This window comes from Cupressus sempervirens, chromosome 2 (assembly GCF_028749045.1).
Source record: "Cupressus sempervirens isolate cs-2001-9-10 chromosome 2, ASM2874904v1, whole genome shotgun sequence".
Classification (NCBI taxonomy): Eukaryota; Viridiplantae; Streptophyta; class Pinopsida; order Cupressales; family Cupressaceae; genus Cupressus; species Cupressus sempervirens.
The window spans coordinates 97159538-97231626 of record NC_143119.1 but is presented as its reverse complement, the minus strand read 5'-3'; the positions used below and the strand labels follow the sequence as shown (position 1 = coordinate 97231626).

Here is a 72089-nt window from a genome sequence, read left to right as displayed (position 1 = left end):
TTGTTGAAGTTATGGAATGGCATCACTATCTATGACATCTCTAGACCAATAGGACATTAACAATTTCAATCTCATGCAATGCTTGTATGGACAATACATGATGCCCCTGGGCTAACTCATTTTTGCAGTATGTTATATTGTTAAGATCACATATTTTAGGTCTATTATAGTGCTTACACATTACTATTGAATGCTTAATTTTTGCATGATAATTGTACATGATCCAATTATACATGATCTTTTAGGTCTTCAGACAAAGGGAAATTTTGCATGTCTAGTTTGTGGTCTGAAGATGAAATGTCATCATTTGAGAAGTTTAGGAAAGCAAGTGTTTGATGAGTTTACACACTTTCTCCACAATAATCACAAGTATCAAATTTCCGAAAAACATCTTTTCAATGGGAAAGAAGAGACATCATCAAGGCCACGAAGAATGACACCACATTTATGGAAGTTGGAATATGATTGACTAAATCGTCAAGGTAATGTCCAATTTTTCATCCAAAGTTTAAATTTTTTATTTTGATATTGTCTTATATTTACTAATTCTATAATTGATGCTCATGAAGGTCATCAAGGAATCAATGACCAACTTCCTAGAGGAATGAAAAGTTATCCTACTCAATTTAGTAGGTTACCATACAACAAGGATCTCCCAATCATGCATTTGTTTGATGCTATGCATATTGGAAAGAATGCAATAGAGACACTATGGAAAATGTTGGATGGAAAGCATGATAGAGAACAAATTGCCAAAATTTGTACTAACATTCATGAATCCAATCATGCACTAAAATTTTTCATTGAATCAAATAGCAATGGAGACCGCATAAATGCAAGTGCCCTTCCTTGGTTATTAACAGAGCAACAAAGTGATGCATTAAAAGAAGTCATAAAAAAAGAAAAAATTTCAATAGGATTTGCTTCAAATATAAGCACTCTTCTATCAAAAAAGGTGATTTTGGGCCAAGGTTAAAAACACATGATTGGCATACCTTCCTCAAGGTAAGTCATATTCTCTATTTACAGTATATTTGTAAGATTGAATGTAGTACTAGTTGCATTATTTAATAATATATTGAAATGATCACTTTTTAATGATTGCAATTCGTCCTACCTCTATCCCTTCCACAATAGTTTGACAATAGTATTAAAAAAATTATATATGATCTTGAAAAATACATGAGTTTAAAAGTGTTTTTCCTTAGATTTGTAGCTTTTTATCTGAAATCTATTGTATAATTTTATTTGAAATCTCCTTTATGTGTTTTTGTGTGTTGAATCTCTTTTAGGTGGTTATCATCTAAAGAAATTGATAAAAAAGATATAAAATATTGGAAGAGAAAAATTCCACAGCTTATGTGTGAAATGCAAAAGTGTTTACCTCTAACATTTTTCAATGCTCAAGAACACTACCTCGTACATCAAATTGAGGAGATATAATTGTGTGGACCTGTACAAGCTAGATCAATGTGGATGGTTGAGAGGCACTTGAAATTTATGAAGGGCTTGGTTTAACAAATAGCACATTCTGAGGGTTCTATGATAGAGGGATATATGACATACCAGACTATGGTGTATATTAGTGAATATCTTCCAAAGCTTGCAGCAGATATCCATGTAGATCGCATTTCAAATCCCAACTGTAATGACAAATTTAAAGGGGAGTACCTAATGGGGAAAAGTAGATTGAGGAGGGTGAGAGGTAATTATAAGCTTTTTTTTGTAATTTAATAATTCTTATCCATCATCACTATATATAAGTTGTTTCTAACTGGTGTAATTGTCTTCTTTATAGTTGGTTGTGAGTGGGATGCACTACACTTTTATATTGCAAAAAATCTTGATTGGATGACAATATGGATTGAATAGTCTCAAGAAAATGGTCGCTCATTAATATGGGATGGTGTTGCATCATTGGTTAAAGAAGCTCATTGTAATGGAGATCCCAATTTTATGCCAATGGTACTTGATCTAATAAATGGCTTAAGAGATACAAAGGTACACATAAGATTACTAATCATGAGATATATATCAACTCGTAGATCAATGAGAAGATTCTTGACATGTTTGAATAATTGTAGGTCAAACACCACAAAGCTATGTACTACCATGGCTATAAATTCCGCACAAAAAAGTTAGATGAAACGAAGAAAACATGTGATTCCAGGATAAGTGATGTCTTCGTGGTCACCAATATTTCATCTAGAACTGATATAAATCCTCAACAATCTGAAAATTGATACTATGGCATTTTGGATGATATACTTGAGTGTGACTTTAATTCATTCAAAATAGTTCTATTTATCGTCAAATGGTTCAAGTTATGACTGAATTGAAATGATCCTGATAGGACTGTTATTGAACACGATAGTGGATTTACTATGATTAATACAAGGTCATTTGAGCCAATCAGAGATGAGCCCTATGTTCTTCCAAGCCAATGCAAGCAAGTGTTTTACTTTGGTATTCCACACAAACAAGGTTGGTATTTTTTGTTAGACATGACCCCAAGAGGAAGGTTGGTAAAGTATAATGTGATCGAAGAAGAAGATATTGAAGAAGCACAAGAGGAAGCAAATGATTATTAGGAATGACAGTTACCTAGTGATGAAGAAAAAGAAGATGGTGATGATTTTGATCATGATAACGATAATGGTGATAATGATGATGATGATGCTAATGATGATCACGATCATGGTGATGAAGATGGTGATGATCATGGCAATGATGGTCATGATGATGATAGTGATCAAGATGATGATGATGGTGATGAAGATAGTGGTGGTGATGATGAAAATCAAAGTGAGAAGTACGATGATGGTGATGGTGATGATGACATGGATGAAGATCATGATGATCAATGAAATGTCCAGGTAGGATCAATGTCAACTATGATGGGGTCTTATGTGACCAAATTTTTCTTTCCAAACCATATGTGCACATATAAACATTAAGTAGAACATGTCAAATATTTTTTTAGATATAAACATTAGTTACACTAAATTTTTAACTTAAGACAAATGATTTACATATACAATCTACTTGATTATTATTATTTTTGGTAAGTCTATTAGTTTAATTTCACTATTGATTTCTAAGACTTACTAATTTTTTCACAGGGCGATATGGATGCACCATCTCACACACCTTCAATAGAGGTAAACATTAATTATTGTAAATTTTAATGTTAATATAGAAACAAATGTTGTATTATTATGTTCTTTTCTTTATGGCTTTGGAGTTATTTTGATAAAATTATACCGATATTTGATGTCACAAATGATAGGAAAAAGCTAGAATGATTGCTGATCAAATTTGATCTAAAATACGAGCGTCATATCTACATAACATTGCCCTTAGTATTGACCCTGTATTCATCACCCAAAAAATTAAGAAAAGATACACTGATGAACTTGTTAACATTATCATCGAGTGTGATAGAAGTGAGGAGAAAGAGGCACTGAAAATAGAATTGGACCATAGAATCCAATCTTTGAAGGTAAGTAGTAATTCGACTAAAGCAGTAACAGAAGTTCAATAGATATCAATATTTTATAGTATCTTATGGATCATGATCTCTAATTTTATGTGTTCTTGTATAGACATATGTGCCAATTGCGACATCACATGGTGAACATGGTGAGCGTTGTTGCGCATAACCTTCATGTAAGTAACACTTTATTTTGATCAACATTCTAACACTTACCTTTTTTTTTGTGGATGTTTCTCGCTAGTATCTCATTTGATCTTTATCCATTGCAAATTTCTTTGCTAACAATATTCTATTCTTCAGCTCATGATGAAGTGCAGACTCCTCCTTCATTGTTGACAACAAGGACCATGCAAACATCCTCGTCTGTGCCCACTAGAACTGGTAAAACCTTAGTTTGCTATATTTTGTAATGTGTTATTTGTAATATATTTCTACAAGTTGATGAACAATGAAGTAGCATATCAGTGCTTAAATGATGTCTACAAAAGCCTGCATACACACAAACACATGCATACACACACCACACATACATACATGCATACATACATACATACATACATACATACATACATAAATACATACATACATACATACATACATACATACATACATACATATATATATATATATATATACCCACACATAGAGAGACATGGAGATAGGTAGGGAGTTAGACCAATAGAGAGCAGTACTAGAATCGTCATTTAATTGTCATGATGTTTTAGTTGATAGACCAACAGAGAGTAGTACTACTGAAGCTAATCCATTTCCTAGAGCAGTTCATGTGATTAGTACTAGTTCGTATGAAGGGACATTATTGTTGAATAAGAAAACTATGTTTCTGTTAAAAGAACGAAAACTTCTAGGTGCTCTAAAATTCTTATTATTTAAAGTGTAAATTTAGTTTACTTTTACATTACTCATTTTGGACTAATAAATCCTTTATGTTTTTGTAGGTAATAATGCTTTCTTTGAACATCTTTTTCATATGACATTGAGACTATTTGGACCCACCATACGTAAAAGGAATGTAGTTTCATATTACTACTACATTATTTTTCTTTTCTTCCATTTATTGTAATATATTAAAGTTATTGATCTAACAATCTATTTGTTTTTAAAAAGGTGGAATGTACAAGCCATGGAATTAAAAAATCAACTGATTGCATATTTTGAGGAGAAATTTGGGAAAAACATTTTTGACACTAGCCTACTTCTAAAAAGAGCAGCAAAGCATATAAAGACTGTGAGGGATCAATATAGAAGGGCTCTTAAGGATAACCCAAAGTATGACCGTCCTCCTATGATTCCACTGATGGAGTGGAATGAAATAATAGAAGATGCAAAGGAGAAAAGGCTATGTGAAGATAGAGATAATGAAACAACACTGGGCAAAAAGAGGTATGTCATTATTGTATTGAGTACATTGTAATCATGCACTAATTATTGATATTTGTAAATATATAATCTAAGATGTTTGAAATTTTTTATAGATTTCAAGACACATCCATGGCTACAAAAGCGAGAGTAGACAAGGTTGGCCAACACAAACTTGGCTCTGGTGGCTATATGAATCTCCAATCTCGACTCGTAAGTAGAGCAATAAAATTTCATATTTTTTTTTAATATAATGTTGCAAATAGTTTTTTTTAATGAAACCATACATGGAAAATTAACATTATCAAGCAAAAAATACAGGGCACAAAATTGAATGTGGAGGTCATAGATGAAGATAAAAAAATTGCCTTGAAGGAAGGCTATAAAGTTGTCGCGGCATGCCTACGTGAAGAATCTGTAAGCCTTGCCCAAGAATCTAGTGCACCAAATGATATCTTATAGGTAAATTGGTCAGATGAAAAGTAAATGAAATTGAATAGTTGAGAAGATTCTTTTTTGGTATTAGTTTTAAATGTAAATTGACTACATAACAATGTGCATAACATTTTACTGCGGCCTTCATATCCTACCACAAAACCTACTTGCGACAAAGACCATGATGTGCATTATAGTGGTGGAGGCATTAATTTGCTATTGGAAATTAGTTATGCAATTATGAATACAATTTAACATCTTCAATTGCAATTTGACGTGTATCCTTTTTTTGAATATTTTAGAGCATGTTAAACCTCATGCTAAAGGAGTGGACCATATTCCAAGTGTTCAACATGTTGACGCGGTGGCAGATCAAAATGTTAATGTACATGATGTTGCATTGTTAGGTAAGAAAAATGCATGTTATGTTGTATTCGTACTTAATTACAGACTTGTAATAGTTAGAAAAAGAAAAAGAGTATGTCGTCTTATCCCATTCACTTGTTCTTACAACAGAGCCCCCTTTAGTGCAACAGCCTCTTGCTCCTCGAAAGAGAAGGAGCCATTGTAATTTGACATTACACATGCCAGAAGAGGAGGAGAATGATGTAGATATGGATGCTCCTATGAGTGCTTTTCTTAAGAGAGCTCAAAAAAACAAAAAAAAGAAATGATGTTTTAAAAATCTTCTTTGATAAACCTTGTTGAATAATGAAAGAACTTTGTTTTAAGTAATTATGTATGAATGATGCATATTAATACAGATTTTTATTTTATGTTAATGAATATTGTTATGTGTTAATGAAGTCTTGATTAGTATTGTGTATTAATGAATTTTATATCGTATTAATGAATGTTATGTGATTGTATTGATTGAATGTTATAGTTCATAAATAGATGAATGAATGAATGAAGTATGTAATTAGATGATAATGGGTACTTTAGATTGATGTTAGGGGGAGGGGGGTGAGGCCAGATGAGCTTCCACCTTCATGTGGTTGGCCTTGTTAAGTAGAGAATATTATAGTATTCTTGAAACCAAGTGAAGCTCAAAGTAAGGACCCTTTTTCATTATGTTCAAGAGGGTCAGACAAGCTAAGGACCCTTTTCATTTTAGTCTAAAAAGTAAGTGTACTATGTTACAACAAGATGTATCTTTATTTTCCTATCATATTGATGTCCTCACCAGAATCCAAGGAACTTTAGGAAGGTTATACGTTAACAAATTCCACGTCTCTAGCCCATTAAGAATCCAAGGAACTTTAGGAAGTTTATAGGTTAACAAATTCCATGTCTCTGGCCCATCAAGAATCCAAGGAATTTTAGGAAGGCTAGAGGCTAATTGACTCCTCTCCTATATCCATTCTCTATAATAGCCATTACCAAAATGGAAAAATATAAAGAACAGATCCCAAATTTATAACCTTGACACTCAATAATGACCCACATGGCTCTATTACATGGGGAGTAGCCAATGTCAACAAACCAAGACAACAAAATAGCAGACCCCCTTTTCTTTGTATAATATATATTTACAAAAGATGATATTTTTCAAAATAAATTCCAGAGTACACTCCAAAGAAAAGCTAGCAAATTTTACTTGCTAAAGCATATTAAACCCAAATTGTCTCTTGAGTTGCAAAATGTTTAAATGAGTAACAATTGACCAAGGCCTTTGACATTTCAACAAATAGAATTTATCTTCATTTATGGGGCAGAAGAGGAGAGTATTTGGCATCCATATGTATTGTTTCAAAGTAACTCACTATTTTTCGCTCTAACTATTTGACCAAATTTTGGGTTATGATGTTAGATTTAGAGGATTTCTTCTTTTATCTCTATGAGTTTATTATTCTTCTAATTTTCTTCATTATCATCACATTTCATCCAGCTTATTTTATTCTTTGATTCCTCTTAAAAGTATGTTTTTCTAAGGTAGGTGTTTTCCTTTTAGACTTCCCATTAATATAATATGATTTTGTTCAAGCTGCTCAATAGAAGCTATAGTTCTCTAAAGTATGTGCTTACCTTGCCTGCATTTTATCCTGTTCTTGACAAAAAACTGAGACTTTAGAATGTATAACAATTCTAGGGTTAGGCCATTACATTTTTACTTTGAAATAGGATAATTTTTTCTTTGATGGTCATTCTTTTTACAAAGAAAAAAGGTGTTCCCAATTGAATTAATTTACGCTGAATAACCCTATGTCCAATTGGAAGAATAAAAATTCTACCAAGTTTGCAAAAATTAGAACCCTAGCATCTAGGTAAGCTAGGGTTAAATTCAATTTCATGTGCAAATCTTCACCAAACAATTTCAAAGAAAATGAGGTTAATGACCAATGCTAGAACACTCAATACTTGAAGCCATTTGAGCATCATATTTATGATGAATAACATCGCAAGGAGTTAGCTCAAGCTTTCAATACAATGCCCTAAAAACAAATGTTTCCATATTCCAAAAAGCCATGTTTAAAACCTTTTCTTGTAATTTTAGAAATCTTAAGGATCACAGTGCTTCAATACCAACTCTTGATCTCTATACTCAAAGACTCCCCTGATCCTTACAATGCTTCAATACCCTTCAAATAACATAACTAAGGAGTTCCAACTCCTACCAAACATTAGTTTTGTCTCAAACCTAAAAATGCCATCAATAGGCCTGTCCTATTAGCCCTGTCTTGCAAGTAATTTGCACTTTACTTCCAAACTTCTCAAACAACCTAGTAACCTCTTCACCCTTTCAAATACCCTTTATTGATTTCTTCAAACCCTATGAATCTTATTCCTTTCATCTTGTGACTGATGATCCTTTCTATGATTGCTCCTACATGCAACTAGGCCTAATTAGACCTCCATTTACAAAGCGACTCCTTTTTCTCTTACTTCCAACATTCCAAACCTTGACATAGTCTTAAGGAATATATTAAATAGAAGAATTCCTAATTTTTTAAAGTTCCACTCACATCTAAGCATTCTTTCATCAAACCTTCATTTTAAGGGTTTCTAACCTAGGGCTCTCTAGAAAAGACCCTTAATAGTTTCACAAAACCTTTCTAATGGTTTAGACACCTTACAATACACTCCCTCAATTGTTTCCAACACTCATTTATTCACTCCAACCCTTAGATCACTATATTCACCATGTGGTGCTTTCTAAGTACACCCTCATTGTTTATTCATTAGTCACCCATTGTTCCTTTCTCTGTTCATTGTCACCTGCATCTAAGTCATAGTAAAAACATCATATTTATAGGCTTAAGTACCTCTCCCACAAGTTACATTTTAATCACAAAAAGTGGGAGAGGCATATTTCCTTAAATTTCTTCAAAATAGTGACAGGCTATCACACTTCTTGTGATAGCAAAGAACTTCAAGTAGATATGTTAGAAGAAACTTGCAATATTGCACTTTTAGTGTCTTTTACATCCTCTAGTGCCTTTTCGGGGAATTACCAAATTTTACGTGTAAGCTGATATTATATGTGTTGTTTCTTTTCAATTAGGTTGGCATGTGCTCAAACCAGTGATGGTTATGGCAGCATTTAAATCAACTTCTAAAAGATCATTGACTAGTTCACGAGACAGGAGTGCAGTCGCAATAGACAAAGGAAAATCAGATTCCTCTCAAAATGGAGCCCATAAGAGATCAAGGAAACCAGGCCATGCGACATTTTATGCCAACCAGTCTATGGGTAAACTTTTTGTAATTTCTCTTACTACAAAATTTTATCTAGTCTATTTAGAATAGTTGTATTAGCTTATTGTTATATAACTTTACATATATATATATATATATATATATATATATATATATATATATATATCAGTTATGTCTTTTTGTTCAACATTCTCTTAATTATGAAATTAAGACTTGACCACCATTAGTACTTCGTCCCAGAAAAATAGGTGTTGAAGCTTTGCTTCTTGTCCTCCAAATGATCAAAGCTTTTAATATGGATAATATAGTAATCAAAGGTGATTGAATGGTATTTACCTTGCATTTAAAAAATTGGCAATATTCGAATAGGAAAATCAGGAGCATCATGAAGGAGGCTTGGTCATATTAGATATCATTTTGAAATTTACCATACAACATTATTTTTGTTTATGACATATGTCTAATCCCTTTTGGGACATTTGTAGACTATCCAGCTGCACAAAATACATGAACGCTTACTTCCAGCCATATCTTGTTTATGTTGCACAACTCTCAGTTGCTATTATTGTCGAACCATTATTTGGCAGGTAATAATCACTCGGTTTCTATATCCAAGTGGATTATTGATTTATATGAGGTAATAGTCAAACATGAATGAGGACCCTCAAAAATTATATAATCTTTAAAAAAACCTAGTCAGGTGCTCGCTTGAACTATGCAATTGGAAGGAGTTCATCTCTTAGCTTAATCTCATCATCATAACCAAAACTTCGCATAACTATCCAAGTATCACTTGAGTCTAATTTTTCACAATGCAAAATTTTTGAAAAAATTTAGTGAAAAATCATTTGACTCTTTGTGTCTTGCAAATTAGGGTTTTGTTCCTTGTATTTGTCAAACCCTTAGATTGCCCTAGTTCATAGCCTAGTCTCTGTGTCTTTAAAATCCTATTAAATTCTCAAGGTTTGTCTTCAGAGAATTTCTCAGAAACCCTAGTACCATGCCTTATTTTACCCTAGTTTTGAAAAGCCTCGAAATAGTTTTTCATAAAAATGATTTTGAAAATATATCATTTTACTCTAAGGTCGGGCTTATGTGAGCATGGTTTTATTTAAAAGCTTGTTTAAAAACTTATTGACCATATTATTTTATTCAAAAAAGCCCAATGTGATATGAATTTTGTGTAACTGTTGATCTCATTCAGATCAACGGCTACCGCATTCCCACAATATTAAGATGCAAGGCTTTTAAATAAAGCAGGCAAGCAATCTTTTGGACACATAGCAAGGTGGGGTCGGGAGTTCTTAGTATATGCTATGGTGTACCAAATTGAAAAGTGATTGCTGACATGTGCTACCAGTTGTGTCATTAAGGAGGTTTCCCTACCAGATGTGATTGAAGTTTGGTCAGCCATAGATCCTTCAAAGATCAAGGGCTGGTGCAAGCCCTCAATAAAGAACTTATCAAAATTTAAGGAATGTGAGAATGCACCTTCGTGCCGCATGTCATAGTGAGGCACCGTGAAATGAACATGTGGTGGGACCTCAAGCAATGTGGAAAGATGACTAAGATTAAAAAGGGTTTTGCTTGTTTCCAACAGTGCAGAATTTCTTACGTCATCAGTGCCCTGGACCCACCACTCATTTATAAAGCATATAAGGGATTCTAAATTGTCAAATCAAGCATAAATCGATGATACTCGCTAACTCACTATGGAAAGATCTGCGAAAGTTATGTATAGTGAGGTAACGAGTGAGGGACCCACCATTGTTCTCTTAAGGGTTGTATCAAATGTCTACCATAGGACCAAAGTAAAATCAATGGTTATCGCTAGCTCACTATGAAGAGTTGCTCAGAGGATATGTATAGCGAGGTAGCGACTAAGGCCAACCACTGTTCTTCTAAGAAATGTGGTAATGTGTCATCCATAGGATCAAGATTGAATCAATGGATGTCGTTGCTTCACTATTGCAAGGTGCTTGTTCTATATGTATAGCGAAGTAGTGACTTGTTGACACATGTCCTTAGTCACTAGTGGGTCCAGACAGAAATGCCATGATTAGAGGAGCATGAGGCCGCAGTCAAACAAATGAACACATGTATTGAAAGTGTGCAAACTGCCTCCAAAGAATAGGGAGCTCAACACTCAAGTAAAGTTGTAGGCAAAAAAGAGAAGGCGTGAAAGAGGTAGAAGCCGTGAGCAATCACCAGTTGAAGTCACAGGAATCTATTGCAAACAAAGTAGGAATCTCACGTAAAGAATGGAAGCGGGGCAAACCCACTGTGTGAAAACAAAAGGGAACAAGCTGTAGGGATGACTTGACCAAAAAAAGAAGCAAGTTTCCATGCTAAATCATAGGGAAGACTAGCGTTAAGCAAGAACCCATGCATTAAAAAGAAGAAATCCACATTGTGAACAAAAAGAACCCACACATCAGCATGAAAAGATCTATAGTTGCCAAGTGAAATGACAAGGTTAGAGGAACCAATATGTTAAAAAGCAAGACTATTACACTATAAAAGGCCAAAGCAAAGACCAAGCCACAGATTATAAACAGGGGAGTTTAAAATGCAGAGTCAAAGTTTAATCTCATGTAAAGAACAAAGGGGAAGTCGTTAAAACGTAGAGGATGCATTGCAAGAAAATCTCCCCCAAAACTAAGTGAATTCAATTCATTGCATTGTATTCACAATGATTTAGTAACTAGAGCTTAGTTCCTTGATAACAGTATTTGGGATGCAACTGAAATTAAACAGACAGGAGAAGACTTTAGCATATGGATGCTAAATAGTGAGGTATAATCTATTGATCACTTTTGCAGAAGGATAATTGAGATTCTTTTTTTATTTTTCTAGAATCTGACCATGTGAGGCAATTTATAGGCTGGTACATTGCTTGTAAGAATTGGAATAAAAAGGCCACCAAGAAGGTTTTCCCTGAGATTGGTTGATTAGACCAATTCCCATGAACTAGATGACTTAGTGATTGATGCCCAAGTAAAAAGGATTTCAACAACACTTTTTGATGATTTTGGGGGTCTGATAAGCATTTCATGGGTAGGAATGTTGTGATGTGACACTTTGCTTGCATGTACTCTCACAATTTAGTGATGAAAATGGCTATGTAAATCTTATATCTCAATAGTTTTGATCTATATGATGATGTTTAAATCATGGAATCCATCAGTGGTTTGACATTGGTTTTCACTTTTCATTTGTCCATGCAGATGGTTCCATTGTCGAACATTTGTTTCACTGGCATCATGTCTAGTTTACATGGAAGACTCAATTACTTAAATTCAACAGTAAATCTATCATTAGTGACAAGGTCATACAATGAAAAGCATGACTTTTGGGAACTTCTCATTGAACCTGTGGATGGATTTTTGAGGTATGATTCTATCTATCAAGAACAAAAAAATTCTTTAATCATCTTGCTCGCATCTCCTTAGAAGCCTTTTTCACCTTGAGCTATCATTTCTACCATTAGAGGACTATGTTCCCTACTGTTTACCAATGAAATAAATGGTTTTCATTTTAGTTTTGAATATTGTTTTCTTTCCTTCATAGTGTGGATTTTGAGGAGTTCCTTAAAAATTCATAGAATGAATTGCAGAAAAATATCAAACAATAGCATATTTGCAAAATATGGGAAGTGCATGCTCTCCTAAGATAAACTATATCTACAAATTCCTAACTGTAAAGAAAGAGTACTCAAACAATGGTGGTTCTATCTATTGCATTTTGAAAAGAAGAGATGTATTTTTGGGAACTAGGGCTATAGGCTAGAAAACAAGTATAATGTTATTTTGTGTCTAGGCACACAACATACCCTTTTCCTTAAAGAGACTCATCCTCAAATCTAGTAAAAGTCAAAATGCTGAGTAACACTTTTAATATACAACTTCACAAATGTATAAAATGGGGCTTCTTTCTTAAAATACTAGCTCGCATGAATGTTTTGCCACAATTTTTGAAGTCTTGGACAATACTTCATAATTGAGTACTAGATCATCTATTGCAATCACTTTTACTTCACCTTCCAAAATAAGATTTTTATCTTTAGCATCAGTTTTGCCTCTTTGGTAGCAATCCTTCCAGGTTTTAAAATTACTATACATTATACATTTGTTACTGGGATTTGCTTCTAATTTACTCTGTTCCAATCTCTTGCAGACTTTCCTAGGAAGACACCACGGATCCTTTGTACTACCCCACCAAGGAACACTCAGAACATAGGGTCAAACATGCATGAAAAACTATTTTCTTTTCTTTTAAATGTGAGAATTTTTTTTTTCTTTAATTAGGATTGTTGTTTGGAGATTGCAGTGTAGAAGAGTGTGCTTGTTACTTGGAGACAATCAAAACATATGAGAAGAAGCCATTTGACAGTATTCTGGAGCATACTGATAATGACTATCTATCATGAGTATTCTTCATAACTCTATTGAATAAAAGTTGTGCACTGTTCATGTAGATTCAAAACTTAGAAATATTCATTTCTTTTAGCTAGGAATAATAAAGATAAAATGATTGAAAGAAGAAATAGATTTTGAAGAACCTCTTTAAATGAATATAAGACATTTGTGTTAAATTGTTTTGTGTTTTGAATAATTTGTATTGTATTTCTGAATGATCAATGGAAAAACTTTCTTGTATTTGCATCCTTGAGTGAGGAGTGCCATTGTATGGGACATGTCTCATGTCCCTTCATTTCCTTTGCTAATTGCACCTTTTTGTTACAAGTCTTCTAACAATAAGATCAGTTAGGATAACATTTTTTAATAATGAAGATTGTATCCCTTCATGATCATTTCTAGATGCACCTTTTCCTTGTTAGATTTGCATCTTTTCATTCAATAATTAATCAGCCTTTAGTTATTGATTATAATATTCTCCTTATTGGATGCCAATAGCAATAATCTCACTAGTCAATGTGCATGAGCTAGTATAATAATATGGTTCATTGGTTCAATAAATCTCAACGTTTTTCATTTTTTCACTTAATCATTATCATAACATATTGTTGTTCCTCCATATTGGTATTGGTTATGAGTGTTGTATGCTTATTATTGCTCAGTCATATGTTGATTGATGTCCTCTTGATTATTTATGTTTATTGATACAGCTTCTCTTGATTTTTGTATCATCTTGTTACATAGTAATCATGGACCATCATTGGTTATACATATGATCATTGATCAATTATCACTTGGTTTTTGGTCTTCATAGTAGCTATCATACTTATCAGCACTTGGGAACCAGAATACCCATTACGGATTCCTCATTTTCTATTTTGTATCACTCCATATTGATTTAGTAATCAGTTCATTAACCAAATCACTTCTTCTCATGATGTTGGTGTGTATTGACTGCTCTTCAACTTCTTCCATGTATGATGCAAATTGATATCTTAGCTACTAGTGAAAATAGTTCTAAATGACGATTTATCCATAGTTGTGATTCTCTAATATGATCATTTATCCATAGTTGCAATTTATCCTGATGGTATCTATGGACCATTCTATTGGTTTGATTTTTTACATATTAATTTTTCTTAGAATCATGGTGAAAAAATTAGATGTGAGTTCTTTTGTTAGGTCCTAGGGTTTTAGGTTTTGGTCTTGTATTTTTGATATCTTTTAAAATATGTGTAAAACCCTAGGTCTTTCCTTTTAAATCTTATTTTGGCATGAAAGTCTTAACAGCAACTAAATATTCTTTCCTGCCTACATCGAGGTCATTGTTGAGTCCTTTTGAAAAATCTTATCCCACTGTTGGATCTTGTTAGAATCAACGGATGTCGTGTACTCACTATAAAAATTTGTGAGGTTGTTTCCTATAGTGATGTAGCGACCATCAGAGAACTATGTCCTATTACTGAAAAATGAAGTCTGGCACTGAAAAAGGTGTGTTAATATCAAGAGATTATGATCACGTGCTATGTCCCAGGATTGTTAGTATTAAAGAAGGCTTTAGTGAACTGACCCAGGATTTTCAGTATCAAAAAAGGATGCATGAGGAGGAAATCACAAATGGTGTCACCAGAATTGAAGTTTCTCTGGTGACTTGCTAAGTCGCTATCAAAAAATCTATGTGACCTGCCGGTAGCAACATAGTGAGTGCCCGAATTTTAAAGGAAGTGGCAATTTGTTTTACAAACTAATGTGATCATGGAAATTCCCATGCAAGTTCATAAATATGCATGACCACCTTCTCTAACACCAATATTAATTGACAAATTTTCAATCAATGTGTTTTTGTTCTCTATCACCAGAGTTTTGACTCTGCCATAAGTCACTATCTTGCTAGCTAAGAAGTTGGTGTTTTCACCAGTAGCGAGGTAGCGACTAGTCAGAGGGTTGTGATGTAATGGAAATTTCAAAAGAGATGGGCCTCGAACAAGTGATTCATCATAAATGAGTTGTGTAGATTAAATGACATGATGGCATCCTACTTAGCATCTATAGGCCAGAAGTTTTGACTCCACCGGAGCTTGCTATGTCGCTACTGGGAAGTTTGTGTTTTTTGCCGGTAGCAAGGTAGCAGCATGCCTAAAAATGAAAAACATGGCAGAGTCAAGGAAAAATGATGTCATTCAAAATTAAATAATATATATGCATACTAGCATGTTAAGCTAGCTTAGTGACCAACAATATCTTGGACCCACTCCCCATGCATAGAACATGTAAATGATTTTAAATCGTCAGATCAAGCATAAATCAACGATACTCGCTAACTTGCTATGGAAAGATGTGTGAAATTTATGTATAGCAAGGTAGCAAGTGAGGGACCCACCATTATTCTCTTAAGGGTTGTATCAAATGTTTGCCACAGGATCAAAGTAAAATCAATGGTTATCGCTAGCTCGCTATAGAAAGGTGCTCAAAAGTTATGTATAGCGAGGTAGTGAGTTGATGACACGTGTCCTCAATCATCTGTGGGCCCATTTTGAAATGCCAGCATTAGAGGAAAGGTACAAATGGAGTTATTTTATTAGGTTGATCACCAGTGTGTTAAGAGGAAATGTGAGTTAGCCCAATTTTCATTCCGTGATCATAGGAGTTTTCGAAGATTAACGACACAAATTTAAAAGGAAGTATGGTGCCACTCGATTTCTCTATTTTGTGCATTTATGATGAATGAAAGCTTCGTGTGTGAGAAAAATAGAGTACAATATAGGAGATTTCATCACTTCCAGTCTCACTCAAACAAAGATTTCACATTTTCTAAGCACAAGAGCCTATTGATTGTATTGTGTTAAGCCTAGTAAAGATGTGAGGTAATTTCTTATATGTTCAAAGAACAATTGCAAAGGTTTAGAGAAGAACAAGTCTGGCAAGTCAAGTAAGTATTCACATACAACCTCTGTAGCATTCCAATTCCTATTATTATGATCAAGATGCCTCCTAAGAAAGCATTTTCTAGGCAAATTAATTATATGGATAGAAATGTCCATGATGATTTGCTAGAATTACTCCCAGAATCCACCACCAAGCCTACACAAGTCAAAAGGTTAATTTCCTTAAACCCTAGGCTTAAGATTGTTGATGGCCTATATGACAAGGGAACTAGGTTAGGGATGCAACAACTACACAAACTAGTATTGTCTTGTTTAAAAAGTGGTTTTCAGAGAGGAATTTGTTTGCCCCACATGCTAACGTCTGGAATTTTGATTTGGGAAAGCTAGTAGTCCCAAGTTTTTTCATGGATTATGATTTTCTTGAAGCCATTGCCAAGAATTATGACCAAGCTATTAGGGTGGTAAGAATAAATGATGGTGTGCCTTTGATCTCGATTAGTCCTAAAGTAATTAGAGAGGTTTTTCACCTAGAACCATTATCAAATTACCATGTGCCAATAAATTTGCCAGAACTAGAAAATGAATACAAAGCAAAGAAGGATGTGATTAGGGAAGGTGCATTGAGGGAACACATTGGTACAATAGGAACTCTGTCAATAATTACTGCAGCCTCTAGGGAACCTTTTAAGAAGAGTCTTTTCACTTCCTAGGTCGTAGAAATATACAGAACCCTATGTCGTGTTTTTGGTGAGGATGAGCAGGATTTCATGCCCATTGGCCTTATGTATATGATGGTTCAAATTGCTTCTTTTAGTGTAGATGTTATCTTTGATTTTGCCTCCTTTTTGGCTAAGGAAATTCATACTGGTTTAGTTGGAATTGCGAAGGGCAAAGTGGAGAAAACTTTTGGCCACTATTCTCTATTGATGCATATGTTCTTGTTCAAGGGGGTGCAATATTTTGGTAATGAGATGGAATTGAATAGAGAAGAGAATGGGGAAGCACTGTCAGTCTAGTTGTGGAGTGTAGATATGATCTAGGATGCAAATAATGCCAATTTTGTCAGATTTGATAGGTATTTTGCTTCTAAATTGAGATGTCTCATATTAAGAGACAATCCCAAAATCCCTAAGGTATTAATGGACCTCCTCGGACCTATGGACAAACCCCATAACTTGAAAGTTTCACATAATTGGGGAGATATCATTCCTTACCCTATTTCTATAGTTTTCAGAATCTATGGTTTTAAAGGCAGTCCTAATGTCTTGCCTTACCAAGTACCTTTGAAGGTAGGAATGGCTGAATTTTTGTGGCAATTAGGAGGAGTAGAAGAAATGTTTCTATTGAAAAGGCATCTAGGGTCAATTTTCCCTACCTGTACAGTGGCCCATCAGTTTGTGATTACCAAAGGGGGTTGGCTCTTTTTGCATAAAATTTTGGATTAGTATATGATGGCTGTCTCCCATCCCCGTTTTTGTGATTCTGAGGAATTTTTTAATCAGACCTTAAGGCATAGAATTAAGTTGGGATAGGTCAAACATGATTCATATTATCCAGAGGACATTATAAGGAATGAATTCTCATTATAGGAGTAGGAAACTAAAAAAGAAAAATGGAGAGTTTATTCTTGGGTCCTAGAATTCATTCATTGTTTTGATCAGAGATATAGTGCTTTAGATAATGTTAATACAGAGGCTGATAGAATAAATAAGCTCATGAATAACTTCCCTAAAATAATGGAAGCTATGAATAAGAAGAAAAAAAAATTTATTTGAGGAGCTTGGCTTTCACTCCTAATATAGGAGCTGGTCAAATAATTGTACAAAAGAAGCCTGGTTACACTATAATTCAAAATAAAAGGGCTCCTATAGATAAGGGCAAGAAAATAATGGGATCCACCAGTACATCCCAAGAGGAAAGACTTGATGAACCTAGTCCCAAGAGGCAGAAGGTAATGAAAGAAGAGAGGCCTCAAATTGAGGAATATTCACCCACTCAATCCCCTTTGAGGATTGGAGAAGAACAACTCACTGGTGAGCAGATTGAATAGATGGGATCATAGGGAGGTATTTTTATTACTCAAGCGGAATTAGATCAGGGCAACCCTCCAAAACCTCCCCTCCCAAGTTTGGATCTAACAGTAGCAGACTATAGAGGCAAAGGCAGGGAATTGGACCCTATGTTAGAATAGGCAAGTCATCAATTTTTGGCTGATAACAGTTTCGTGAGATCTTGGGCTTTCTAGCAATTTGCATGGAGGGAAAACATGGATATTTTTGAAGAGAGATGCAAAAGCTTAAAAATAGAGCATACAGAAATGGATGAAGCTTCCATCCAGAAACAAACTAAAGAATAAATGATGAAAGAATTTTAGAATATAGGCCCTGAGGAGGGGAGGAAAATGGTGAAGGCATCTAACATGTTATTGTTACCAAATTGGGATATTGTTGATGCCTTAGTTTTCAGTTCTATTTCAAATAAATTGAATTTTCAAGATCACAATGAAAAGGATTTTAGGGGTACTGCATTTGTTGAGGATCAAGCTACATTGGTCAGTTGTTCATTAACAAGAGGATCTAGAGCCACACCATCAAAATTAGATGAGTCTGGATTGATGGGAAACATAATTGTAAGAAGGGTTGCTGATACTTCACATGTGTAGGCAACACACTGAAATGTGGATTCATCCAAATTTCTTTTGGCCACTACTAGGAAGGAGGAACAGGCTATGTTCGAGTTATAGAATAAATATGAAACAATTCTTGAGGCCTATAATAAGGAGGTAAAAAGGAGAATTGAGCTTGAAGACAAGCTAATGGGGAAGTCTACCAAGCCAAGAATAACATACCCCCATCCTCTAGTGGAACCTTTTAAATCCACCTCCCTTGTAGAAATACCAAACACACCTCAAAGGCCAGAATATTATATAGTTGAGGATTTTGAAGAAGAGAAAAGCAAGCTATGTGCCTTACATGTAAAGTTAAATATGCAATATGAGGATAAGCTTAGAAAGGCCCTAATGTATTTAGTAGATAAAATTGAATGGCCCTTGTTCTATGATCAGTTGGCAAGAGTAACAAGTATATGGGAGGAACTGAAAACCCATGATGAAACCCTCAAGCCTATTGTTAATAAGTGGGGAAAAAGGGAGAAAGAAATCACCCTTTTATGTTATTTAGTTATAAGGTCTTCCCATGAACATATTGAAAAAATGTATGATGTTGCTAATGACCTGTCAGATTTTGATAACAGGAGAATTGCTCTGCAACTAAAAATTGTTTCTTATTTAAGTAAGTACAAAAATCAAAAATTTGATTTGTTTCCTTATGCCTTGGATAGAAAGAGTAAATTGAAAAATAAAGATGCATGGAGTAAAGAACTAGATGACTTGTTTTGCATAAGGATAAATAAAGTTGTAAATGAAAAGGGACGTGCCTAGTGGGCCATCATGACAGAGGAATTGGTTAAAGTCCAGTTATTTTTTGATTCTTTGAGACAAGATTTTGTTGGTCTCAAAAATTAGGCTAACTATATATTAAAGAAGCAAGATGATATCCTGCAATTCAGCTGACCTGATGATGCACAGTTTAACACCTGGATGGCAGATATTACTTCTGATGAGCAGTTAGAAGAAGGCAGTACAGATGATGATGAAGAACTGAAAGGTGAGGTGTAAATAATTGACACATCAGCACCAAATCTGACAGAAGAAGAAGGTGAAAAAGTAATATTGCCTGTTCAAGGTGAAAGCAATGAAAATCCATAGGAAAAATTTGATTTGGAGGCACCACAGGATAACCCTTCGTTGGCTAGTTTGGTAGCCACGTATTCTGAAGATCTGAAATAGTAGGGGACAAATCAAAAGTTGATGATTTGAAGTAGTAATAGAAACGGGCCTACCCAAAGAAATTTTGATGCGCTTGGCATTCTGTTATGCTCATTTTTGTCTCTTGTTATGATGTTTTGTGTCTTGTTTGGAAGGACACTTGTCAATCACAATTGTCCTTTACTTGTTGCAACTCATGTCTATATAAATGAGTTTTCAAGGCAATGTGATGGTCCAAAAACTTGTATAATTTTTTTGTTTCTCAAGAAAAGTACAGACAGTCGGTCCAATAGTATGTAGTTGTTTTGAGTTTGCTTCCACTTCTACTCTCTCGTGATATTGAAATGATAGATGTTCTGGGCTTTTCTTTGAATTCCATTGGTTATTGTATTAGTCATTCAAAAGGATAATACAAAGGGGTATTAACACTATATTTGTGTCACCAATTTCTATCTCCATTTTATGAGTTTGTTTACTTTGAAGTCACTTAAATAAGGTTTAATTGGCTGAATGCAATTTGGATGGGTTGTATGTTAGTTTTATTGTTGCTTATAATTCAAGGAATAATGGAAATGCTTCAGTGAATTAGTAGGGTTTGTGAGCTTATAAAAGGGATATTTCATAAGAAGGGAAATGGGTGATTACAATTGATTTATTCATTTGCAAGTTATTTGAATTAGATCTCCCGCCAATAGTCAATTTTGTACCCAATGGATAAGGCACTGGTCACATGAGTCAGAAATGGGCAAGGGTGAATTCTGCTGCTACATATCAAATCACTTTTAAAAAATCAAAATTATTTCATTCCATTTTGTTTAAAGTTACAAATGTTGGTTACCACTCGTTTGCATATAGTTTTCTAAGTCTTAAATAGCCACTAATTCTAGGAATACTTGTAAACTAATAGGAGATTTATAACCAGATCTACTTATAGGGGATGCATATAGATTTGAGAAGCTTTTAGAGAAAATTGATAAACTGTGTATGTGCCTAAGGGTAAAAGATGAGAATCAAAATGAAACTAAGATAATTTCATACCATAGTTTGCATTAGAATCATCCCTAGGTATACCCACCTTGGTTTAGTAGAGCCTAAAGAGTAGAAAACCATTTTTGGTTTTGTTTAAGTTGGGTCAAAGTGGTTTATTCATGTAATTGCTACTAGGAATTGGCTAATCCTTAGATTATGTGAGTAATTTCACTGTGATATTGAGCATTTTTTTGCTTAGTAGTTTCAAACACCAACACATTCAATTGAACTATGTATTTGTTGTAGCCTTCCTCTAGGAGGAGGATTCAATTGAACTATTCATCTAGGATTCCACATTTTGCATGCATGTCTACCAAGGCAGTTTCAACTTAAACAAATATATTCTCTCAATATATCTATTTTGTGCATATCCAGCAACCATGGCTTTTGATGACCACATGACTTATCTATGCTTCCATTTTGCAAGCATGTCTCCCAAGAAAAATGCTACTACTTCATCTACACTGTCTGACAAAAACCTTTATGTTTTAATGGATGCCCATAGCTTATCCCAAAGCTCTCATTCAATAGTTATGAGATGATCAATCAAGAGGAAACAGTTGAGAGGTTGGAGTGACACAATTTTTAGATGATCATATGAAATGAAATGGGTGTGCAAGTAGAAAGAAACTAGAAAGACATTGTGTATAGATGAAGGCATGAAATGGATGGTTTTGGAGCACTCAGCACAGACACTCAGCATTCAATACATCATCATTCGAGATCAAATGGATGTGTGGGATTATATGCATAGTGAATAATAAAGGAGGGAATTGAAACCTCCCTGAGGCTCACACTTGTGGAGGTCCACTTCAGTAATGGCCCTTCCTATGAAATTGCTATCTAAAACCTTTCTAATGAGATAATGTGTTACGAGCTCTTCATTAGTGGGATGGAACATGAATCTAGGAGACAGTTGTGCATCACCCATATCATGACTGTAACTAAAATTAAGAGCCTCTATTATTGAATTCTCTTCCTTATTTCCCATAGTAAAGGAAATGAATATGGGTGATAGGGAAGAGAATTCAATAATAGAGGCTCTTAACTTTAGTTACAGTCATGATATGGGTGATGTACAACTACCTCTTGGATTCACGTTCCATCCCATTGATGAAGAGCTCATAACACATTATCTCATTAGAAAGGTTTTAGACAACAATTTCACAGGAAGGGCCATTGCTAAAGTGGACCTCAACAAGTGTGAACCTAAAAAAAATTCGACCAATGCTTGGATGTTCTTGACCAAACATTGGTCAAAATTTTGACCAATACTTGGAGTTTTTCAACCAATGTTTGGTCGAGAACATCCAAGCATTGGTCAAAACTTTTACCAATGCTTAGCAGAATTTGGGCCAACATGTTTGACAGTTCTTGACCAATGTTTGGTTGAGAACTACCAAGTATTGGTCAAAATTTTGACCAATGTTTGGTTGAGAACTACCAAGTGTTGGTCAAAATTTTGACCAATTTTTGGTCGAGAACTACCAAGTGTTGGTTGAAATTTTGACCAATGCTTGGCAGAACTTGGGCCAACATGTTTGACAATTTTCGACCAACGTATTGGTCAAAATTTTAACCAACTAGTAGGTTGGTCAAAATTTTGATGAGAAAAACTTCGACCAATGGGTTGGTCGAATTTGGTCGAACTTTGGTCAAAATTTGGGTCCAAATTTTGACCAATTTTGGTTGAAAAATGGCCTCAAATGTACTAGTGTGCTCATCTCACGGTACTACAACCCTCATCAGATGATCCTTACAATAAACATAAAATAGTTTCCATCTCAACTATTAAATCTACTATGAAATGTTGTGAGGTTTCAATATACTTAAAGTTTATCAAGAAACTTTTTTTCACATTTTTAATAAATTTAAGAAACTATTTTATCAAATAAGCAATATGTACTATGATATAAAGAAAAATGTGTGCATATCATTATTCCATGAAATGCATGTAACTAATGCCTCAAATATCGTTGCATATCACCATGCTAGTCATGTTGTTGAATCCACCTCCTACATTTTCTGCATCTAGGGATCTTAGATTGTAAAATTGAAATATATAAAATAAACATGAAATAAATTTAACTATGACAACTTATCATGCAAAGAACCGATATTGCAAAAATGCGGGCATGCATATTGTTGCCTTCCTGACCAGTATTTCAGAGTTTGTAATACATGCATTAGACATTTGATTTTGAACTGTTATTCTTCAAAACTAGATTTTAGCATCCGTAGGCAGGATTATTTTAAAATGTGTGAGGCAGGATTATTTTAAAATATGGTGGGCAGAATAGGAATTTAAAAAATTTGTATCTAGTCAAAACGTTAGTTTAATTTTTATTGTTGTTGTTGTCGCTATTGTCGTCTAATCCTTTTTTAGTAGGCCCATCACATTGGAGATGAATTTTTTTTTTATGGGGCATACTTATGACATAGCTTACCATGTTGCTTTTTGCATCACAATAAAACTTTACAATAGTATCAGCCAAGAGTAAATACAATAATAATAACCTAATACATATAAAGTAAGTTACATTGAATTCATATCCTTCATAGTATAGCGGTGATGAAGATAAAAGGGCATGTATTAAATACCAAAACTATTTTACTTTCCTATATAACTAGCAATCACACCTTGGTGTGCAGTGGGTATGCTAAATATATATTAAGTTAATGTACAAGAGAATATATATATATATATATATATATATATATATATATATATATATATATATGACATTACACTTCATGAATACTTAATATTCACTCTAGACCTATGTTTTGAGGGTAATTATTGATTGATTATATATATATTCAGGGAAATATTACAATACTCAAAGGGGTGATAGAAAGATAAGGTATAGGCAGGAACTGATATACACATAAAGGTGGAGATATAGGGGTAGAGAGAGATAACAAGATAGATAAATAGGGAGAGGTGCAAGAAGAAAAATGGAAATAAAGATAGAGAGGAGATATATATGGTTGTATAGAACTATACATTTAATAGCATTTATATTGTAGATATTGATGTGATCGAATGGACACATTTATGTCATATTTCATTATTATCAATAGAATGTTACTTTTTAAGATATAACTTTGGCTTATTATGAGTCACAATAATTAATATTATGTCACATCTCTTTCACTTGAAACAAATTACTACATTGAATTAGAAAGGAAAATCATATTGCTAAGATCAAATCATATTGTAATTTTTATAAATCTAATTCTATGGAACAAACCACCAAAAAAAGGTTGATTGATGATCTATGGAACTCTCATCGATAAATCATAACCATATTTTAGGGCTATCATTATCCTTCTATTTCCCCTAAATCACTATCTTAGGGTTTTGGAAACTCTTACCCTTTGATTTGCCAAATATTTATATAACATTTGTTCTTCATCTACTATGATTTCATACTGAAGCCTGCACAATTTCTCTAGATTATCCCATATTCCATTCCAATGGTTTCTATAATAAACAAAATCATTTATTTTGACTAATGAATGTAATTACATTGGGCAAAGAATACATTGACATGGAATAACTATCTCTTGGAGATTCATGGAAAGGGAGATAACTAATAGTTGTCATTTTGCATTTTTTATATTAATTCCAACAAAAAGGTGAAGTCATCAAGGCCAAGGATCATATAGTTGTATGACTATAGTATGAAATAAAGTAAAAATAAGTACATTATAATATAATATAATTTGTTAAATTTCAATATTGTAAAGCTATAATAATGTATTAAATATTTGTATAACTTGTATATATTATCTATATATCTATATTTGTGTAAACTATATATTATTAATATGTTATGATATGGGGTTGCATGTCTTCTTTAGTTGGAGTGATAAGGATGGAAGAATAAGGAGACTTAAGGAGATATTTAAGAAAGCTTGGAGTAACAAGGCTTTGTAGTGATAAGGGTTGGTTGATTAAGAGGTAAGGGAACAGAAAGGGAGAAAAGATAAGGGGAGTTGTGATGGAATGATAAGAGCTACTTGAAATGATGAGAAATGGGAAATTGAGTGATAAGGTGATTGGAGATAAAACAAGGGGAGATATAAGGGAGAAGGGATAGGGGGAGCTACTTGCAGCAATAAGGAATTGTTGGGGTAATAAGGTGTAGTGCCCGCCCCTAAGTCGCATTTCTGTTATCATTGCCAAACTCTTTTAGGCCAATTTATGTTTGATGATTAGTATTATTATTTTAGAGATTATCAGATGTTGTTTTACACTCAATTTATTATATGATGAGATTACTTGGTACTCTATATTTCATGCATGTATGATGATTATTCAATGTTATCAGTTATCGATGACGATTAGTTAGATGGTTTATTATCACATGTGCCTTCTTATGGATACTTACCCCATACTGCATGTGTATGGTGTACGTGTTTGTTTTATTTATGTATGGTGTTTCTGATGTGGTTAAGGAAGGGAGTCATAGTCACCTGCTAGTCGGTATCTACACGATGCACCACTTCCTACCATTGTCTGTTTAGCTTAGAATATTGTATTTGTATATACGTGGATTTTATGCAGGTTGTAGGTATCGGGTATCGACTTCCCTGAATTGCCAGGATGAGCGTACCCTATCGCATTGTCTCAATGGTAAGAGAGGGGAGATAAACTCTTAAGTCCAAATCCTAAACCCTTTAGCCAATTGTCCTAATTGATAATTAGGACAAGTATCTGAGTTAAGTACCCTCTGAATGCATCAAAGGATGTAATTGTGTGATTATAACCCTTTTTGTTTGATTTAGTATGTATTTTTCTATGTAGGGTTTTCATATGTTGTTATATGAGTCCTTGATGTGTTTTCTATTAATTAAGTCTAATTAAAAATATTAATTAATGATTTAATTTAATAGAGAATTAATATGATATCTTTAATATTTAATTAATTGAAAAATTAATTAAATAAAACAATTAAATTTGGAGATTAAAGTTCAAAGATAAATTTAGAACAGGATAACATTTATTTAATTTAATAATAATATATTTGGACTTCATTTTTAAATAAATGCTAAATATTATTGTTTTTTAAATTAATTAAATATGTTATCAATTAAGTTTCTAAAATAAATTAAAAGTTGAAAGATATAAAATTATTAAGAATTCTAGATCGCATGATCTAAGCATGAGTTTAAATATGAGAATTAAATTAAAAGATTAAATAATAGAAATTAATAATGTCATTTTAATTTCATGAAGTGCACATGAGATTAAAGTAATAAATTAATTTAAAATAGAAGTCAAGTAGAATATTAAATAAAGTTATTTAATAAATCAACTTAATGTGCATAAAAGATGAATGCAAATTAAAAGAAAAGATAAGAAAGGTTAATTTGGAGTTAACTCAGTTGTGCAAAGAGTCTTCTTGGGTGAACGCACAATTAGTGCCCCGATTTGAGGAGAAAATTGCTTATCACAACTTTGGGGGTTCATTCCTAGGGAAAGGATTTGGGACACGAATTTGGACAGGAATTTTTGAGAGACTACTTTTGGAAGCGAATTTCAGAAGGCTGATACCAAGAAAGTTTTCTAGAGGAAGGTTATTGAGAGAAGCGAATTCTCTTACAGTTCCTGGAGATTGCATAATAGCATCAGGATCAGGTAGGGTCTTGTGTTTTTGATTATCGATTTATTACATAATTATCCTTTCCTGTCTTCTTCGTGTCTAGGGTTTGTAAATCTGAATTCTCTGTGATGAATGTTTAAACATTGCAATATTGAAATTTATCAGATGCTTGTTTATAAACTTCTGTATACATGAGATTTAAATGGGAAAGGGTTGAATCTAATACCGAAATTCTAGATTAGAAGTTCGAATGGTTGATTATATTTCTATACCAATATAAAAAAAAAGAGGCAATTCTTTAATATATTTATATATTAATATATTAAAGAGGAATTGAGTTAGTATATTTATAAATTTATATATATTTATTTATATATATATTTATATTTAAGTGAAATTAAATCTCAATTAAAAAAGGAGATTGTTTAAAACAAATTCGTTGTTTTATAAAATTAAATTATATATAAAACTAAAAATATAAATTTAGTGGGGGGGAGGGATTTACCCTGTGCCCACTCCCACGGTCGGCCTAGCCGACAGTACCTGCGTCGCAGGTACTGCGATCGCAGGTACAATGTACTTGCTACCGCAGGCCCTGCGTCCGCAGGATTGCGGCAGGCCGTCGGTAGGAATAGCCGATGGTTTATAACTTGTACTTTTTGTTTTATAAATTTTTTTTTTTGTAAAATTCATTTTTTTTTTAAATTATATTATTTATAATAACAATGTTTATTATTAATTAAAATTTTTAATTAATAAAATTATAATATATTTTAATTAATAATAGTTTTATCTTTATTAATATTTAATAAATAAATATTAAATGCATTTAACATAGTTTGTAAATATTAATTTATTAATAATTTTGGTTTAATATTAATAAATTAACAATTAATAAATAGATTAAAATAAGTAATTAGAACAAGTAATTATTGATTAATTTAAATTAAAATTAGTTTAATTAAAGTTAATTAATAATGAATATTATTTGACTAAATGGTAGATTTGGATTATTGACTTAATGAAGTTATTATAGAAATGGGTTAATCGTAAGGGGTAGTTATGAAAACCTAGTTACTTGAAATTTGACATTAAACTGAAACATAAACCTTACCTTAGCTCAATAATATACTTTCAAATCCAATCTCTGAGACTTTGATGTTTTCTTTGTGCTTTGAGTGTTATGGGGTTGGTTTAGCGTTGACCAGTTTAGGTTGTTACCAGAGGCTCGGGGTTGTGAATGTGATGTCATGATGATTTGGTCTCGATCTTTCTTAACCCGACCATGGTAATGTGATGGAGTGCTCTATGACATGATTGTATTTACTAGTTGTTATTGCTTTCTGTCTTCTTATGTGACGTTGTGGTGTATATTTATTTGAGATACCTAACTTAACCATTTTTGAGTCTCGATCAGTTATACTTGGATTGCTTTTCGATCGCTTGAGAGGACTGAAGTGTTTGTTATGTTCTTGATGATGTCATGTTTTGACTTGACCATTTTGGAGTCTTCGATCAGTATTGTAATTTACTATTGGGATACTTTCTAGTTGCTAATTGGAGAACCATTGGTTTTGTGATCTATCATTGATGCCTTCAGTTGCTGATAGAGAACTGTTGTGATCATATGATATTTATTTGATGCTTATCTGTTGCTCATGAAGAACTGATGTAATTTTGTCGCTTATCTTTTATGATGTTTTTCAGTTGCTTGTATAGGACTGAGGTGATTTTATTATGATTCTTGATTTGTGATTTCATGAGCCTAGGGTAGGTTATCTATGTGTAGAGTCGAGAAGTGGCTTGCAATGGGGATCGGGGCCCTAAGAGGCTGCCTGGAGTAACCCATTGTAAGTTGTTTTAATAAGTGAAAACATTTACACTAAATGAGAGAAAATGAACCTAACAAGATAATTGTATGTTCTCTCCCATGCCTTGAGTGCTAGTACAGACTAGGATGGGGTAGAGAGAATGCTTGGTTATGACCTTGCATTCCGTAGTATGCCTCGTCAGTACGACAGGATACTAGTGGCCGCAAGGATCAGTAGGGACCCGAGATTCCTAAGGGATTGCTCGGGTAACTTCTACGTGACTTTTGTGATGACACTTTCCCACTTGCATATTAGGTTTCCTACGTGTCTTGTGGTACCTCTGGGTTTAGATGTCGATCTTTATAGGAACCCTTGAGTTAGCATACTTATAGGATTTCGTGGACTTAGAGAGTATTTATGATTATAGGTTTTGTTATCTGATTTGGGACTTGAGACTATCTCCTCAGCGCGGTGGGAGTGGACCATTTAGGTTCCACGCGATCGGGTGGTAGTGCTTTTTACTCTTACCATTGAGATCCGTTTCGTGGTCACCGTCGCTAGAGTTTTCTTGGTTGGCATTTACCTTCACTATGTTCTTGGATTATTATGATGGATGGTTAGATTTTATGATAGATGTTTTATCATTATGGATGTATGGGTGTATCATGTATGGTGAATAGTTTCATATATTTTCACTGTACTTTGTATCATGGATTTGTAGAGGTTGATGCATTTCTATTTTTACATATGTATATTCTTTTAAGCCTCTCATACCCTGTGACTTGTACAGTGGATGATTGAGCATTCCGAATTAATTTGCCGAGAGGCATTCAGAACAAATGTATATTATGGACATGGGACTTTCTGATTATTCTTTCATATGTATGTGATAGTTGTTAGACTTAAAATTAATTAAATTTAAACATGACTCAACGTCTTGGGATCTTTAAGAAATGTAACTTTCAATGTATGTCAATGATTACATGTTATTACTTCTGCTACTATGTGTTTGATGTGTATGTTATACATTCTTACTTTTAAGAAAAAATGTTTAGCAAACTTAGTGAAACTTTAGGTTAATTCTTTTGGATCCCTTGGCGGGGCGTTACATCTGGTATCAAAGCCCGAGTTTCTACATTGGGAGCTTTGGGTATATTGGAACGCCACTAGTGTTAACTAGTTGAACAAAAATCCAAACCTTAAACTGAAACTTGAAACTAGTCGAACTAAAAACATAACTTAAATTGTTAGTTGCATATTTTGCATACTTCAACACTTAGACTTCAAAACTGAAATTATACTTAAACTGAAATTATAGGTAAACTGAAAATTGAAACTATCTTGTTTGCAAAACATGTGCCTTTTATCTATGTGTTTCAGTAGTATGTTTCATGGTTATTTTAGCATCTTGTGTCTTGGATATTATTGTAGGATGGTATCTGGGATGAGATCTTCCATTAGAGGCCGTAGCCTTGGCCGTGGACAAGGCAGAGGTATTAGTGTTCATGAGTCTATCCACGAGAGCCCCATTCAGGAAGAGAATAGGGAAGAGCATGTCAGTGAGCATCAGGAAGAGAACCATAGAGAGGATCATGCTGACTCGGAGGAGGTTGACATGAGGCAAATGATGCGAACCATCATTGATCGCCTACCTCCTGTTCATGATCAGGATAGAGCACATCGGGCAGGACATGAGCATAGACCTAAGTCTAGGAGCCCTCTGAGGGATCGACATAGATCCATTGTATCTTCATAGATGAAGGACCTTTAGAGGTCCAAGGTCAAGCCCTTTAATGGGCAGGGTTCTGGATATGTAGCTGAGCAGTGGCTTATTTCCCTTGATAGGATTTTTGCTATGCAGGACTTTGACAGTAATGTCAAAGCAAGGTTTGCTATCACCAACCTAGAGTTCTTTGGGGCCACCTGGTGGACTATTGAGGAAAAGAAGCTGGGCTTAACCATGAACAGTGTCACATGGGAATTATTCTTAGAGAGCTTCCGTGAGCGATTCCTACCAGAGGAATGGAAGCAGCATAGAGCAGATGAGTTCCATAACCTGAGACAGTACACTATGACTGTTGTAGAGTATGAGTGCAAGTTCTTTGAGCTCATGCCCTTTTCAGGATTCAGTGACAACCCAGCACAGTTGGCACAACATTTCATTAGAGGTTTGAACAACCGTTTGATTGGGGGTGTTAAGGTGTTTGAACCTAAAACCCTCAAGAATGTGGTACATCGAGCCGTCCTTGTAGAGCAGAGTGTGAACTTAGGACATGGGGGTTTTGTAGGAGCACCTTCAGCATTAGGATCGAAGGGTGGTCAGGGAACAGGTGGCGATAGGAAACCTCCTTCTGGGGGTAATCAGTGGTAGGAAGGTACTTATCCTCCAGCTCAGAGTGGTGGCGGTGGTTCCAATACTAGGAACTATCATAACGCTCAGCGCAACAAGCACATCCAGTATGACCAACCATCTCAGAGTGTTCAGTCTTATCCTAGTAGGGGTAGTTTCCAGCAGTCTAGTGCACCTAGAGTTTAGAGGAGCTTCAATGGAGAGTGTTTCTCATGTGGACAATGCAGACACAAGTCGTCTTGTTGCCCTCAAGGGAAACCACAGTTCTTAGGCCAGAGACCCGCAGCTTCAGAACCTACAGTTGGTGGCATGGATAGAGCCTAAAGAGTGTACTCAGTGGAGTCATATCCTCCTACAGGGGGAAAGGGTCCAATGGGACCCACACAATGAGTCCTTAGCTTTTCTTTTGTTGTAGGCTTCTAGGAGTAAGCCTAAGTCTAGGGGGGGTGGATGTAGTGCCCGCCCCTAAGTTGCATTTCTGTTATCATTGCCAAACTCTTTTAGGCCAATTTATGTTTGATGATTAGTATTATTATTTTAGAGATTATCAGATGTTTTTTTACACTCAGTTTATTATATGATGAGATTACTTGGTACTCTATATTTCATGCATGTATGATGATTATTCATTGTTATCAGTTATCGATGACGATTAGTTAGATGGTTTATTATCACATGTGCATTCTTATGGATACTTACCCAATACTGCATGTGTATGGTGTGCGTGTTTGTTTTATTTATGTATGGTGTTTCTGATGTGGTTAAGGAAGGGAGTTGTAGTCACGGGCTAGTCAGGATCTACACGATGCACCACTTCCTGCCATTTTCTGTTTAGCTTAGAATATTGTATTTGTACATACATGGATTCTATGCAGGTTGCAGGTACCGGGTATCGACTTCCCTGAATTGCCAGGATGAGCATACCCTATCGCATTGTCTCAATGGTAAGAGAGGGGAGATAAACTCTTAAGTCCAAATCCTAAACCCTTTAGCCAATTGTCCTAATTGATAATTAGGACAAGTATCTGAGTTAAGTACCCTCTGAATGCATCAAAGGATGTAATTTCGTGATTATAACCCTTTTTGTTTGTTTAGTATGTATTTTTCTATGTAGGGTTTTCGTATGTTGTTATATGAGTCCTTGATGTGTTTTCTATTAATTAAGTCTAATTAAAAAGATTAATTAATGATTTAATTTAATAGAGAATTAATATGATATCTTTAATATTTAATTAATTGAAAAATTAATTAAATAAAACAATTAAATTTGGAGATTAAAGTTCAAAGATAAATTTAGAACAGGATAACATTTATTTAATTTAATAATAATATATTTGGACTTCATTTTTAAATAAATGCTAAATATTATTGTTTTTTAAATTAATTAAATATGTTATCAATTAAGTTTCTAAAATAAATTAAAAGTTGAAAGATATAAAATTATTAAGAATTCTAGATCGCATGATCTAAGCATGAGTTTAAATATGAGAATTAAATTAAAAGATTAAATAATAGAAATTAATAATGTTATTTTAATTTCATGAAGTGCACATTAGATTAAAGTAATAAATTAATTTAAAATAGAATTCAAGTAGAATATTAAATAAAGTTATTTAATAAATCAACTTAATGTGCATAAAAGATGAATGCAAATTAAAAGAAAAGATAAGAAAGGTTAATTTGGAGTTAACTCAGTTGTGCAAAGAGTCTTCTCGGGTGAACGCACAATTAGTGCCCCGATTTGAGGAGAAAATTGCTTATCACAACTTTGGGGGTTCATTCCTGGGGAGAGGATTTGGGACACGAATTTGGACAGGAATTTTTGAGAGACTACTTTTGGAAGTGAATTTCAGAAGGCTAATACCAAGAAAGTTTTCCAAAGGAAGGTTATTGAGAGAAGCGAATTCTCTTACAGTTCCTGGAGATTGCATAATAGCATCAGGATTAGGTAGGGTCTTGTGTTTTTTATTATCGATTTATTACGCAATTATCCTTTCCTGTCTTCTTCGTGTCTGGGGTTTGTAAATCTGAATTCTCTGTGATGAATGTTTAAACATTGCAATATTGGAATTTATCAGATGCTTGTTTATAAACTTCTTTATACATGAGATTTAAATGGGAAAGGGTTGAATCTAATACCGAAATCCTAGATTAGAAGTTCGGATGGTTGATTATATTTCTATACCAATATAAAAAAAAGGGGCAATTCTTTAATATATTTATATATTAATATATTAAAGAGAAATTGAGTTAGTATATTTATAAATTTATATATATTTATTTATATATATATTTATATTTAAGCAAAATTAAATCTCAATTAAAAAAAGGAGATTGTTTAAAACAAATTCGTTGTTTTTAAAATTAAATTATATATAAAACTAAAAATATAAATTTAGTGGGGGGGAGGGATTTACCCCGTGCCCACCCCCACGGTCGGCCTAGCAGACAGTACCTGCGTCGCAGGTACTACAATCGTAGGTACAATGTACCTGCTGCCACAGGCCCTGCGTCCGCAGGACTGCGGCAGGCTGTCGGCTGGAATAGACGATAGTTTATAACTTGTACTTTTTGTTTTATAAATATTTTTTTTGTAAAATTCATTTTTTTTTTTAAATTATATTATTTACAATAACAATGTTTATTATTAATTAAAATTTTTAATTAATAAAATTATAATATATTTTAATTAATAATAGTTTTATCTTTATTAATATTTAATAAATAAATATTAAATGCATTTAACATAGTTTGTAAATATTAATTTATTAATAATTTTGGTTTAATATTAATAAATTAACAATTAATAAATAGATTAAAATAAGTAATTAGAACAAGTAATTATTGATTAATTTAAATTAAAATTAGTTTAATTAAAGTTAATTAATAATGAATATTATTTGACTAAATGGTAGATTTGGATTATTGACTTAATGAAGTTATTATAGAAATGGGTTAATCGTAAGGGGTAGTTAGGAAAACCTAGTTACTTGAAATTTGACATTAAACTGAAACATAAACCTTACCTTAGCTCAATAATATACTTTCAAATCCAATCTCTGAGACTTTGATGTTTTCTTTGTGCTTTGAGTGTTATGGGGTTGGTTTAGCGTTGACCAGTTTAGGTTGTTACCAGAGGCTCGGGGTTGTGAATGTGATGTCATGATGATTTGGTCTCGATCTTTCTTAACCCGACCATGGTAATGTGATGGAGTGCTCTATGACATGATTGTATTTACTAGTTGTTATTGCTTTCTGTCTTCTTATGTGACGTTGTGGTGTATATGTATTTGAGATACCTAGCTTAACCATTTTCGAGTCTCGATCAGTTATATTTGATAACCATTTTTGAGTCTCGATCAGTTATACTTGGATTGCTTTTCGGTCACTTGAGAGGACTGAAGTGTTTGTTATGTTCTTGATGATGTCATGTTTTGACTTGACCATTTTGGAGTCTTTGATCAGTATTGTAATTTACTATTGGGATACTTTCTGGTTGCTCATTGGAGAACCATTGGTTTTGTGATCTATCATGGATGCCTTCAGTTGCTGATAGAGAACTGTTGTGATCATATGATATTTATTTGATGTTTATCTATTGCTCATGAAGAACTGATGTAATTTTGTGGCTTATCTTTTATGATGTTTTACAGTTGCTTGTATAGGACTGAGGTGATTTTATTATGATTCTTGATTTGTGATTTCATGAGCCTAGGGTAGGTTATCTATGTGTAGAGTCGAGAAGTGGCTTGCAATGGGGATCGGGGCCCTAAGAGGCTGCCTGGAGTAACCCATTGTAAGTTGTTTTAATAAGTGAAAACATTTACACTAAATGAGAGAAAATGAACCTAACAAGATAATTGTATGTTCTCTCACATGCCTTGAGTGCTAGTACAGACTAGGATGGGGTAGAGAGAACGCTTGGTTATGACCTTCCATTTCGTAGTATGCCTCGTCAGTACGACAGGATACTAGTGGCCGCAAGGATCAGTACGGACCCGAGATTCCTAAGGGATTGCTCGGGTAACTTCTACGTGACTTTTGTGATGACACTTTCCCGCTTGCATATTAGGTTTCCTACGTGTCTTGTGGTACCTCTGGGTTTAGATGTCGATCTTTATAGGAACCCTTGAGTTAGCATACTTATAGGATTTCGTGGACTTAGAGAGTATTTATGATTATAGGTTTTGTTATCTGATTTGGGACTTGAGACTATCTCCTCAGCGCGGTGGGAGTGGACCATTTAGGTTCCATGCGGTCGGGTGGTAGTGCTTTTCACTCTTACCATTGAGATCTGTTCAGTGGTCACCGTGGCTAGAGTTTTCTTGGTTGGCATTTACCTTCACTATGTTCTTGGATTATTATGATGGATGGTTAGATTTTATGATAAATGTTTTATCATTATGGATGTATGGGTGTATCATGTATGGTGAATAGTTTCATATATTTTCACTGTACTTTGTATCATGGATTTGTAGAGGTTGATGCATTTCTATTTTTACATATGTATATTCTTTTAAGCCTTTCATACCATGTGACTTGTATAGTGGATGATTGAGCATTCCGAATTAATTTGCCGAGAGGCATTCGGAACAAATGTATATTATGGACATGGGACTTTCTGATTATTCTTTCATATGTATGTGATAGTTGTTAGACTTATAATTAATTAAATTTAAACATGCCTCAACGTCTTGGGATCTTTAAGAAATGTAACTTGCAATGTATGTTTGTCGATGATTACATGTTATTGCTTCCGCTACTATGTGTTTGATATGTATGTTATACATTCTTACTTTTAAAAAAAAAAGTTTAGCAAACTTAGTAAAACTTTAGGTTAATTCTTTTGGATCCCTTGGCGGGGCGTTACATAAGGGAGTCCAAGGAGAGATAAAGAGAGCTTCTTGGAGAGATAAGATGCGAGGAATGCTTAAAGTTTTTTGGTAAAATAAGGAGTTGATAGAGTGATAAGGGTTGTATGGGGAGAGTCTCTTGGAGAGATAAGGTGTAAACAGAGGTAAGGGGAGATATTTGAAGAAATAAGAAGTTATTGGTATGATAAGGGTTGTATAGAGTGACAAAGAGATTTGGTAATATTAAGGATAATGATATATGGTGGGAGACATAACAAGGCTTGAAGTGCTAGAGTAATAAGGGGAGTATGGAGAGAGAGAGAGAGAGAGAGAGAGAGAGAGAGAGAGAGAGAGAGAGTGTTGGGGGGGGGTTATTGGTAGAAGATCGATGATGGATAAGAGGGATGGAGTAATAAGGATTACATGAAGTGATAAGGAGATAGAGATATAAGAAAATGGGAGTACTAAGAAGTCTTTTTAGCTATAAGGATCCCAAAACGCTATGAGACAACAACATGAATAACATCTATTAGAGGTTTTAGATAGGTAAAGCTTAAGACAACACCACAAAGATGAGACCCCTGTTGTGGCTCCATATTGAGCCTTATGTGTGTGTACACACACATTATTTGTTGTCAATATTTTATTGATAAAATAATATCTAATATAAGATAGTGTAGTAACTAACAAATATATTGCTCATTAAATATTAAATCTAACATTAAATATGAAAGGTTAAAGTTTAAATTTAAAAAATTCAATATAACTTTATTAATTTATTTTATTAATAAATTTCAAATATATTGATTATGTTCTATTTATAATTTTAAAATTAATATTTAAATTTTAATTTATTTTTTAATTTTAGAAAAATATACTAAATTGTCAATTAGAGTTTAAACTAAATAAGAATTAGTAAATTGCAATCAAAATTTATTTAATTGTATAATATTTTAAACTAATTTAATTATCTGGTTTCACCTTATGGCTCTTTCCTATAGTGCATGCCCATGTGTTTTATCCAAGGTTTGGCATTGTGTTTAGCATTGTTGTTGAATCTTAGTGGTTGCAACAACCTCCTGCTCAGTCAGGTGGAGGAACCAATTCGATGAGAAAAAGGGGAGCCATTGGGGTAGTAGTTCTCGTACAGGTGGTGGAGGTGGTGTATTTCTTCAATTGCAATCTATTGTATGTGTTTTAACTTCAAACACTCATCTAGGTTCAAACTATCCAATATGAAGTGCTTGTCATGATGAGTGAAATTCAACACCGAGAAACCATTCTTTGCCAAGAACCTCTCTTTTAGATGTGATACATTGTCCAACAACAATGATTTTGTAATGCCCCTCCAAGGGACCCAAAAGAAATGACCTAAAGTTTGACTAAGTTTGCCAACATTTTTTTTTGAAGTAAGAAAGAATAACATACACATCAAACACATAGTAGCATGAGCAATAACATACAATCAACTAAAAGCATACATAATAGGTTACATTTCTTAAGGATCCCATGATGTTGAATTACATATAAATTTAATCTAATACTAAGTCTAACAATTACCACATCCACATGAACAAATAATCAGAAAGTCCAATGTCCATAATATAAATTTGTTCTGAATGCCTCTTGAAAAATTAATTCGGAATGCTCAATCATCCACTATACATGTCACAAGGTATGAAAGGCTTAAAAGAATATACATATGTAGAAATAAAGATACATCATCCTCCTCGAATCCATGATACAAATGACAATAAAAATAAATGAAACCATCCACCATACATGACACATCCATCCATCATAAAAGATATAAACATCCAACATGAAATATAACCATCCATCATAAAATACAACTAACTAAGTGCATGGTCCCTCCCAACCATCGATAGCATCATTAGACCATCGTGGGCCCTAGCCATCCCGCACGCATAACATCCCAAGCCACCGATCAAATTGTCAGTATTATAGTAATAGGGACGTCACTACTAAAACATACTACTACATATGCATAAGGAAATCTAACATACAAGAATAAAGCATAAGATTTTCCTACAAAGTAGATAACATCACCTATCACATGCTAATCATCAATATAAGGAAATGCATCAGTAAAAAACATCATCTAAACATTATAAACAAGCATCCCAAGAAGCTCCAGCCACAGTGACTACAGATGGATCTCAATGATAAGAGTAAAAAGCACTACCACTCGACCACGTGGAACCTAAATGGCCCACTCCCACTACGCTGAGGAGATAGTCTCAAGTCCCAAATAGGATATCAAACCACATAACACAAGTACTCTCTAAATCCAGGAAATCTTAAAAATAATCTAACTCAAAGGTTCTAAGACAGATTGACATCTAATTCCCAGAGGCACACAAAGACATGTAAGAAACCTACTATGTAAGCAAGTAAGTATCATCACATGAATCACATAGGAATTACCCAGGTAGTTTCTTAGGACTCCAGGGTCCCTAGTGATCCCCATGCATCCACTAGTATCCTCTCGTATTGACAAGGCATACTACGAAATGCAAGGTCGCAACCAAGCGTTCTCTCTACTCCTATCCTAGTCTGTACTAGCACTCGAGGCATGGGCGAGAACATACAATTATTTTATTAGGTTCATTTTAATCCCCATTTAGTGTAATGTTTTCACTTATTAAAACAACTTACAATGGGTTACCCCCAGGACCACTTAAGGTCCCCGGCCCCCATTGCAAGCCACTTCCTGACACTAAAAGTAGATTACCTACCCTAGGCTCAATAAAATCACAAATAAAAAATCATATAAAAATCACCTTAGCCCTATACAAGCGATTGAAAAGCATCAAAAGATAATCCACAATATTCACATCAATTCTCCACGAGCAATTGGAAAGCACCAAAAGATAATCATAATAATCACAACAGTTCTCTACGAGTAATTGAAAGCATCCCAATAATATTGATCAAAGACTCCAAAATGTTCAAGTCAAACATGTCACAACATGACATCATCAAGAACAAGAAAATGCTTCGGTTTCATCAAGGTAACTAGAAAGTAATCCAAGTATAACTAATCAAGGACTCAAAAATGGTTAAGTCAAGTAGAACATATATTCACCTCAATTTCACACAAGATCACTGGAAAGCAATGACGAATAGTAAATACAAACATATCATAGAGCATGTGATCACATTACCATGGTTGGGTTTTAAAAAGATCGAGACCCAAACTTCATAATATCACAATCACACAACTCTTGAGCCTCTGGTAACAACCTAAACTGGTCAACATCTAATCCACCCCAAAAACCCCCAAAGCATAGACAGTAGAAAACATAACTGTTTAATAGTTTGGTTTAAATTTGAAAACATGAAATTGAGTTAAAGTAAAGTTTAAGTTTTCCAGTTTTCCTATATGTTTCTGAGCGAGTTTCACAGTTATCCCTTACCATTAACCCATTTTATTTTTAAATGATTTGCATGATTACACTAATTCGGTCAATTTCTAAAATACTCCTAGAAAAAGAATTATTTATTTATTTAAATTATTAGACTAATTTCCATAAAATCATTGGCAATTTTGTTAAAATCAAGATTAATAAATAAATCTCAATTTCCTATTAAATGACTTCCATTATTAAATTAACTAATAAAATAAAATAAAATTTAGTTAATTTAATTCTTATAAATATACGTAAATTATTTATATTTTAGTTAATTACTTAACATTAAAAAAACATTAAATAAATTTTATTAAAATAATATTAAAATTTAATAATAAGTAATATTAAAATTTAATAATAAGTAATATTTAAAACTTAATTTTAATTAAATAAAATAATATTATTATTTTTTTTTTTTTTAAATGTGTTTTAAGCCTGCGTGGCTATTAAAAGGACTGTCGACCGCAGGCCAACTATTGTCGCAGTCTGTACTACGGTCAGTGCAGCATTGAAGCTGCCCGAAGGTAAGAAGGGGGGGGGGGGGGGGTAAAACCCCTCCCCAATTCATATTTTAAAAAATAATTAATTAATTAATTAAAAACTTTTTTAAAACATACCCCCAAGTTGTAACAATATTTATACATTATTTTTTTATTTTTTTAAATACAATTTTTTAATAATTTTTATTTTATAAAATGTATAATAATATAAGTTTTAAAACAATAACCCCCTCTAATTAAGATTTATTTAAAATATTTTTTTAAAACAAAATTATGACCAAACTCTGATAGAAGAAAAACAACCAACCCGTCAAATTTAATTGCTAAAATTTTGCATTTAATCCAAAAGCCTTTCATGTTCAATTTTCGGTAAGCCAACAAATTTGCAATATAAATTTCTATTTCGTTCAAACCCTCCCTGATTTGAAACTAATTCCTTTCAGTTGTAGAACGAGGTTTCCTAAATAGTTTTTTAATCTGGACTTACAAATGAAATCGAATAGTAAAATATTCAGAACAAAGGGTGACAAGATTCATGCAACAAGATTTGAGAAAACAATTTTCTTACAAGCACGAAGTAGACAAAACATATTCAATTACATAAATAATTTAGTGGTCAAAACACAAGACCCTACTCGAGCCTGATGCTAATGCGCAACAACCTGAAAATTGTGAGAGAATTCCTTTCTATTCAAAAAATTCTCTCTCTAACTTTTCCAGAAATTCCGTTCCAAAATTCACTTCCATTTTTTTTGCTTCCCACGAATTCACATTCCCAAATTCATCTTCCTCGAAAATGAACCCTCAATTGGTGATAAGAAATTCTCTCCCCAAATCGAGGCACTAATTGTGCGTTCACCTAGGAGAGCTCCATGTTCACCAAACTCCAACTCCTATCAACTTTTACTAATCTTTCTTTTATCTTTTCTCATGCACGTTAATTGCATTATTAATTAACTTTATTAAATTTTCACTTGACTTCATTTTTAATTAATTTATTAATTTTAATCTCATGCACGCATTATGCAACTCTTATTAAATTCACTTGTTTTATCTTTTTAATTCATTTCTTATATTTTAATCTAATGCATAATTCATGTGAACTTTAAACTTTTTCATAATTTAATGTATTTTCACTTTTTAATTTATTTTCGAAACTTAATTGATAAAATATTCATTAACTTAAATAATAATATTATTTAGCATATATCTAAAAATGAACTCTAAATATATTATTATTAAATTAAATAAATATTATCACATTCTAAATTTATCCTTTTAACTTTTATCTTCAAATTAAATTCTTTTTATTTAATTAATTTTTTAATTAATTAAATATAATTAAATATTAAAATATTATAATAATTTTTCATTAAATTAAATTATTAATTTAATCTTTTAATTAGACTTAATTAATAAAAAATTTACCAAAGACTCATAAAACATCATACGAAAACCCATCAAAGAAAAACACATACAAAATCAAACTAAAGGGTTATAATCACGAATTAACGTCATCCAACACATTCAGAGAGTACACGACTCAGATACTTGTCCTAATTATCAATTAGGACAAATGGCTTAAGGGTTTAGGATTTTGACTTAAGAATTTATCTCCCCTCTCTTACCATTGAGATAATGCAATAGGGTACACTCATCCTAGCAATTCAGGAAAGTCGATACCCAGTACCTACAACTTGCATAAAATCCATGCATGTACAAACACAATATTCTAAGCTAAATAGGCAATGACAAGAAGTGGTGCATCATGTAGATCCCAACTAGCAGGTGACTACGACTCATTTCCTTAACCACATCAAAAACGTCATACATAAAGAAAACAAACACGCACACCATACACATGCAATATGGGGTAAGTATCCATAAGAATACACATAATAATCCATCTAACTAGTCATCATCAATAACTGAAAACACTATAATAATCATAATGCATACATGAATTATAGAGCACTAAGTAATCTCATCATAACAATCAATTGAACGTAAAACAATATCTAATAATCTTAAAACAATGTCACTAATCATAAGCATAAAACTAGCCTAAAAGAGTTTGGCAATGATAACAAAAATGCGAACTAGGGTAGGCACTATAGATTTGATAGAAGTGTTGTACATTGTTTGGCTGCCAACTAAATTTTGTCAGTTGTAACTCAAATCAAATCAAAAGTTATTTACCTATTCCATATTATATACCGATTCCTATAATAGTACATCATTGTAATATTAACTACTTTGTTTTGTTTATCTTTGAGTATTATATAATCCATATACATTTTGATATGTCACCATTAACACAATCATTCTTTTATATTTAAGATTCACCATTAATTTTTGGTATTAGCTAAAACCTAAACTAAAAAGTAAAATAAAAAAGAAAAGTTCGAAAAAAATAGGTAAATGTCCCTTTGGTAAGATGTGTTTTAGTTGAGGCAAGAGTCTACAACACGTAAGTAAATTGCAAACCTCTCATAAGAAGATCCAAAAAAATTATGAGTTTTAATTTAGAATTTAGTCGCTACCTTAATTCTTCACTAACGAGTTGAATATTAATGTAGGCCATATCGTGACATTAAATGAATTAAAATGAATGAATAAATAAATTGAATTCTTAGTTATAGCTTCCCGCTTGTGTTAATATTTGGAGAAACCGGGATTATAAGTGGGAACTCGGAAAGTGTAAGACACCAAAATCCGATTGCGCTTCATAGTCCGTGTGCAATCCAGAGCACTTAATTCTAGGATAGCCAAACTCTGTTTCCCATTATTACGATCACCCATATGTCTTCCAACTGCATGCTCAGTTTAGTGATCTTCAAGCTGCTATTATCGCCATCTGAAAGTCTACACTTCATCACCAACTTACATTGCACAACCTTATAAGGAAACATTTTGTTTTTAGGTAATATGGAGCCAAAGGATATTTTACGAAGTCCTTACCTGATGACCAATCTCTTATCTGCTTCAAAGGAGTCCAACTTGATGGATTAGCAGCTTTCCTGTTCTCCTGTTTATAACAATCCAATTTAACTTAATAGTCTTCATAAATTGCCCCCAAATTTCACCATCCTTCCTCTGCTTGTCGACAGATGCAATTGTTGGCAGACCATTTGTAATGGTATGGTGTAATTCATCACAGTTAAAGTATGTCAATTGAAACCATCCTTCAAAATCTCCAGCTGAAGAGATTCCCCAAAAACTTTGGAAAATATGACTTCGTCTTTGTATTGCACATCGACAACTGACACAGAATCAGCAGTAAAAGCAATGCTATCGCATATTTTTGGCAATCGCTACCCTTAGATTTATAAGCAAAGCATGAGAAGCAACCTGAATAAAAATTTCTAAATCCGCCCGAGGAGGAAGAGATCAAATCTTTAACATTTGGATTCTCTAGAGACGACCACTTAGAAAAGGACGCTTGTTCCCATATCCTTTCTTCTCTTACAACAGACCAAAGTTCCTCGGATTGAAACCATTTAAAAAATTTCCTGGCTTAAGCAAAGGAAAATAAAGAATCTCTGGAACAAAAGATGAATAACAGAAGATGAAAATGATTTCACTGTTTGTTTTGTCTTCTTAAGCAGTTTCTGTAATAGGGGCATTCAGTTACCATGCCCCAGTGTATTCCTTTTGTGATAAGTTAAGAGAGAAGGTAGGCATTTCTTTTAGACTTCAAAGTGCCTCGCTTGAATATTGTAAGAGGCCCCGAAATTTAGACATTAACAGGCATTGTCTCCTTGCATGGTAATGGAAACTTTAGGAGTTGAGAATTGTTCGGGAATGTAAATCCTGGCTGTGATACCACTGTCAGACCAGGGGTTATCAATGGAACGGGAAAAGGCACCGAACTGTTTTATTTGATTTAAACTTGACGATAAATTATAAAGCAGAGAAAAGACAGTTAAACTGCCTGGACAGAAACCTGCCAGAACAATCACAAACACTGAAAAAGAAACTAAAACCCAATCATTAGTACATTAACCGCAAACACCATGCAACCGTCCAGTAACAGAAACAAATTGGTAGCAATACATTTAGGTTAGGTATCCAATTTACGCAATGTAGCCATTGAGGTGTACGTTGGCATTTTGCAAGCTAGAAAAAGATGCAGATACAAACCTGTGACTATACCGAACCAAATTTCTGCATTGTATATGTTAGTTACAGCCAAATTTTACATTTAGACAGCGCAATTTTAATGAACTCTAAGTTAATAAATCATTCTTTGTACCCCGAATCAATAATGGATCACATTTTTTTTTTTAAATAATACAAAAAAAGGGCATCGTGGAGTAGTCCATAATATTCTTGTAGCATACCACTCTAAACGAGGATTTATCATGACCCTTACGATAAAGGCGATTACATACAAAAACAATAAGAACTTCTAAACATTGGACTTGATCTAACTTAGGATTATGCATTGTTCACATCCACTCGCTGGCTTACCTCTACTTTCAATTTCTAAAGATGGTTTCTAATTGATTTATTTTCACAAGGCATCAAATATTGGCCATTGTCATCCATCTGTTGTACATACAAAATCCAGAATATCAATGAGAGAATCACACCAACGGACATAAGTGCCAGGCCAATGTATACCCTCTTAGTATGTAGCTGCAGATGGGGACAATAGAAATGAACAATTACTGTGAACATCTCATGCACAAACTTGCAGTCAATTAGGTCTAAAAGAAATGGAGTGAAATGTTTCAGTCCATAACTAACGTTGACTACTGCCACTATTTGTGTATATAAATCCGGTGTTAATCGACCAGGTGTAACACAAACACCATTGGAAACCGTGCAAATATAATTTTTCCAGACCTGCAAAGGGCATTTACATGCATCAGAGCCTAATTATCATGTAGGAAGCAACTGCAGAATAATGCAAAAACAAAGGGAGGGTTAAGAAATATTTAAATATAAATACCTGAGATACACTCGTCAAATTTGCTACACACTGCTGCTTATCATTTATCAAATTAGACAGCTTACAAAGCTCAGGTATTTGTGGCCCAGATTGGTTGTAATAAGCAGGGCTGTTTGATGGCACATTTGCATTTGCAACATTACCTATCACTTGGTTAACAAGATTCAACAAGTCACTGGTGACTTGTTTGCTTCTATAGAATGTTTGATTTGCTATGGATTGATTTACACAAGAAAGAATGTGATCAAAATTAGTATATGAATTGGGATTGACCACCCATTCTTCCATGGCCACACAGGTATCAGCAATAGCACTGCAAAGAAAGAAAAAATCAAGGTGACTTAGTATCATGTTTTGGAAGGTATAAACAAATTCCAATAAATTTATCAAAAGAGATTCATAGGAACAAATTAGTTACTCTTGACCACGCAAACTAGCACACACTAAAAACGCATGGTAATGCTTACATAAAGATGTGAAGAATAATAAAGAGCTTAGTCAATTTGTATGGGAGATGAAAATAGAACTATGATTTTTTTTATACTTAGTAGTTTTTTAATCAATGAAAGAAGTAATAAATAATTATCTTCTAAATTTCTAAGTACTAAATTTGACAACCTAGACTGTTTAGCATCTAGCATATATCAGGATTTATCAAAACTTCTACTTAGCAAGAGGAAAGGCAAGAATGTTAGAGGTCGCATCTGCAACATAAAACAAAGGGTTTCATCTCAAAATGCATAAGTTATTTACTGAAAGAAGAAGATCTATGCATATGCGAACACATGGAGCATACCACATATCTTCGTTTATTCATGCAACCTCATAGCAGAAAAGAAACTAAACTGAAATGTCAACAAATGTCCTCCTCTACCTGAAAAATAGTTTGTGGTACAGTAGATATATCATATAATGCACAGTTTTATAAAGAGAAGCCACAAATGAGTAAACATGAGAAGAAAGCTAAGATATCCCTAGTTAAGTTCCTTCTTACAAGTTAGTCCAAGCATAATCCTCCTCTCTTTATATCACTTGCTCTTTTATGTTTTTTTATCCAGCTCATCCTGAAGATATTATTCCCACACCACACTACCTTTTTCTTCTATTTCATGTCTATTCATATGGTAATCTCATTTCCATATATTGATAAATATTACTGATAAAACTGATAGAGAATTTTGAGTAAGCACAGAGAGAGGAGATCTGAAGCTGAAAGACTGTGAAGGCTCTCAAATGTGAGGGTGAGGGGACTCGCTAGACTATGGAAGCACTCCTCTCCTAAAAGGGGAGAATATCCCATGTCGTGTAACCCTGAGGTTGCTTGGCTTCTATTCTTAGATGAAATGTATAGTATTTCTAAAAAGAAGTTAGTTGAGGGGCCTGTCTAGTTTGCTCTTAGCTCTCTAAAACTGCAAAGGTAATTGTTTTGTAGAGCCTTCAGGTTTTCTTTCTTGTCAGAGGCAGTCTCTTTTGTCGTTTACAATTTTTTTTTCAGAACTGTGACACTGATTTTGGCTTTTTCTGTTATGGGTGAGGGTCCCAATAGAGTCCCTCAGTTAACATATTGAAAAAAGAGAGCACAATTCTTTGATAAGTCAACTTCTCAATGCTTTGTTTATCATTGCACTCTTCTTTTTTCTGACAGAATAGTATGACATATGTTCTTGCTAGAATTCTCTATTCAGTGTCGCCAGCCATATCTCTACTAACAAGCAGGCTATGATTTGAAATACAAGTGACACATGATTGGGAGGCATTAAACATGAACATTTATATGGAATGCATAAATAGATAATCAATGTGTGTACACAAAGATGATGCTTGTAAAAAAAAATATCTTATATAAACATCATCACAATTTACTGGAACACAAGAAATAAGGAAAAACTTAATGGAATATCCTCATCCTGCTTATATTTTGTGGATGGTTATACATGCTAAAAAAAGGTTCAAGCCTGCAAGTTTCTGTATTAACATTTCTACGTTGCAATTGAAACATCATTTTGACTCTAACTATTATTCTATGTTGTGCATACGGTTTTCACTGTATGTCATCATTGTGTCCTTTGTCATCAATTGAACATTGAAAATTGTTCAATTGATTACAGGTGACATATGCTTGTCACAAACCCAACTGCTGACCTATTAGAGGCTGTGTGACTGTGTTAGCAAGCTGGAAACAAACAATACTCTACTTAGAGAAAAAGTTTTATCACTGATGGAGTCAATCGCTGAACTCAAGCAAGCAACAGGACTGAACAGTTCCCAAATCCAAGACTTTTCCGCTACCTTCATCTCTAAAACTGCTGGTTTGAAATCCAACTTAGAATCCGTCATTGAGCAACTGGAGGGGCTGGAAAAGATTAAAGAACAGCAAATGGAAATGGCTGCAATGCATTCCTCTCTGATTTCTGAGACTGAACAGAAGGTGAAATCATAGGCATCTCTCTATGCTAATACAACTACTACTACACCTATATCGAGCTTAGATAAGATTGTTCAGGGGAAGATTGATGATGAGCGTGTGAGATAGGCTCATGAGCTCAACTTGCATGTCTATGGTCTCCCTCCCACTTTCGATGTCTCTCTGCTTGACATTCTTTTCTCTCTGATCAACTTGATATTTCTGACATTACATTGGACAAATGCTGATTCAGCCCTAGAGATACCCTCTTCATCCGATTTCTCTCATTTTCTGATAGGCTTCGTGCTCTTAGGGCAAAAAGAAAGTTGTTCTCTCCCCCCTCTAAGATTTTTCTGGATGAAGATCTCACAAAGGCATAGGTAACAGAGCTAAAACACACTTAGGTGATTGTGGCAAAGGCTAGACGTGTAGGAAAATGGGTTGTTATCAAGAACCATAGACCAGTCATTCGTGATTCACCTCCCATTGATGGGAAGCAAGACAGGCCTCTAAGACCACATGATGGTTTTGCCAGCAGTCGAACAAGAGGAAGCCCTCCACTTGCTCTCTTCTTGTCAACGGCTGGAAAGGTAATGGCTCTTTATGGCCATTATTCGATCTTTTTCACGATGCGATGGGGTCCACTGATATTTTGGCTATCACTAAGACCCATGAGAGTCCCATGCATCCTCTTCTTGGGTATGCTGGGTACCAATGGCTATCAGTTTGTCGTGAGGAGATTCGTACTTTAGGTGGGGTTCACAATTCTAGGGGTGTTTCCTATTTGATTAGGGATGATATTTTCAGCTCTACCTCGGTGGTCCACTCCAACGCCTTTGCCAAATTCATGTGGTTCTGTATTGATCATTGGAATCACAAACAGAGGGACATCTTTATTGTTGTGTGCTATTTTCCACCAACCTCTTCCCCGTATGCCATTCATGGGTTGAGGATGGAGACCCATTTTGTGACCTTCAGGAGTGCGTCTCACAGTTTGTTGTTTTGGGGGACATCATTATTCTCGGGGATTTCAATGCACGGACTAGGAATCTCCAAAATCCTATACATGACCATGGCTTTGATTCGATCTACACTACTAAGATAGATCCGACCAGTATGGGACTTCATCATACCTCAGATGATGCTCTTGCGCCGCTTTCCTGTTACGGTTGCCACCTCCTCCAACTTTGTGAGTTCTCTAGCTTGTTCATTCTGAATGGTCTATCTTCCTTCCCTGGGTCTGAGCTCTTTACCTACTGGCCCCATGGGGGTGGCGCGAGTGTTGTGGACTATGCCCTCACTTCTTCCTCATTCATTCAATCCATTCACAGCTTCACCGTTTCAAGTCTCCCATTTGTCAACCATGCACTTCTTAGAATTGTTTTCCATGTTTCCCCCTGCCTATCGCCTTCTCCTTAGCCCCGCGCATCTCCCTGCCTATCACCTTCTCCTCTGCCCCCTTGCCTCTCATCTATCGTTACATGCTTCTTTACTCGTTTTCGCTTTACTGAGGGTGATGGTGAGCTTTTTTCCTTCTATCTTTGGAGGTTGTTGTCACCTGCTTGTTTCAGTGATTTGTGCGAGGTCTCCTCCATGTTTGACTCACTTGCTGAATCCATTTGGGAGTCCTCCATCCTTTCTATCCCCCACCGCTCTCCCATTTCTCATAGATCTAAGTGTTGAAATACTTGCCCTATGAACCAATGGTTCGACACTAATTGCGAATCGTTCCATCACTCCATTCGCTTCACTTTTGAGACCCATTCCCCTAATTTCACCCTTTTGCGCTATTCTTACCTTTGTTTTCTTCACTATAAGAAACAACCCTTCATCTCTTTTCAGTGCAGATCCCTTTGCTCCATGCTTATTTGCAATCCCTAGATCTTCTAGCACACCTTATTTTCTCAGTGTTCCCTCCACCCTTCATCCTTGACTTCCACTCCCTGACCTGCCACACAATTACGCTTTATGAAAATCCTAACCAGCCATCTCTCCATCCCACTTTGCCTCCTTACTGCCATCTGTTCACCCCTCCAGTGTTTACAAGGCCATCAAATCCATGAGATGCAGTAGAATGGTGGACGAGGAAGGCCGAACTTTTCAAGCTTGGTGCCTCGGTCCTTGGCTCCTACCTCCCTACACTCTTTAATAAAGTGGTTTGCATTGGTTTTCCTGAATTTTGGTCGAGACATGTGATTTATCCTATTTATAAGTTTGGGCCTGTCTCTAACCCTAGCAACTATAGGACCATCATGATCTGGCGTACATTTGCCACAACTCTAAACACTATGTTATCCAATGAACTTGTCAGGAGAGGTTGTAGAGCAAGAGGCCAAGCCAGTTTTTGAGCTGACTACCAGACTACGGATAACATCTTCACTCTATGGGCTATTATCGAGGAGGCTAGGCACCATTCCGAGAAAGTCTATTGTTGTTTTGTAGACTTTATGAAGGCTTTTGATTCCATTCCCAAGATGGCCCTGTTTCAGAGACTTAGTGAGATTGGGATTTTGGATATGTTATTGGCTTCTATAATGAGACTCTATGAGTCTATGGTTGGTAGATTTAGGACTCCTAAGGAGTTCTTAGTTCCGATCCAGAGCACTATCGAGGTCAAAGAGGGGTGCTCCCTCTCGCCCACTCCATTTGGTATGTATATCAACGAGCTCGAGGACTTCCTCGTGAACTCCTCGAACCCCATTGATGGGTGTTGTTTAGATTAGTTTGATCTCCATTCTCCTATTTGCAGATAATGTTATCCTACTTGTTACATCTCAAATTTTGACCTAATTTTAAATTTTCTCATTGTCGTTGGATTTAACGAGTTTTTCTTTTATAATCATGTGAAGTAGGTAGTTATTTATATCCATTGTATTAACTGTTAGTGAAGATGGTCGTTAGCCATTATTTGTTATATGATGTTTAGCAGTTGTTTGATTTTGGAATTATGGTTAAGAATTAAAGTCTTTTAAATGTTTATATGAAAATTATTATGACACTTGTTATTATGGCGGAAGTGTTTCACAGGCGATTGCAAGAGAAGATGAGGAGGGGAAGCATTGCTAAACGGGATCAATGGAATGGGATACTAACTTAGTCCAGTCAATAGGATTGATAGGTATGACCTTAAACTTCTTTGGAAAAGACCTAATGACTTGAACTTTAGGATATAGCTATAGGACCCGCATGAGCTATTAAATAAACAATTTAAGAAACATAAAATAATTTAATTAAAATATAATACGTAACTCAAAGGATTTTAAATGATTTTTCACCATATTATTATAATATATACCTATGTATGTACATATAGACATAAAAATGAAGTGACACCATAATTTTATTTTCTTATGATAAAATGATGTCACCTCACCCATATATCTATGTGTACATAGATAAATATAAACGATAATCTTTATCTTCGAATTATAATCTTCAAATCTTCTTCCAACCTTTATTCTTTCTTTTTCTTTTAAAATCGATTTAACACTTGGCGTTTTTAATTGGCATTCAAAGAGCCAAGATATTCTTATGTTACGAAAGCCAAGGAGTCACATTATTCTTTTATAAGAAATCGTGAGTGAGAGGCAGATGTATCTTTTTCAAGCACCCGACTGCCTTTCTCTCATTTTCGACTCTCTCCCTCTCATTTCCGACTTTCATTCATAAGTCGAGAACCTGCAAATATTTGTAGGAGTTGAGAATCCAACTTCGGAAGTGCGCCAAGATCACCTGCAATGCAAATAGCTTGCTGAAGAAAAACCTAGGAAGCAAAGAGCTTGAAGCAAATACGACACAAGAGAGTATTTCACAATAGGAAATTAGAATTGCTATGTGAATGGAATAAATTTACAATGAGAGAGAAGTTGCTTATAAAGACCTCAAGGAAGCTTGTAGAACAAGCTTGGAAGGTGGTAGAAGATAAGGTTGACAACTAAGCACACTTTCTACAAAAAGGTGGAACATGCTAGAAGGGAACAAACTTCCGTGTTGTCAACAACTTATCTCTACAACTATTAACTATATGCATTTACCTAAGTAAGCTTAAGTAATAGAATAAATAATTAATTATTTACTCTAACACCCCCCCTTAAGTACAACTTTGGGGAATGCCTTAAGCTCACAAAACTAAGATGAAAATGCAGAATGGGTCCTGGCAACAAGGCCATGTTAGGTACCCATGTACAATGCAAAGAAATGCAACCTCTGAAAATGGGGAAAGAGAGAAAACCACGTGAGAAAAACTGTCCCCCAAAAAGAGGTAAGAACCTAGTGAAGAACTGAAGAAGCCTCCAACTAGGGGAATGTCCCCTAAAACAGGAACAAAAGTGATCATAAAGAACATCACTAAGCATGAAGAAATTGCAAAATCTTCCATCAGAAAAAAATTCCTAATCTGAAGAACCTCCATGGAAGAAGAAGGCACGAACCGAGCGTGTCTATATGGTAGATGATCCATCTCACTGAAATGCATAAGTAGCCAGCCACTACAATCGCCTCGTATATAAGATCAACCACTAAATACATAGTTCACACTATCGAACCATCGAACCAAGAATGCATTAGAAAAACAGCATAACCCCCCCTTAATGCAGATAGGGTGAAATGACAGGCAATTGAGAAGGTGGACCAAAAATCTCCTGTAAACAGAACCAAGAACGACGAGAGAGGAAGAGGAAGAAACACTTATAAAGACACGGTCACAATGACACTGCATGGGGCTAATGTTGTGGAAGGGACACTCACTTGACAAAGGTAGAAGGCCTAAAACAACAAACAACTATCCTCCCCATTGTGCTTTATAAAAATAGTGCATGTACAACTGACTCAAAAAACAACATTCATGAACCCGAATGAAAAAGTGACACTTTATCTCAGTGCGTATACAAAAGAGCTTACAAATGATGTCTACAATGATTAGAACAAAGAAAAAGCTGACACAAAAGAAAGTACAGCCAAAAACAAAAGAAACCATGCCAAGAAAATGATCCTCGGACCTAAAACACCCAAGATATCCACCATAGAGCAAAAATGTCAAAAATATGATAGAAAGAGCATGGGCCAGAATCTAAGGAAAAAGACTACATTTCTGAAAAGGTGACAAAACCAAATTTCTAAAAATATAACATTTTCAAAAAATTGACATGGGATGCAAAAGATATGCATGCCGGAGTAAAAAAAAAAACTTCGGACTTCAACTGAAAAAAAAAGGCAACAAAACTACATCAAAACATGAAAATACCTACACCAATGTTTCAATCTCAGAACCAACTTTGCGACACTTCTTTTGAATCGGAAAAATACCTCCATATGTTCAAGTTATGGCCAAAAAACCGAAGTTAGGTCAAAATAGACCCTAGAGAGGTGCTGGTGGTGATGCAGTGTTGACGTCAGCATTCTATGGCAAAAAATTTGAAAGCTTGGCAGCTATTGCAGCAAAAAAGGGTGCCATGTGGAAAGATGCTGAGTCAACATGGTGACGTGGCAGGGGCCACGTGGAAGCCTTGCCACATGTCACACCCTAACTGGTGCTGATGGGGCAGAAACTCCTCGTTGGCAGCTGACACAGGTGCAGACGTGTACTGCCGACTGTACACCAAACAGGGGTCACGCAATCGCTGAGTTAGCACTAACTAGACAGACTGTAGACGTGCCGGATGACTGTGTAACGGGCGGCGTAGAAGCGAAAACACCCGACAGAGTGGCAAAACAAAAGTGGCGCCATTGCGGTGGGTAGAGTCAGGGTGGACCACTGGCAGCGGCAGCGCTGGAGTGGATGAAGGGAGGTGCAACCGGCTGAGGCAAGCGGCCATTGGGTGTTGCGGTGGTGGCTGCCAAGCGGCCGGCCCAAATTATTTTTTATTTTATTTTTTAAATGCTCTGCATCTGTACAACCGTATGGAAGGCCCTAAAATGAAAACATTTTGCCTCCTGGAGCCTTGTCTCCAAAATTGGAAAGTTTTATATGAATCTTGATTGTAAACAACCTTTTGGATCCAATGGCAGTGTCCGTTTGGGCCCAAAGTGCTCTGAAAAAATGCTCTTCCCCCAGATTGAAGAAAAATGCACAAACAAACTAGGGTTTGTGTCTCCGAATCGTGGTTTTAAAAAACTTTCAACGAAGCAGCAGCAGAGAGGCTCTGATACCATGTAGGAGTTGAGAATCCAACTCTGGAAGTGCACCAAGATTACCTGCAATGCAAATAGCTTGCTAAAGAGAAACCTAGGAAGCAAAAAGCTTGAAGCAAATACGACACAAGAGAGTATTTCACAATAGGAAATTAGAATTTCTATGTGAATGGAATGAATTTACAATGAGAGAGAGGTCATTTATAAAGACCTCAAGGAAGCTTGTAGAACAAGCTTGAAAGGTGGTAGAAGATAAGGTTGACAACTAAGCACACTTTCCACAAAAAGGTGGAACATGCTAGAAGGGAACAAACTCCCGTGTTGTCAACAACTTATCTCTACAACTATTAAATACATGCATTTACCTAAGTAAGCTTAAATAATAGAATAAATAATTAATAAATAATTAATTAATTATTTACTCTAACAATATCATTTGAAAAATCACTGCTGCCCATAGCATTCCAAGTTTTATTTTACAATCTTGATTGCAAAAAATGTGATACATTTATGCATTGGATATTGCCACCCAAAGAACGTTTGTGGGAGGCTGAATCATAGCGGCTAGCTAGGCTCCTACTTCCTTTCTTTTCCATAATAGTCTCAGGTTATGTAATCAAACATTTTTCAAGTTTTGCTGAATATTTTTCATGTCAATTGCTACTGTTTTTCCAACTTCCATAAAAGCTAGCCTGTAGATATAATCATCATAGATAATATCGGATATAACCTCTTGAGAAAAGAGAAATTTAAATACAATAAATCTTGATCTAAATATATCATATGGAAATCAAAATTCAATAATGTTTTTGCTGGTCTAAAAGAGTATATTTTTCCAAGTCAGTCTGTGATAAGATATATTATTCAAGGAATCCTTTTAGAATTAATGAATAGAGAAAATTGCTCAGAATTTCCAAAATAGCAGGGACTCATCGACTGAATAGCCATGTAAAGGTAAAGAGGTGAGATGAAACCTGCAAGCACACAGAAGTGAAATCAAATATGATTAAATAAATTAAAGTCTTACTTAATAGCTCATGCTCATCTTTATTAATGTTTTCCTATTGTCAAGTCTAGCGGTGATGATCGGGTCATTGAACCCATCAGAAAACCTTGGCCAAGGTAGTGTAAAGACATGTTTTCCATCTATTGATCACTTGATGTCAGTGGTGCCAGTTATGCAGACATGTCCGTCCATAACTGTGTGGACATTCTAAACACCAGAATGCTCAGGTGGCTGGACTAAGAATATCCCAAGCCCAATCTTGGGGTAGGGAGGGCCTTTCTAATTCAATAGATTGTGTGGGGATAAGTATGGTCCGAGGTTGGAAGTTAAGCCTAATGATACAGAGATAAATTTAATGGAAGCAATATCAAAAAGGAACCAACACCAGCAAGAAATATATATTAAAATTTCTTCTTTATTAATTCTTCAAATGAACAGTAAATACATTTTCTCTCCTACAGATTTCTTCTCCCTGTAACTTCGTATCCAAAAACTTTGTTCTCCAAACCTTGACCTAAACCTAAACCTAAAAACTCTATTTATACTTTCTACGATAGTCTATGGAACATTCTAGATTATTACAATATAGAAAATTCTAGATTAACATAGAATAGGCAAGAATGACCCCACAAGGGTCTGAACAAATTCCAAGAAAAGATCTTATCCTAATGACAAAATCGGAATAAATTTCTCAAGTCGGCTCGTGCATAAAACTTGACCTAAATACTTTATGTGGGTGCTCCTGCAGCATACTCCCCAGGAAATTTTATCTCAAGCCCACTTGAGATGAGCTCTTGTAGAGTGGTACCCTGCTTCTTGATATCTTGTTCGGTCATCCACTCAGCATCTACATCCGAATAACTTTTGAGTTTTACCAAATACTGTTTGGACTCCTTTCTTCTTCTCTGCTTTAGGACTTCGGTGTCAAGTATCCTTTCTAGTTGTGGTGTCTGCTTAAATGGTAGACGTTGAATGTCTTATGAATCAGCAATCTGTCCTATATCAATTTCTTCAGTGGGTGCTTTGAATGGTGTGAGGTCTGCTATGTTGAAGATGGGAGAAATGTCAATCTCAGGGGGCAATTGAATCTTGTAATCATTTGGTCCAAACTTCTTTAATATTTGACAAGGACCTAGTTTTCTCAACATAAGTTTGGTAGATTTACCTTTTGGTAGCCTCTCCTTCTTGAGATTTTCCCATACTAAATCTCCCACTTCAAATTCTAAGTGTCTCTATTTCTGATCTGCATGCTTCTTATACTTGTTAGAGGTTTGTTGGAGTTGTGCTTTGACTTCATCATGGATATCTTTTATGGCAGTAGAAAATTCTTCTCCTTGGGCACTAACTTGTTGCTATGAACTCATATCTCTTAACTCAAAAATCCCTCTAGGATGAATTCCATATACCACTTGAAATGGTGACTTTCCTGTACTTCTATTGATGGAGTCATTATATGCAAATTCAGCTTGGGGTAAGATTACATCCCATTTTCTTGCATGTTGTCTTGTGAGTGTTCTTAACAAATTGCCCAATGTTCTATTAACTACCTCTGTTTGGCCATCAGTTTGAGGGTGGTAGGATGATGAGAATGATAAATTGGTTTCAAGTTTTCTCCATAAAGTTCTCCAAAAGTGTCCTACAAACTTCACATCCCTGTCTGAAACTATGTTGAGAGGTAGCCCGTGAATCCTTATGACTTCCTTGAAAAAGAGATCTGCTATATGAGAAGCATCATTGGTCGACTTACATGGTAAGAAGTGAGCCATTTTGCTGAACTTATCTACTACAACAAATACACTATCATGCCCCTTTTCTGTTCGTGGCAACCCCATTAAAAAATCCATCGTTATGCTTTCCCAAGGTCTAGATGGTATTGGCAAAGGTTGATAAAGCCCTGCATTTGTAATCCTTCCTTTGGCCCTTTGACAAATCATACATGTTTCCACAAAGTTTCTAACATCAGTCTGAAGTTTAGGCCAGTAGTAGTACCTTCTAACCAATTCTAAGGTTTTACCCAAACCAAAATGTCCACCCATTGTTCCACTATGCTTCTCTTTGATAATGTTTGTTCTCATAGAGCACCTGGGTACACATAGTTGTCCTCCTTTGAAAAGAAGTCTGTCTTGTATCAAAAAATCAGGAAAATCAGCATGGTATCTTTCACCAAACTCCATACATGCCTTGTAGATGTCGCTAAAATTTGGATTTGCTACATACATGTCCTTGAGTGCTTCAATTCCCACACTTTCTAGCTATATCTGGGAGACAGCTAGATTCTGTCTACTAAGAGCATCAACAACCTTGTTTGATATGCCCTTCTTATGCTTGATGGTGAAGGTATATGCCTGTAAATACTCCATCCATTTCATGTGCCTATGACTTAATTTGTCTTGGCTATTCAGAAAACTAAGTGCTTGGTTATCAGTATACACAACAAACTCCTTTGGTAACAAGTAGTGTCTCCACCTTTTGAGAGCTTGAACCAATGCATACATTTCTAGGTCATATGAAGAGTATTTCTGCTTAGCTTCATTGAGTTTTTCACTTGAGAAAGCCACTGGTTTTCCTTCTTGACTAAGAACTGCTCCTATAGCAACCTTGCTAGCATCACATTCTACTTGAAAAACTTTGTTAAAATCAGGTAAAGAAAGAATTGGCTGCTCACTAACCTTTTTCTTAAGCAATTCAAAAGCTTCATTTGCTGATTGACTCCATGCAAACTTACACTCCCTTCCTCCTTTAATAGTTTCTAACATAGGAGCACATATATGACTGAAATTTCTTATGAATTTCCTATAAAATGTAGCAAGACTATGAAAGCTTCTAACATCTCCAACTTCTTGGGGGTGGCCAGGATAGTATAGCACTTACCTTTTCTTTATCCATCTTCAAGCTACCTTGGGAGATCACAAAACCTAGATATGTCAGCTCCTCTTGCATAAACAAACACTTTTCCAAATTTATTACTAATTTCTCCCCATGAAGTCTTCTCAAAACCATGTCAATGTGCTCTAGGTGTTCTTCCTTTGTCTTGCTGAAAATTAATATGTCATCTAAATATACTATGACGAACTTGCCATTGAAGTCTTTGAGTATTTCATTCATAAGTCTCATGAAGGTACTAGGAGCATTAGAGATTCCAAATGGCATTACCTTCCACTCATATAATCCATCATTGGTTTTGAATGCTGTCTTCCACTCATCTCCAACTCTTATCCTTATTTGATGGTACCCACTTTTTAAGTCAATCTTGGAGAAATACTTTGCACCTCTCGAACAATCAAGCAAATCTTCAATTCTTGGCATTGGAAACCTATATCTGATTGTAATCTTATTAATGACTCTAGAATCAATGCACAACCTCTAGGTTCCTTCCTTCTTGGGTGCCAAAACAACAGGTACAGCACATGGGCTTAAGCTTTTTGTAATCAAGCCAAAATTGAGTAACTCCTTTACTTGTCTAGCAATCTCTTCATTTTGTTGTGTTGTCATCTTGTATGCAGCCTTATTGGGTAAAGTAGCTCTAAGAATGAAATCAATACAATGACTAATGTCTCATATAGGTGGTAAAGACTTTGGCATACCTTCCGAAATCAAACCTTCATATTTATCCAAAAGTTCTTTCACTTCATTAGGAATTGCCTTCTTTGTTTCAGCCTTCTTTCTGTCATTTCCAAAGGGTTCTTGTGGTTGTGGGTTAGGCATCAAAAGAAAACAAGGCTTAGGTTCATCCTTCATGTCCCGTAAGAATTCATTTTTATCAATCATCATAATTTTGGCTTCCCTCTCTTTATTTTCTTCCACTTCCTCATGGTCAGCAAACGGAATCAATCTAATCACCTTTCCATCCTTCTTGATGGTGTATATATTGAGTTTTCCATCATGTTGTGCCTGCAAATCATACTGCCAGGGCCTACCAAATAATAGGTGGCATGCATCCATGTCAACTACATCACACAAAATTTTGTCCTTATACTTTCCAATCTGAAAATCAACCCATGCTTGCTCATTTATGAGAGTTTGTTGACCCTTTGTTAGCCATGAAACCTTATAAGGAAAAGGATGAGTTATTCTCCTAAGTTTTAACTTCTCAACCATCTCAAGAGAAACTAAATTCTCAGTAGATCCTGAATCAGTAATGACTTTACATACCTTACCTCCAGCTTTGCAAGTAGTCCTAAAGATAGTTTTCCTTTGTGGTGGTTCCATGGTAGTAGGCACTTTCAAAAGTGTTTTTCTCATCATTAAACTTTCTCCTCTTTCAGGTACACTATCTAAGTTAGCCATCTCCTTCTCTTGGTATTCATCATCTTGTAACAAATGTGTTCTTCTTTCACCTTGTGAACTTGAACTGGCTCTATCTGGACACCTAGATGCATAATGTCCCTCTTTATTGCAATTGAAACAAACAATCGGACTCGCCCTTCTGCCACCAAATCCACCTCTTGAATTGCCTCTTCTACCTCTAAGTTACCTCTGAAATTTCCTTCACTTTGACTGGTTTCTTGCTTTATCTCCTTATGATCTTCTTGATTTTGTCCTCTTCCTTGAAAATTTTCTCTTCCCCTTTGATTTCTTCCTCTTCCTCTGCTATTTTGTTCTTGCCTTCTTTTCAATTTGGCTTCCACCTTCAATGCTAGTTGATAACATTTTTGTATTGTATCTGGACATAATAAATTAAGTTCTTCTTGAATGTTCAACCTCAATCCATTGAGATATCTAGCAACTTTTACACTTTCACATTCACTCTGCTTTGCCCTCAAGCTTAGTTTTTGGAATTCTTCAATATAGGTAGTGACATCTAGCTCCTTTTGTCTTAAACTTTGTCTCTGTCAATGAAGTTGGATTTCATAATCCTCAGGTAAGTATGTGTCTCTCACCTTGGCACACATCCTTTCCCATGAAGTTATCATGTTCTTACCTTCTTTGACCCTTTCCCCTTGAATGAAATTCCACCAAGTGAGGGCTAGTCCCTTCAACTTTGACTTGGCAATTTTTACCTTATCCTTCTCTGCTATATTTTCACATTCAAAATGGTTGTTCAAGGCTTCTATCCAATCCACAATAGCATCAGCATCCATCTTTCCTGAGAAGATGGGTAGGTCACTTTTGGCATCCTTCTTACCAACTCTTTCAAGGGCTTCTATAAAGTATCTCTGGTCTATAGGTAAGTTAACCACCTCTTGCTCAGGGGTATCCTCTTCTTCCCCTTCTTCCTCTTGCTCCGAGGAAACCTTTGCTTTCTTTTCCATCCGACCCTTCATCTTCTCAAATTCATCTAATAACCACTTATTGATTTTCTCCTGTTCTTGCATCTTCTTTGCCAGTTCAGCATTAGTGACCATGTTTGATGTTTCAGTTTCTAACTCTGATCAAGACATAAAATCTAATTGCCTCAGGAGCTTTCGCCAAGCTCTGATGTCAAAAATGATGCAGAGATAAATTTAACGGAAGCAATATCAAAAAAGAACTAGCACCAGCAAGAAATATATATTAAAATTTCTTCTTAATTAATTCTTCAAATGAACAGTAAATACATTTGCTCTCCTACAGATTTCTTCTCCTTGTAACTTCGTATCCAAAAACTTTGTTCTCCAAAACTTGACCTAAACCTAAACCTAAACCTAAAAACTCTATTTATACTTTCTACGATAGTCTATGGAACATTCTAGATTATTACAATATAGAAAATTCTAGATTAATATAGAATAGGCAAGAATGACCCCACAAGGGTCTAAACAAATTCCAAGAAAAGATCTTATCCTAATGACAAAATCAGAATAAATTTCTCAAGTCATCTCGTGCATAAAACTTGACCTAAATACTTTATGTGGGTGCTCCTGCACCATCTAAGTTAATGCTTCTCCTCTTACCAAAAGACCCACCAGATACTTCTCGTATGTTCTTCTTTCTTTTTCATGTTATGCATTTACTTTATTTATATGCATAAGAGGATAGCTAATTGTTATTATAGTTATTGTTAAATACAATTATTTTCAGTTAATCATTAATCTAGTTATTTCAGTTGATCATGGATACAATTATTTTCAATTAATCGTTAATCTAGTTATTTTAGTTGATCATGGATATAGTTATTTTTAGTTAATCATTAATTTAGGTTCTTCAGTTGATCATTGATATGGTTATCTCAGTTGAACATGGTTATTTCAGTTAATCGTTGATAGTTAAAACAGTTAAAGTCATATAAAAAGGAATTTAGTTATCTATTCAATGAATGTTGGAAAAAATCTCTTTATAAACTGTCTTTGTTTTTGTTATGAAAAAACGTTTGTTACACTACTGGCCTCTTCCCCTGACAGTTTACAGCCTCTTCCCCTGAAGTAAAATAATTATTCTTGCTGACAAAATTATCGACCTTAGTTACTTGGTATGAAGTGTACAAAGAAATGCATATTTCAAAACTGTGTGGCATGTTGAATAAAGGATTAGAAAGCAGTTAAGTGTGGGAATAGTAGGAAAGATTGGGACTAATTGAGGTGCAGATACCTATAGAGGTTCTTACCCGTCATAGCATTCTTGAAGCTTGTAGATTCCTTGAACTAGGGATGGTGGTGTCTACCGTGGGTAAGCCAAAATGAGGCAGTTTCTGTATAATATACTTGGCCACTATATAGAAACAAAGACTTCCACATTAGTTGAGACCTTGTTTTCATGGAGGAATCTGGAATTAGTAAAGAATATAATTGTGAGGAAAACCAAGTAAAGATGTAATTGTGAGGATAATTTTGTACCTATGTTAACTTCAACTCCAGTTGATTGCAATCGCATAAACCAGCAAAACTTTAAAGATACAGAGTAGTTTCATGGTTGTTGGCAGAATTGGTGTGCAGTCAGGGTCTGTTCACATCCTGCCAGACACTAGCTTTTCTATTCAATAATGGTCAAGCAACCTTATAGTTGTTGGTACTTGATATAAATCATCTTAATACTTGTCTAAAGTTTTGCAGCATCTTTATATGTTATGTTTATGCCCTAATATGGATGGTGAACTGTTCAAGGTGGCTCTCTAGATCTAATATCATATTCATATGGTTGGGTGGTATTTGTCTGATAAACTATTGATTTTGTTTCAATAGAAATTGTCTTCAGTGAAACTAAATTGCAATAGCATTTTGTATTCTTTTCTATTTTCTTAGAGCTTAAGGTACTATGTATTCATAGTTATACAGAGTTAATATTTCCCTCAGTTGTATGATATGAATCCTCCTCTACCATCAAATCAAAGAACCTCCCAAACTAGAAAACACAATCCAGTTTTCAACTGTACAATTTTAACAAATGTAAGCATCCATACATGAGCTTGCATTCAACAAAATGGCTACCTACTTGTTAAGTACAATGAATGCCCCACAAAGAATGAATGTGACTGCAACAAGTAGCCATCCAATAATAATCAATCTGCCAGAACAGAAAAATTTGTTTGAACTTGTCAAATTATGAAGGTTAAAAATAGAGGAAAATATGAAATTTTACAATAACCAAATTGAATTTTCAAAGGGGCAACAATAAAACTTGAAAAAGGAATTGTACTTACACACAAATAATGTTCCTGAAACCAAGAGCAGCCAAAGCTGTTAGTCATAATCATCACAGACATCAATTCAAACATCAAACTTTTGAACATTATAAGTGGGAAAAAAGGACGAAAATCAGAGAAATTATTTCAGCTTCATCTGTACATATTTTTGATAGATAAAGAAGGGCACATACGTAGACCAATAATGACCAGGAGTAGCATTGCACCAGCTACTACAGCCAAGGCATCTTGGCTGCCAAAATAAAGATTGAAGTTGTCTTAGCCTCGAGAAATATCATATTAGTAGAAACTTCTATCAGATGGCTTTTAATAATATGACTGAAATTTCAAATAAAAATGTATATCTTACAGAGCATTGAGGGGTTTCTTTATTTTCTCAGCATCGTCTGTAATTTTTTCCTCAAACTCAGCTGTTACCATTGACAATTTTTCATTCAACTCAACAATCTGCTGTTGCTCATCTTCCGGGATAAATTTCTGAGATACATTCATAATCTTTGCATCTTCTAGGTACCCTTTGACGTTCCTAAGCTTCTCAACTGTAAAATCTGACTGTTTAACTACAAAATCAATGGAATTGGATATCTCGTGATGAAATTTATCCTGCCCCAAGGAAAGCAATATGCATCCCACTCTGCAAAGAGACAATTAAATCCAGATCACTAGCGGTTCCTTTAAAGCACACTAGAGAATTCAGATAGAAACAAATATAATATCAAATAAGTCATAATAAAGGTTGCAGTTTACAAGGTAAGTACAAAGTATATAAGCTTGAGAGCAAATTGTGAACAAACAACCAAGTTTACACCATGTCATAGTTTGTACACGTTGAATGTTTATACAAATCAGATGTGATCTGTGATCATCCACGGCAATGAATAGGACACGTCTCAGAACAAAAAACAGATATTTAAATATGCTAAATGATTCTAAATTTTTAGTTTGAGATATTAACAGTTTGAAATCTTAAGGTGTACAGATATATCAGTTAACGTACCATGTAGAGTCAACTTAGGAATATAAGCATACATTTTGTAAATTTAAAGACTAAAACTAATGGATGATATAAGAGACGGAGAGAAGATTACACTGCAGCACATGTGAAAAGAATTATCAGTGGAAGTGAAACCCCATTTAAGATCAGTAAGTATTGTTGTTTGCCTTTAATTAATTGACTGCAGAAGTAATGCACAAGAAAGGCCAAGCCAAATGCAATAAACCACAGTACAGAAAGAACGAGCCCAGGAACACCAGTAAAACCAACGGACTGCAAGAGCAAAAAAGATAAAATCAGTTCCCTGTATAAATATTAAGAATGATTAAAAGATGATAACTATCAGTCACAGAAATCATTATAGCTAGAGTCAAGAAATCCAATTCTTGAATTGTATTACCTTTCCCTGAAGCCATTTACTATCAAAACTATGAAGAAATGAAGAAATCAATCATATAAAACATTACTGCACAACTATTAGTCCATGAAATTTCAAAACCAAGTAGGTTTGGTTTGGTACATTGCCAGCAGCAGCAGCAGCACTCAAAATATTCCAGTTCTATGGTTATCCAATTGCCAAGAGGAAGACTAAACCTTGAATATTGGTTTGGGCAGTGGAGTGTAGCATTTTGAGAGTATGATGATTTTAAACCCTCTTCCATTTAACGTGTTTCTCACATTGGGGATCTGAAGGCCATCAGTATTCCATGTCTCTTTTTTCTTTTTCTTTTGATTCGTTAGAAAAAACAGTCACTAATGGATTCATTTTAGTGCACTGACACTATTTGAGATACTTTTCACATTCGGATGAGGTTATGCAAAGGACTTACAGCCCAGTAATGTTTGTTGGTGATGTTCCATCCATCTTTATACAGCCTGAATTTGTACAAAATATCAGGCCTCCTAGTTCGATGCTCAGCCAAAATCATAGAAATATTGGAACCCATGCTACTACCATCATCAGATGCAGGGGCAGTGGACAACACGGGCAGGATTTGTTTGGGTCCAAGTGCATTTGAAGCCAAATTGGTCACATCTTGTTTTCCTACAAAATAGATTTGCAATTAGATGCTAAATTGATCTACTAATTGTGTAAGAAACAGCAAACACATGTTTTTCCCACCGAGAACAGAGGACACATATAAAGATGTAAAGAAATTACAAGATTCAATACCTAGCTTTAATTAGAATCTTTGTTCGTAACAGAGTGCATTCTCACATCAGAGTGAGAGTGGCAGAAATTTTCATTCTCACATAAAGAACAAGGGTAATTTGAATTCGTTAAAAATAAAAGTAGGAAGTGGCTATTATCGAAATTTAAATATTGAAGCCTTAATAAGGAACGCAAATAATTTATTCAATGTCTTAAAACCCAACAAACGTGTAAGTGATATAGCTGATTTGTTGAGATTTCATTCATCAAATTTATCGTTTATCTCAGCACACCCAAACAAAGTGTAATACTACCAAGGAAAATGGTGGTCCATTCCTGGGGACTAATATGATTCCACTATATTTTGCACACACTAGCAAGTGATTCAGAAAATTGATGCAAACGCTGGCTCGAACTTAAGACCTTCCAAGTGCATTTCAAGGTGTTACCATAAAGTTATTTGTTCGAGGTAATGCTGTGTGAATTAACACTCCAACAAGGAGATAAATAATTTTGAAGCACAATTAGAACATATCTTTTCTCAAACTTGTACAATTTACAGAAATTCAATCTTTCCAGAAAGTCTTCAAAAACAAAAACGTTAAGCAGTCGTGGGTAAAGCAGGATACGTAGTTACCATTTATAATGCTCTCCTTTGAGCGAGAGGAAACCCCGTCCGGTAAACACAATAGTAACATATATAAAGCTAACACAAACGTCGACGAAAACTTAAGACCTCTGGTCGACATTTGCCACCTTTCGTGGAAACCGAAAGGAATTTTCTGACAAATTTCCATCTTGAACACCACTTTAATTCTCTAATAATCTCCTGACAAATTTTACATACACTTCCAAAATCTGCATATAACTAAATCGAAATGATAACAGAAACAGTAAAGGAGGTATTTTAACAGAAAACCTGCGGAAGCCCGCATTTTGAAGGACAGAGAAAATATTGAAGATTGATCTGTTGCAGAATGAAAATGAGAAGTAAAAGCAGCATAGTGATGATGTTTGGGTTGTGATCACTCCCATTTTATGCACGCTGATAATGCAGTTTGAGTGCAAAATAATCTATCGAGACACCTGATCCCAGTTTTTAACTTTTTATTTTAGTCTGAAAATGCCTGCCGCCCATCACGATGAAGTGTAATTCGTCACCGTTTTTATTTAAAAAGGGGGAGAAGGGATACTGTTGTTTCGATCCACTTTTTTTATTTTTATGTTTCCGAGTGTAAATGGGGATAGAGAGCTTGGGAGAAACGGTCACTTGGTTATAAAATATGTAATTTTGTTCAAATTTTGGAAATAGATTAGATTTATTTCTGAGTTTTTTATTTATTTTATTTTTTAATATATATATATATATAATATTTATTATTTTATATTATTTTTTAATTTAATTTTATTGCATATACAAATTCTAGTGTTTCTTAATTAAGATTATTTTTATGGTCTTTAATTTAATTTAACTTTTAAAGAAATTGAATTCAAAAGCCTGTCTACTATATCTATTTATTTTCCCACACTAAATTGATAAGAGACATGTTTTGTATAATTTAATGTTATATGGTAGCATTCAAATGCAGTCTTCAACATGTTTATTATGCATCTAGAATTAAAAAATTCTTTCTCATTCTAAAACATTAAAAGACTAATCCATTCTCATTCTAGAACATCAAAAGACCAATCCATAACAAAACATTTAAGTTTGGTACATGAAAAGGAGTAAATATTTTATAGTTTTTTTCTATCATTCTTCATCTTCTTACACATATTTATGAGGGTTGTCCTAAGGCAATGTCTCTATGGAACACAATGGCAAATCTCTCATGGAATTGCCAAATACCATTGGTAATCAGATATCAGTGAAGAATAGAAAAAATAAAGGCCAACAAAAACACGTAGAAGAGTATGAGCTCAACTTTTATGGTTAAGTTTGAACTTAGAGGACAAGTCCTCAATTGTAGATCTAACATAAAGCATTGGACTTGAGCTGAAAAACTCATAGAAACATCATACAATCTAAGACATTCATGTAATAGAGAGATCATACTTTCAAAGTAGACACAATATATATTCTAGAATCTTCAGATAAAGTATAAATTCCTTAGTTATAAAGAAAATTATTGTAATGCAACAAGATTATGCCCAATATATTAGTGGTAAAAGAAAGAAGAAAAAAAAAGTGTGCTAAAATTATAAAAAGAAATCAATAAGAGATAATAATATGACCCATTTTTTTCTTTTTTGATGGGCAATAGATCGAAGCCAAATAATTTTATTAATTTTTTGAAAACTTGTTATACCTTACCTCACTAGGGTCACTGGTAGGAGATCCTATTATTACAAAGATAGTCATTTATTTTGTCTGAAGCATTATGGCTTAGATTGATTACAACATCCTCTACCTCCATCCAACATCCCATAGATTTATATAGCTTCTTCTTTGAAATTTGCAGTTATCAAAGCCATTTTATCCTACCAAACAGGTTAGATCATACAAATCCATCTACCACTTAATCCATATTGGTTTTAAGAGAGTTGTTCATCAATAATTTATGTGCTAAAAAAAATTACTCTAAACATCTTACTTCTCAGGTGAAACTTCTTTCTAATCTACAAATATATCATAGTTATCCTAATCCATCATAGTTATCCTTAAACTAGACATTAAAAATGTTGGAAATAATCCAGACTAACAAGGTTACTGAGAGGGGAGGGGTGAATCAGTAACCCTAAAACTTTTAATTCAATTCTATATAATAACACATTCACCATTCATCCATCTAATCTACTGTATGCATGAAAACATTTATAACACATGAACACACTGATTTGGTGACCCAGAAACCTTCCAGTTAGAAAGTAAAACTGGGGTGGGGATGATGCCCACAAAATTTCAATACTGTAGTATAAAGTTGGCCGGTTAAGGCTTACAATGATCACTTCTGATGATCTGCCCTGTTAGGAGCAAGTAGGATTGCTAGATCCACCTTGTTAGAGGATTTACAAACATACAATGAAGTATGCACTATGTTAGGAGATTTACAAAAGACTGTTAAGTCTACCCTGTTAAAGGATTTACAAATTGGTTCACCTGTTAGGATGAAGTAGTGGATCTGGTTACAACTGATTGCTGATAAGATCCCTTGTGCTTTGATCACTTGATGTGATGGATATAGCTTTTCTGCATCAATTGTTGACCTTACTGTATTCCTCTATTCTGCTGGTGATTCGCTTTTCCTCTTCTCAAAATATTGCAATATGACACCAATAATGATCAATATTTCATTATTTCAAATGATATATATCATTCCAATATTTACACTGGCAAGGTCGGCCAATCACAAGTGAACAAACATTACTGAGTCAGCTAGATAGTAGAAAACTCGGGTTCCTCAAACTGACTCGGTGACCTTCTAATACTCGGCATCCACTACAATACACTGCATTGTCATGCACTCGGTAAGAGTAGAGGCACGGTCCATACTAATCATTCTAAGTAGCTTGGAACTCGGTAACCATTGGTGACTCGGTGAATATTGTGTCACTTGGTAAAAAATGAATCCATTTATAACCTTCTTCACTTGGTAAACACGGATTCCTTCATTTACCTTGTTTACACAGTAAACACAGATTCTTTCATTTACCTTGTTTACTCGGTAAACACTGATTCCTTTGATTGCCTTGATCACTCAGTAAACACTAAGTTCTTTGTTTACCTTGATCACTTGGTAAACACTAAGTTCTTTGTTTACCTTGATCACTCGGTAAACACTAAGTTCTACTAATGACTCGGTGAGCACTAACTGCTTGGTAAACACTGCAAAGCTCGGTAACCACTAACTGCTTGGAGAACACTGTTCTACTCGGTAACCATTATGAACTTGATAAATATTGCTGAACTGCCCATATGCTCGGTTTTCAAAAGAATACTCGGTATAAACTATAGACTGAGTGATGAGCTCGGTAATCATTCAGAATCGAATAAGTGTTGTAACTAATGACAAATATATCATAATTCCAACAATCTCCCCCTTTGGCATTAGTGACAAAAACACTTATGAGCCAAAACTTATATACAATATCTAACATACTAATGACTGATTCTATTGAATATACATGACTTCCTTACATATAACTCCCCCATACAATATACACAAGGTATTTACATGAGTTATATGACTTTTATTCACAGTATCTCTTTGTCCCTTTGTACATTTATCTCACCAATATTTCTTCCTAAGTATCTCTTTCTCCCCCTTTTTGACAATAATGCCAAAGAATAAAATAATGCATTTACATAGAGACTCCAAAATGTGAGATAAACTCTGAATGTACCTGGAGAATGAGTTGCAGAGTCTTATCCCAATTCTCTTGCAAGATTTTATATGTGGATAGAGCTATTTGAACTTTTGCAGAGAGTTCAATCACATGGTCTGCAACGAAGAAATTGTTGTCATGGATCAATGTTTTTGAATGGGCAATGTGCTTCTACATTGTGTCCATGATGGGAAGGATCATATTCTGAATATCTAACAATGTAGATCGGATCCTTGACTCTTCTCTCAGCAATTTTTCTTGCTTCTCTGACAAAAATTTGATCTTGAGGTGATGAGATGAGGTTGAACTGGGGTCAAGCTTCAGGTGTTGTGTGCTTGCCTTCAAATCCTCATCTATCTTATTCAATTTCTCTCTTATTTCCTTAGTATACTCGGTAACATCACAAAGCTTAGCAAAAAGAGATGTTACATTATTAAAAAAAAATTCAATGTTGGCCAAAACTGTGGTTAATTCAACCTGTTTTATTGCTATATGCTGAGCAATGTGCTCAAGCAACTTATTATCAAACTTCTTTTCTGCCTTCTCTATCAACTTTTCTTGACTGGAGGCATCCTCATTGAATTTATTGACTACCTTTTCTAATTGTAGAAAAATGTGTTGAGAAGTATCAACATCAACACCTATAGCCTTAGTAATTATATTTTTTGCTTCATCAATAATTTTAAACTCTCTATCTCTCTCATTCCTTAGTTGTTTTTGCTTTGCCTTCAGTTCTATGCGTTGACTGAGCAGTCTTAGTTCATCAACTGAAGCAGTATCTGTATCTATCTTGGGAATGACAATTTCAGTATCCAGGTCTACATCCTCATCAATTGTCTTGCCTGTAAGCAGAAATTTTAATGGAGTCTTTGGTTTTTCTGCTGTACTAACATCTTTGTCTTTGAAAATAGAGACAATGGTTGATGAGGTTGGACTAGCTATCAAAACTAGAATAGGACCAACTAAAGGAAGACTGAGAGAGGGGCTAAATGTATCCAAAATTGATATACTTCCCAAAATTGATGTGCATACTGGAATATTTACAATTGAAGAGCTTACTGGTGCAAAAATTGGTGCTAATGTAGCTGAAGTTGACAAAATTGGAGAGCAAACTGGAAAACTTACTATACATACTGTAGGAGGAATTGATACTTCTGATGTAGTGACTGCTGCAGTGGATGACTTGGTAATTGAAGAAGTTTCTTGTAGCTCGGTAGATGAAGTGCTTGGCACTTGCATTGGGAATACCTGGAGCTGGGAGGAGATTGGTGAAGATTGAGCAATTGATGTGGCAGTAGTGCTCACAATCTCACTAGTGGAAGCTGTCTCTATAGTAACAGATTTTGGTGGAGAGTGAGGAAGGGATGCAATAACTACTGCTACAATTTTCACCGGATCATCTACCTCCTTATCTGCCTCTTCAACTTCTTCCTCCTTTTCTTCTTCCTCTTTATTTTCCATTAGTGCATGCAGTTCTCCTGGTGAGACTGTGATGGATGGAGTGCTATCAAGCTCATCATCATTGTTGCTATCATCATCTTTAATTTCTACTGGGTCTTCACTAGGCTTATGTAGATGATAGATATTTTTCCACATGTTTGTAGCATCATTTACAACATGTTCAATGTCTTTAATCAAAATCAAACAGGTGTGGAATCTGATCATCATTTTACCTTCATGGCTTTTCATTTCATTTTTTACTTATGCTCCAGTGAGACTTGGTCGGAGATTCTTCAGGGATTGCTCATAAATATCTTTTACCGTTTGGGTGGCTAACTCCCATCTCGATTGCAATCTCTCCAGTAGTTCTTTTGAGATTTGAGGGGCAATCTAGTCTGGGGAGTATTTCCATTTACCCATCTTACTAAGTACCAGCTCCTCAATCTGCATTTTCTCAGCATCAGTTCTAGTTTCAAATTTCAATGCTTTGAAATTTGTGATGCCAGCTCCTTCCTCCAATTGTTTGAGCCTTTGCTCAAATGAGGGTGCAGGCCTGACTAGTATAGGTTCCTGCTTACCTTTCCTGGTTCTTCTAGAAAACACTATAGTAGGTTTCTTCTTAGGTTTGGTAATGATTACCTTACCTTTCTTCTTTGGCTATTCTTCTGTAGATTCTTCTTCTCCTTCTTCTTCTCCTCCTTCTTCTCCTCCTTCTTCTTCTTCACCTTCTTCATCTTCACCTTTTCCCTCAGTGAGCATAAGAGGACCGGTAGAAGTTTTTAATTTGGCTATTTTCCTCTTGCCCTTTCTTATGGCCCATGGTAGCTTGATTTCAAGCTCAATTCTGGCCTTAGCTTCATCATAGGTTCCAAAAATTTGTTGCCTTGGGTCTATTGGCTCATTTAATAGTGCATCTATGATATCTCTAGTTTCATCAATATTTACCTCATAGGGAAGAGGTTTCACCCATGCAACTCAAGGTCTGACTGCCTGAATGTATACCTTGTCACAGTCAACCATGAAGCATACATCATCCTTATAATCTTCAACAAGCTTTGGAGGAATTCTAAATCTGTTATTCATTCTTTCCTTGAAGTCTTCAAAATAATTATCCATAATACTATCAAAATTTTCACCCATTTCTGCTACAAATTTATTTATTTGATACAAAATCGGAATATCTTTTCTCCATACAACTGTACCTTTTGAAGGGAAAAACTTTTGTACATAGAAAAATAAACAAACTAACAAAGAACCAAATTTACAAGAGTTGGTTTTTGAGGTCCTTATACTATCCATGTTCTTATTAAGTTGTTTCAACAGCACATCTGCTAGGTCAAACTCCATGTTTTTCTTCACGACCTTATAGGCTAAGTCTACAGCCTCACAGGGCACGCTATTCAATCTATTGGAACTATACATCTTATATGCAATTAAATAAATTCCAAATCTTAGCTCTGCATCAGATACATTGTTAGGTTTCAATCCTCTGCCATCCCATTTGGCTAGGGTCAGCTTCTAAAGTTCATCTCGACTTAGGGTTTTGGATTTGCTTAACATAGGTAAACCCATGATCTTATGAATCATCTTCTTTGTTATTAGGACAGGTTGCTCTAACCACATTTGACCATTATGCACACGGCTTAAAATGTATCTTATCTATTTCATTTGAAAGTTCCTTGGCAAATGCGGGATATGAGTCAAACCTTTGGTTTCCAGATGTTTGAACTCGAGTTTGAGGGTTCCATCCATGCATAACTCGGCTAGGGCATTATCCATATCTAGTGTCCCTATCTCTTGAACAGTGCATTTGAAATGAGTACGAATGTTGTTTATAAGTAGTACCTTTGGTGGAATCTTTGATTGGGCTCCATGCAGATCGAGCGATTCAGTTATGGTGGGAACGAGCTTGAAGCTAGGTGCTTTCCATTCTACTCCCTTCATAAGCATTTCAGAGCCTTTCTTTTCCTTGCGGATGCCATTGCTGCTCAATGAGTGAATGATTTCGTTAAACAAATTCTTCATTGGAAAATCACTTCAAATTGCTTGAACTCACTTTCACACTCTTGGAAACTTCTTCGCTCTGAATATTCTAAATTCGTAGTGAAAAATGAGATCAAATTCTGCCTTTTTGATGAAAAATTTGCCATTAATGCTCGAGTACAAAGGTAGCTGAGATGACCTAGGGTTTGTCAAATAGTCACCGACTTACTTGATAAACCTTGCAACTCGGTGAACAAACAAAACCTTTCACATTACCGACCTAGCTCGGTTAAGTATGAAACCAACCTAACTCGATAAATACATCACAGTGAACTATGTCTTATATCTGAAATACTAATTTGTCTTTTGCACTCCTTTATTCTAGAACTGCTTAGGATATTGCTTGAAGATGTAGTCCCTAATCCCCTTTTTATGAGTCTAATTAGAAGTGGA

The 72089-nt window shown here is 34.7% G+C and overlaps 1 protein-coding gene and 1 pseudogene across 1 annotated transcript; both read right to left on the bottom strand.

The window, feature by feature from the left end:
- Window positions 1-42341: 42341 nt before the first annotated feature.
- Window positions 42342-43779, bottom strand: LOC149571207 (F-box protein At2g27310-like; annotated as a pseudogene).
- A 160-nt stretch (window positions 43780-43939) lies between these two features.
- LOC149571206 (uncharacterized) lies at window positions 43940-64896 on the bottom strand. The gene is made up of 9 exons (XM_089808622.1): window positions 64525-64896; window positions 63565-63779; window positions 62829-63007; window positions 62090-62374; window positions 61914-61972; window positions 61738-61774; window positions 61530-61601; window positions 44644-44956; window positions 43940-44537 (listed from the first exon to the last, which is right to left on the bottom strand). The coding sequence occupies exons 1-9, from the start codon at window positions 64682-64684 to the stop codon at window positions 44175-44177; spliced, it is 1683 nt and encodes a 560-aa protein (XP_089664748.1). The 5' UTR covers window positions 64685-64896; the 3' UTR covers window positions 43940-44174.
- Between the last annotated feature and the right edge of the window lie 7193 nt (window positions 64897-72089).

Coding starts and splice junctions, on each gene's coding strand:
- LOC149571206 (XM_089808622.1), bottom strand. CDS start 64,684: ATGGAAATTTGTCAGAAAATTCCTTTCGGTTTCCACGAAAGGTGGCAA. Junction 62,375..62,828: donor CTTTTCACATGTGCTGCAGT/GTAATCTTCTCT, acceptor GTCTCTTTGCAG/AGTGGGATGCATATTGCTTT. Junction 44,538..44,643: donor ATTTGACGAGTGTATCTCAG/GTATTTATATTT, acceptor TGCCCTTTGCAG/GTCTGGAAAAATTATATTTG.